The sequence below is a fragment of the Salmo trutta genome, chromosome 24, assembly GCF_901001165.1.
Source record: "Salmo trutta chromosome 24, fSalTru1.1, whole genome shotgun sequence".
In the NCBI taxonomy this organism is placed as follows: domain Eukaryota; kingdom Metazoa; phylum Chordata; class Actinopteri; order Salmoniformes; family Salmonidae; genus Salmo; species Salmo trutta.
Genome location: NC_042980.1, coordinates 3440693 through 3510172, shown reverse-complemented (window position 1 = coordinate 3510172; position 69480 = coordinate 3440693). Strand labels below are relative to the sequence as shown.

General features: G+C 49.1%; 11 non-coding genes and 5 pseudogenes across 11 annotated transcripts; all 16 read left to right on the top strand.

Annotated features, from left to right (window-relative positions):
• Positions 1-20054: 20054 nt before the first annotated feature.
• LOC115161564 (uncharacterized) lies at positions 20055-20229 on the top strand (annotated as a pseudogene).
• A 657-nt stretch (positions 20230-20886) lies between these two features.
• On the top strand, positions 20887-21003 carry LOC115161659 (U5 spliceosomal RNA). The gene has a single exon (XR_003869355.1). It is a non-coding gene; the product is annotated as a U5 spliceosomal RNA (small nuclear RNA).
• Positions 21004-26678: 5675 nt separating this feature from the next.
• On the top strand, positions 26679-26854 carry LOC115161557 (uncharacterized; annotated as a pseudogene).
• A 914-nt stretch (positions 26855-27768) lies between these two features.
• Positions 27769-27885, top strand: LOC115161658 (U5 spliceosomal RNA). Its single transcript, XR_003869354.1, has one exon. It is a non-coding gene; the product is annotated as a U5 spliceosomal RNA (small nuclear RNA).
• A 2405-nt stretch (positions 27886-30290) lies between these two features.
• On the top strand, positions 30291-30468 carry LOC115161554 (uncharacterized; annotated as a pseudogene).
• A 572-nt stretch (positions 30469-31040) lies between these two features.
• LOC115161657 (U5 spliceosomal RNA) lies at positions 31041-31157 on the top strand. The gene has a single exon (XR_003869353.1). It is a non-coding gene; the product is annotated as a U5 spliceosomal RNA (small nuclear RNA).
• Positions 31158-38298: 7141 nt separating this feature from the next.
• On the top strand, positions 38299-38493 carry LOC115161543 (U2 spliceosomal RNA). The gene has a single exon (XR_003869287.1). It is a non-coding gene; the product is annotated as a U2 spliceosomal RNA (small nuclear RNA).
• An 808-nt stretch (positions 38494-39301) lies between these two features.
• LOC115161655 (U5 spliceosomal RNA) lies at positions 39302-39418 on the top strand. Its single transcript, XR_003869352.1, has one exon. It is a non-coding gene; the product is annotated as a U5 spliceosomal RNA (small nuclear RNA).
• Positions 39419-46526: 7108 nt separating this feature from the next.
• LOC115161733 (U2 spliceosomal RNA) lies at positions 46527-46710 on the top strand. The gene has a single exon (XR_003869422.1). It is a non-coding gene; the product is annotated as a U2 spliceosomal RNA (small nuclear RNA).
• An 864-nt stretch (positions 46711-47574) lies between these two features.
• Positions 47575-47691, top strand: LOC115161653 (U5 spliceosomal RNA). The gene has a single exon (XR_003869350.1). It is a non-coding gene; the product is annotated as a U5 spliceosomal RNA (small nuclear RNA).
• Positions 47692-49975: 2284 nt separating this feature from the next.
• On the top strand, positions 49976-50156 carry LOC115161561 (uncharacterized; annotated as a pseudogene).
• Positions 50157-50894: 738 nt separating this feature from the next.
• Positions 50895-51011, top strand: LOC115161652 (U5 spliceosomal RNA). Its single transcript, XR_003869349.1, has one exon. It is a non-coding gene; the product is annotated as a U5 spliceosomal RNA (small nuclear RNA).
• A 5694-nt stretch (positions 51012-56705) lies between these two features.
• On the top strand, positions 56706-56888 carry LOC115161560 (U2 spliceosomal RNA). Its single transcript, XR_003869290.1, has one exon. It is a non-coding gene; the product is annotated as a U2 spliceosomal RNA (small nuclear RNA).
• Positions 56889-57530: 642 nt separating this feature from the next.
• LOC115161651 (U5 spliceosomal RNA) lies at positions 57531-57647 on the top strand. Its single transcript, XR_003869348.1, has one exon. It is a non-coding gene; the product is annotated as a U5 spliceosomal RNA (small nuclear RNA).
• Positions 57648-63737: 6090 nt separating this feature from the next.
• On the top strand, positions 63738-63910 carry LOC115161555 (uncharacterized; annotated as a pseudogene).
• Positions 63911-64761: 851 nt separating this feature from the next.
• Positions 64762-64878, top strand: LOC115161650 (U5 spliceosomal RNA). The gene has a single exon (XR_003869347.1). It is a non-coding gene; the product is annotated as a U5 spliceosomal RNA (small nuclear RNA).
• The last annotated feature ends 4602 nt before the right edge of the window (positions 64879-69480 follow it).

The following is a 69480-nucleotide window of genomic DNA, read 5'->3' as shown; positions in this document are numbered from 1 at the left end:
AGCCAGAAGCTGGTCCCCTGGACTAAATTGTCGCGGCTCAGCTCAAAACCTTTTCATCCTGACCTGAGTGGAAGCTAGTTTTTCTTTAGCCATTTCACAAGCTACATACAACAGAAACACTAACATATGACAACAAATTTGGGGGAGCCTCAACCACCTTCCAATCCTTCTTTAATACAGCAAGAGGGCCATGCACAGTATGACCAAAAACAAGGTCATTAGGACTGGAACTAGTGCTCTCGTGATACTAATTTAACAGCGAGTAGCAACCAGCGTAACCCCTCTTCCCAGTCACGTTTTAATTCAGTGCAGTACACACGTAACAGTGACTTCAAAGTCTGATAAACACTGAAGGGCCCCTTGACTCTGCACATGATAAGCACTGGCCTGATTATGTTTTAAACACAATTGTCACAAGACTTGTAAAAATATGTGCGAAGTGAAGTTGGAACCCTGATGGCTCTGAATCAACTGAGGTATTCCAAAAATGTAGATGAACGGTGACAAAGCCTTCACAACCGATTTAGTGGTAATGTTGCGAAGTGGATAGGCTGCAGGATCTCATAGCCTGACACCACAGTAAACATGTGGGGGTCCAACAGAATCAATAAGCAAATGCTAAAATGGCTGGCCTGTAACAGTAAAAGGTTGTAGCGGGACGGGTCTTAACATCTGATTAGGCTTCCCAGTCAGCTGACCAACATGACATGTTTTGATGTAAGCGGAAATGTCTTTAAACGAGGCCAATAAAAATGACGTACAATTGGATCACAGGTTTTACTAACCCCTAACTGATCAGAAACATCATGAGTTGTTTTCAAAACTAGATCAAAGCTTAAAAGGAAGAACGATCTGAACAATAGCATCACCCACAAGTTTTGCTGTGAGGTGTCCATTTCCTCATCAACAACTGATCTTGAACGTTGTAACCCTGGGCAACACTCCTTACCTAAACCGGAAGTACTTGATCAAATAAACCTTAAGGTAGGATCAGCGGACTGCTCCATCACAAGATCACTACAGGACATGGATAATCCATTGCCTAACTGTTCGGTTACGTGTTTTGTAAATTCCGTTTTGACCGTAGTGTCAGCAACGCATGCAGAGAATACCTCCAGGATTCGCTGTACGTTTTCATCGATAATCCCTACATGGGATGGGGTATGAGATACCACCAGAGGAGGTACATCACTACAGGCAAAGTTGTTACCAAAATCACATTAACACCATTAATGGGCAGAAAGGGACACACCCCAAGAGAAACTTCACCTTGCACTAGGTCAGATATAAGTTTGACTTTGTGCAAGGGTACAGACAATGTATTCAAACCTATCCCTTGAATCAGGACACTGGTTCCTGTATCTGTTTACAAAGAAAAAGGAAGAACAGACTCCAAAACAAACAATTCAGAGGCACCAGTGTCTCACAGAATCTTTACTGGCACATCACTTCCCAATAGTGAAACATAACCCTCTGTGACAAATGGCGAATAATTAGTACTAAAAATGTTTGGACAATTCTTGAGCTTGCACAACAGGATTAACATGAGGAACAGGCTCAGCTAACGCAACAGGTTTTACATTTGTGATGGCCAATCTGCTGACCTTTTACCAAGAACAGGACATTCATTCTTCCAGTGGCCTTTACCTTGACAATAATTCCAGATTTTACTTACATCATTCTGTCCACATGAACCATGTTCGGATCTAGATGGAAATGCGTCATTACCAGAACCAAAGGAATTTGCTCACCGAAATCCACTTGAACTGTCCTCTGCCCCCAATCTCGCATACGGGATCCTCCAAAACTGCCTTTGTGGGTCAGTACGTACAGTTGAAGTCGGAAGTTTACATACACTTAGGTTGGAGTCATTAACTCGTTTTTCAACCACTCCACAAATGTCTTGTTAACAAACTATCGTTTAGGACATCTACTTTGTGCATGACACAATATATCCAACAATTGTTTACAGACAGATTATTTCACTGTATCACATATCCAGTGGGTCAGAAGTTTACATACACTACGTTGACTGTAGCTTGAAGCGGCTTGGAAAATTCCAGAAAATTATGCCATGGCTTTAGAAGATTCTGATAAGCTAATTGACATCATTTGAGTCAATTGGTGGTGTACCTGTGGATGTATTTCAAGGCCCGCCTTCAATCTCAGTGCCTCTTTGCTTGACATCATGGGAAAATCAAAAGAAATCAGCCAAGAACTCAGAAACAAAATTGTAGACCTCCACAAGTCTGGTTCATCCTTGGGAGCAATTTCCAAATGCCTGAAGGTACCACGTTCATCTGTATAAACACCATGGGACCACGCAACCGAGATGAACGTACTTTGGTGCGAAAAGTGCAAATCAATCCCAGAACAACAGCAAATTACCTTGTGAAGATGCTGTAGGAAACAGGTACAAAATCATATACACTGCTCAAAAAAAGAAAGGGAACACTTAAACAACACATCCTAGATCTGAATGAAATAAATAATCTTATTAAATACTTTTTTCTTTACATAGTTGAATGTGCTGACAACAAAATCACACAAAAATAATCAATGGAAATCCAATTTATCAACCCATGGAGGTCTGGATTTGGAGTCACACTCAAAATTAAAGTGGAAAACCACACTACAGGCTGATCCAACTTTGATGTAATGTCCTTAAAACAAGTCAAAATGAGGCTCAGTAGTGTGTGTGGCCTCCACGTGCCTGTATGACCTCCCTACAACGCCTGGGCATGCTCCTGATGAGGTGGCGGATGGTCTCCTGAGGGATCTCCTGCCAGACCTGGACTAAAGCATCCGCCAACTCCTGGACAGTCTGTGGTGCAACGTGGCGTTGGTGGATGGAGCGAGACATGTTGTCCCAGATGTGCTCAATTGGATTCAGATCTGGGGAACGGGCGGGCCAGTCCATAGCATCAATGCCTTCCTCTTGCAGGAACTGCTGACACACTCCAGCCACATGAGGTCTAGCATTGTCTTGCATTAGGAGGAACCCAGGGCCAACCGCACCAGCATATGGTCTCACAAGGGGTCTGAGGATCTCATCTCGGTACCTAATGGCAATCAGGCTACCTCTGGCGAGCACGTGGAGGGCTGTGCGGCCCCCCAAAGAAATGCCACGCCAAACCGGTCATGCTGGAGGATGTTGCAGGCAGCAGAATGTTCTCCAGACTCTGTCACGTCTGTCACGTGTGCTCAGTGTGAACCTGCTTTCATCTGAAGCGCACACGGCGCCAGTGGCAAATTTGCCAATCTTGGTGTTCTCTGGCAAATGCCAAACGTCCTGCACGGTGTTGGGCTGTAAGCACAATCCCCACCTGTGGACCTCGGGCCCTCATACCACCCTCATGGAGTCTGTTTCTGACTGTTTGAGCAGACACATGCTTATTTGTGGCCTGCTGAAGGTCATTTTGCAGGGCTCTGGCAGTGCTCCTCCTGCTCCTCCTTGCACAAAAGCGGAGGTAGCGGTCCTGCTGCTGGGTTGTTGCCCTCCTACGGCCTCCTCCACGTCTCCTGATGTACTGGCCTGTCTCCTGGTAGCGCCTCCATGCTCTGGACACTACGCTGACAGACACAGCAAACCTTCTTGCCACAGCTCGCATTGATGTGCCATCCTGGATGAGCTGCACTACCTGAGCCACTTGTGTGGGTTGTAGACTCCGTCTCATGCTACCACTAGAGTGAAAGCACCGCCAGCATTCAAAAGTGACCAAAACATCAGCCAGGAAGCATAGGAACTGAGAAGTGGTCACCACCTGCAGAACCACTCCTTTATTGGGGGCGTCTTGCTAATTGCCTATAATTTCCACCTGTTGTCTATTCCATTTGCACAACAGCATGTGAAATTTATTGTCAATCAGTGTTGCTTCCTAAGTGGACAGTTTGATTTCACAGAAGTGTGATTGACTTGGAGTTACATTGTTGTTTAAGTGTTCCCTTTATTTTTTTGAGCAGTGTATTTAGGGATGGAGATTTCAGGGTTTTTGGTGGTTTTCCTAAGCCAGGATTCAGACACAGCTAGGACATCCAGGTTGGCAGAGTGTGCTAAAGCAGTGAATAAAACAAACTTAGGGAGTAGGCTTCTAATGTTAACATGCATGAAACCAAGGCTTTTACGGTTACAGAAGTCAACAAATGAGAGCACCTGGGGAGTGGGAGTGGAGCTAGGCACTGCAGGACCTGGATTAACCTCCACATCACTAGAGGAACAGAGGAGAAGTAGGATAAGGGTATGGCTAAAGGCTATACGAACTGGCCGTCTAGCACGTTCGGAACAGAGAGTAAAAGGAGCAGGTTTCTAGGAACAATAGCATAGATTCAAGGCATAGTGTACAGACAAAGGTAAGGTAGGATGTGAGTGCATTGGAGGTAAACCTAGGCATTGAGTAATGATGAGAGAGATATAGTCTCTAGAGACTTTTAAACCAGATGATGTCATTGCATATGTAGGAGGTGGAACAACATGGTTGGTTAAGGCATATTGATCAGGACTAGGGGCTCTACAGTGAAATAAGACAGTTATCACTAACCAGGACAGTAATGGACGAGGCATATTGATATTAGAGAGAGGCATGCATAGCCAAGTGAACATATGGGTCCAGTGAGTGGTTGGGCTGGCTGGGGACACGGAGATTCAGACAGTCAGCAGGCCGGTGCTAACAAGCTAGCAGTTAGTTGACCAGGGCTAGCAAGTTAGCAGAAGGGCCTTTGGGGGATGTCGCGATGGAGGTAAGACTGTTTTTGCCTCTTCGTGCGGATTAGTAGGGTTCCAAGTAGCTGCTGGTCTTCAGCGGACATTGCGCCTGAGGGGCCTGTTGGAATCCTCGGGCAGATTATGCCGGTATTCCAGTCGTAGTGGATCGGCGGGGTTCCGTGCCCCGTACCGGCAGTAGAAGAGGTCTGGATATTGTAGCTTCAGTGGTAGCCCAGGAGCCCAAGCCGGGCTAGCTTCAGGCTAATTGGTGCTTGCTCCGGGATGGAAACGCTAGCCAGGAGTATTCCCCCGGGATTGCAGTTAGCTAGTTGCGAAGGTCCAGATGAAAATGTTGAGAGTTTGCGGTAGGAATCCGTGGATATAGAGAGAAAAAAAATAGGTCCGTTATGCTCTGGTTTGAGTTACGTTGTACGAACTGGCGAGAGCTTTCCGAGCTAAAGTTTATCTGATGACCGCTATCAGTGGTTTGCTGACTAATAGCAGGTAGGTGGATAAATTAGCTGGCTAGCTTCAGTTGAGGGATTCCAGATCCGAAGTAAATAGAAATACTTTAGAAAAAAACAGATCCACGCAACATTGGGTGAGGAGGGTTGCAGGAGAGTATTTAGAAGTTGAGGTTTAAGAAAATATTTTAAAAAGATATATACAAGGCACACAAAAAGACAAAGACGTCTGCCTGCTACGCCATCTTGGAATTAATCTGGTCTTCCTGCTGTCAGAGTGCTTTTGAAAATGTGAAACTGCTTCTTAGCTCTGACCCTGTGTTGGCAGCCCCATGATTGGAACTGCCTTCAGCCTTTATGTGGATGCCAGTAACTTAGGGGCAGGTGTAGTGTTGCTTCAAGCAGATGGGGGTGTTGAACATCCTGTTAGCTGTTAAACTTTCGGGAGAAATAACAAACAGTTTAATTATTCAGTGGGGGAGAAGGAGGCCCTTGCTTTAATCTGGGCGTTGCAGCATATGTGTGGTCACTATTGTGCTTTACACTGACCACAACCCACTTACTTTCCTGCACACCATGCTTTGCCCAAATCGCAGGATTATGCGCTGGTGTTTGTTCCTGCAGGCGTTCCATTTGGATGTGTGGATAATGTGGTGGCTGATGCGCTTTCCCGTGCACCGATTTAGTCGATCTTCGGACGCCTTCGATATTTGTTTTCATTTTTGGTTGGTGGTCTGTACAGGGTTTATTTTGTCCTTCCTGTTGCTCTGGCTTCTACTCTCCTGTCACTTGGTCTCCATTTCTTTCTCTTAAATTGCTTCCAGGTACCGTGGTTTCTGAGGTTGGATGGGGTCAGGTGATTTGGTTGGGTTGGTACCATGGGCATCCGGTGGGCCTCTTACCTTTATGGTTTTTATAGTATTTTGTATCTGAACCTTTATTATTATGGTTTTTGACCAGGTGTATTGGTGTGGTTGTGGGTTTTGTTTTCAGGTCTTTGTTAGTTCCTGATTTTCATTGGATGGGGTGTTACACCCCCTCGGTTTCCCTGCCTCCTCCTCTGTTTGTGTTTATATTTGCACATTGGGGACAGGAGGAGCTGATTGGGTCGTTATTAAGGTGACAAGTTGCACCTGGGTTTGGGATCAACTAGGTGATAAAAGGTCCTGATTCCCAGTCCTGCATCTCTCTCTCCACAAGCACCATTTTATTTTATGATCTGGTTGTTTTTGATTAGGTGCACCTTTAACACTTACACACATTTTACCTTCATCCATGTATTTACATTACATGCCTACTTTCACAAGTTAGTTTTCTTGTTCAAATCTAGGCTAAGCACTATGCTTCCCTCAGTCATATGTTGAACAACATCCCTTATTGTACAAGTAATATCCCTCCCAGGAACACTGTACGTCTGAATCAGATATGATACTCCCATCACTTTATTAACACAGTTAGCGAAAACCCTTGCCAAAATCTTATCAGTATTCCGTAAACTTAAAGGCCTAAAATTTTCCAGCTTCTCCCTACTCCATTTGTTTTATAATATTTAACAATCTTGTGGACAATGATTCTGGAACTACCTGTGCCCGTCCCATGTACACATACACGTCCAAGAATACAGGTGCTAAAATATCCACAAATCGATGATAAAACTCACTTTTCAGCCCATCTGATCCCGGACTTTTATTCCTATTACTGGCCAAGACAGCCTCCCGTATCTCCATCAACGTCATATCTATGTCAACATTTTTCGTTCAGCATCAGATAATTTAGCATCAATAAAACCTAAAACCTCACTACAGCCATGATCGCCATCATTGCCCCCATACATACACTCTTTTCAAAGTTATGTACAGCAGCCTGAGGTTCCATAAAGCCTGCCACATCATAACCCTCCACCGTGTCAACTTTTTCCAGCTCAATGTCAAGCCGTTAATTCAAAGCTATACGCTCCCTCTTTTAGAGATACCAAATCTTGTGAACATATTGCACCACATTTACAGCCGCTAAACAATAATCAATGCGGCTATGCCTGAGACCGTTTTAAAACAACCTGCCTCCTTGAGAAAGCTCTCACCTGGATGTATACCCTGACATACATCACTCAATGATCCTTCATTACCCCCAGCAAGACTAGCCTAGACAGATCAGAGCACAACAATGTACTCCTTGACGTGTCCAGTTTAGTCAAACGAACGTTAAAATCCCCCAACCAATATACAGTTACCCACACAATGTTGCTCAAGTGACTGAAAAATCACGGCTCGGTCAATCTCAGGTGCATAAACATTCAAAAGCCTACCCTCACCCGTGTGCACTTCCCTAATATGCTGCACACTATCCCGCTTAATTAAAATAGCAACCCAACACGTCCTCTCCCTACCATTATTAAAATAAAGCAAATCCATCCACCGCTTTCTTACTCCATCCATCATACTGTCAGTCGAGTGTCTCTTGAAGGTATAAAATAACAGCCTAAAGTAGGCTTACTGTCTAGTCTAACTTTTCCATATGTCTTAGTCTCATTAATATTGACATAACGCTCACCATGAGTAGGAGTATGATGTTTGTTTCCATCATACGGACTGCATCTGAAGCTGCTGTTTTGGCAAATGAGTACAGTTGAAGTTGGAAGTTTACATACAACTTAGGCAAATATATGTAAACCCAGTTTTTCACTTTCTGACATTTAATCCTAATCCTAGCCTGTCTTTGGTCAGTTAGGATCACCACTTTATTTTAAGAATGTGAAATGTCAGAAAAAATAGATTCATTTCAGCTTTTATTTCTTTCATCACATTCCCAGTGGGTCAGAAGTGTACATACACTCAATTAGTATTTGGTAGCATTGCCTTTAAATTGTTTAACTTGGGTAGCCTTTCACAAGCTGCCCACAAAGTTGGGTACATTTTGGCCCATTTCTCCTGACAGAGCTGGTGCAACTGAGTCAGGTTTGTAGGCCTCCTTGCTCGCACATGCTTTTTCAGTTCTGCCCACAAATTTTATATAGGATTATGGGGAGGGCTTTGTGATGGCCACTCCAATACCTTGACTTTGTTGTCCTTAAGCCATTTTGCCACAACTTTGGAACTATACTTGGGGTCATTGTCCATTTGGAAGACCCATTTCTGACCAAGCTTTAACTTCCTGACTGATGTCTTCAGCTGTTGCTTCAATATATCCAAGTAATTTTCCTCTTCATGACGCCATCTATTTTGTGAAGTGCACCAATTCCTAAAGCAGCAAAGCACCCCCACAACATGATGCTGCCACCCCCGTGCTTCACAGTTGGGATGGTGTTCTTTGGGCTTGCAAGCCTCCCCCTTTTTTCCTCCAAAGATAACGATCGTCATTATGGCCAAACTGTTCTATTTTTGTTTCTTCAGACCAGAGGACAATTCTCAAAAAATTACAATCTTTGTCCCCATGTGCAGTTGCAAACCATAGTCTAGCTTTTTTATGGCTGTTTTGGAGTGGTGGCTTCTTCCTTGCTGAGCGGCCTTTCAGGTTAGGTTGATATAGGACTCGTTTTACTGTGGATATAGATGATTTTGTACCTGTTTCCTACAGAATCTGGGATTGATTTGCACTTTTCGCACCAAAGCACGTTCATCTCGGCTGCGTGGTCCCATGGTGTTTTTACAGATGAACGTGGTACCTTCAGGCATTTGGAAATTGCTCGCAAGGATGAACCAGACTTGTGGAGGTCTACAATTTTGTTTCTGAGTTCTTGGCTGATTTCTTTTAATTTTCCCATGATGTCAAGCAAAGATTGTAAGTAGGCCTTGAAATACATCCACAGGTACACCACCAATTGACTCAAACGATGTCAATTAGCATATCAGAATCTTCTAAAGTCATAATTTTCTGGAATTTTCCAAGCCGCTTAAAGCTACAGTCAACGTAGTGTATGTAAACTTCTGACCCACTGGAATTGTGGTACAGTGAATTATAAGTGAAATAATCTGTCTGTAAACCGGTTAGTCGAGGTAATTGAGGTAATAACTTGCAGACTTGTTTACGCTGCTGTGCGTTTTTGTTGCCGTTTTTACTTTGCTACCTGACGGTTTTTACTTTTTCCCTCACTCAACTTTTTTTTCATTCAACTTTCCTACCCCGGAGGTTTTATCTGGACATGGTTCGTCAGGACTTCAAACAGACGAAGCTAAGTAACATTAACATGATGCCTTCTAATTGCAGTCGTTGTACTCATAATATACAGGAGAACGATCGCCTTACGGCAAGGATAGCTGTGCTGCAAGTCCAGCTTCAGACGCAATCGTTAGGCAAGGGTCATTTCAGTGTAGGAAAGGATGAAACAGCGTCTGTGCCACCAGCAAGTACAGATAGTAACGTTAGTATAAACCCCCTCGCACGGTCCCCGCAGCCGGACATCTTTCTCATGGCGTCTGGAGGGAAACGCTGTAGGAATGCTCAACCGGTGTCGCTTATTCAGCCGACAGAAACTTTCAACCGGTTCTCCCCGTTAAGCGAGTCGGAGTCGGAGGCCGAGACTTCTCTGGTCTCTGCTCCTCCCGTTGTGGGGTCTGAGACGCCGAAGCCTCTCACCATTAGCTCTGACAAATTGAAAACCCTAGTCATTGGCGAATCCATTACCCGCAGTATTAGACTTAAAACTAATCATCCAGCGATCATACACTGTTTACCAGGGGGCAGGGCTACCGACGTTAAGGCTAATCTAAAGACGGTGCTGGCTAAAGCTAAAACTGGCGAGTGTAGAGATATTGTTATCCACGTCGGCACCAACGATGTTAGGATGAAACAGTCAGAGGTCACCAAGCGCAACATAGCTTCAGCATGTAAATCAGCTAGAAAGATGTGTCGGCATCGATTAATTGTCTCTGGCCCCCTCCCAGTTAGGGGGAGTGATGAGCTCTACAGCAGAGTCTCACAACTCAATCGCTGGATGAAAACTGTTTTCTGCCCCTCCCAAAAGATAGAATTTGTAGATAACTGGCCCTCTTTCTGGGATTCACCCACAAACAGGACCAAGCCTGGCCTGCTGAGGAGTGACGGACTCCATCCTAGCTGGAGGGGTGCTCTCATCTTATCTACGAACATAGACAGGGCTCTAACTCCTCTAGCTCCACAATGAAATAGGTTGCAGGCCAGGCAACAGGCTGTTAGCCAGCCTGCCAGCTTAGTGGAGTCTGCCACTAGCACAGTTAGCGTAGTCAGCTCAGCTTTCCCCATTGAGACCGTGTCTGTGCCTCGATCTAGGTTGGGCAAAATTAAAAATGGCGGTGTTCGCTTCAGTAATGTTACTAGTATAAAGACCTCCTCCATTCCTGCCATTATTGAAAGAGATTGTGATACTTCACATCTCAAAATTGGGTTACTTAATGTTAGATCCCTCACTTCCAAGGCAGTTATAGTCAATGAACTAATCACTGATCATAATCTTGATGTGATTGGCCTGACTGAAACATGGCTTAAGCCTGATGAATTTACTGTGTTAAATGAGGCCTCACCCCCTGGTTACACTAGTGACCATACCCCGTGCATCCGGCAAAGGCGGAGGTGTTGCTAACATTTACGATAGCAAATTTCAATTTACAAAAAAAAAAACAATGACGTTTTCTTCTTTTGAGCTTCTAGTCATGAAATCTATGCAGCCTACTCAATCACTTTTTATAGCTACTGTTTACAGGCCTCTTGGGCCATATGCAGTGTTCCTTACCGAGTTCCCTGAATTCCTATCGGATCTTGTAGTCATAGCAGATAATATTCTAATTTTTGGTGACTTTAACATTCACATGGAAAAGTCCACAGACCCACTCCAAAAGGCTTTCGGAGCCATCATCGACTCAGTGGGTTTTGTCCAACATGTCTCTGGACCTACTCACTGCCACAGTCATACTCTGGACCTAGTTTTGTCCCATGGAATAAATGTTGTGGATCTTAATGTTTTTCCTCATAATCCTGGATTATCGGACCACCATTTTATTGCGTTTACAATTGCAATAAATAATCTGCTCAGACCCCAACCAAGGAAGATTAAAAGTCGTGCTATAAATTCTCAGACAACCCAAAGATTCCTTGATGCCCTTCCAGACTCCCTCTGCCTACCCAAGGACGTCAGAGGACAAGAATCAGTTAACCTGTTTGGGCTAGGGGGCAGTATTGAGAATTTTGGAAAAAATATGTTCCCATTTTTAACTGCCTCCTACACCAACTCAGAAGCTAGAATATGCATATTATTGTTCAGGTTTGGATAGAAAACACTCTGAATTTTCTAAAACTGTTTGAATGGTGTCTGTGAGTATAACAGAACTCCTATGGCAGGCAAAACCCTGACAAGGTTTCAAGCAGTAAGTACCCTGTCTGACAAGGAGTCGTGCGTCTTACATCTTTTTATTGAAAAGTAAGGATCTTAGCTGTAACGTGACAATTCCCAGGGCTCCGATAGGCTCTCAGAGCCCGGGAAATAACTGAAGGTTTACGAGGGAGTCTCAGGCTGAAACACATTATCACCTTTTGTAAGTGTCGACTCAGAGGACCTTTGAATGAGGCGCGTGCACGAGTCGCTCCTGAGGAGAAATTTTATTCGGCTGTTTAGGCTCAATGCATACTCCCGGTCGGAATATTATCACTTATCTACGAGATAAATGGCATAAAAATTGGTTTTAAACAGCGGTTGACATGCTTCGAAGTACGGTAATGGAATATTTAGACATTTTTGACACGCCAATGCGCCATGCGCGGGACCGTGAAGAAGCATTCTGATAGTGTCTAGAACTCACGAACAAAATGTCGCTGTTTGGATATAACGATGGATTATTTGGGACCAAACCAACATTTGTTATTGAAGTAGAAGTCCTGGCAGTGTATTCTGATGAAGAACAAGCAAGGTAAGAACATTTTTCTTATAGGAAATGTGATTTTGGTGGATGCTGACCTGGGTGGGTATCTAAATAGCTAGCCCTGTAATGCCGGGCTATGTGCTTCATCCGAAAAGCTATTTTAAAATCGGACATATCGAGTGCATAGAGGAGCAATGTATCTATAATTCTTAAAATAATTGTTATGCTTTTTGTGAACGTTTATCGTGAGTGATTTAGCAAACTGTTAGTAAATTCCCCGGAAGTTTGCGGGGGTTATGCTTTTTCTGAACGTCACATGCTAATGTAAAAAGCTGGTTTTTGATATAAATATGAACTTTATTGAACAGACATGCATGTATTGTATAACACAATGTCCTAGGTGTGTCATCTGATGAAGATCATCAAAGGTTAGTGCTGCATTTAGCTGTGGTTTGGGTTTATGTGACATGATATGCTAGCTTGAAAAATGGGTGTCTGATTTTTTCTGGCTGGGCACTCTGCTGACAATCTAATGTTTTGCTTTCGTTGTAAAGCCTTTTTGAAATCGGACAGTGGGGTTAGATTAACGAGATTCTTGTCTTTAAATAGCTGTAAAATAGTCATATGTTTGAGAAATTGAAGTAATAGTATTTCTAACGATTCAAAAATCGCGCCACTGGATTTCAGTGGCTGTTACGTAGGTGGGACGATTTCGTCCCACATACCCTAGAGAGGTTAACCACCTAACCGAGGAACTCAATTTAACCTTGCGCAATACCCTAGATGCAGTTGCACCCCTAAAAATTTAAAACATCTGTCATAAGAAACTAGCTCCCTGGTATATAGAAAATACACGAGCTCTGAAGCAAGCTTCCAGAAAATTGGAACGGAAATGGCGCCACACTAAACTGGAAGTCTTCCGACTAGCTTGGAAAGACAGTACCGTGCAGTATCGAAGAGCCCTCACTGCTGCACGATCATCCTATTTTTCCAACTTAATTGAGGAAAATAAGAACAATCCGAAATTTCTTTTTGACACTGTCGCAAAGCTAACTAAAAAGCAGCATTCGCAAATGGAGGATGGCTTTCACTTCAGCAGTAATAAATTTATGAACTTCTTTGAGGAAAAGATCATGATCATTAGAAAGCAAATTACGGACTCCTCTTTAAATCTGGGTATTCCTCCAGGGCTCCATTGTCCTGAGTCTGCACAACTCTGCCAGGACCTAGGATCAAGGGAGATAAAGTGTTTTAGTACTATATCTCTCGACATAATGATGAAAATAATCATGGCCTCCAAACCCTCAAGCTGCATACTGGACCCTATTCCAACTAAACTACTGAAAGAGCTGCTTCCTGTGCTTGGCCCTCCTATGTTGAACATAATAAACGGCTCTCTATCCACCGGATGTGTACCAAGCTCACTAAAAGTGGCAGTAATAAAGCCTCTCTTGAAAAAGCCGAATCTTGACCCAGAAATTATAAAAAACTATCGGCCTATATCGAATCTTCCATTCCTCTCAAAAATTTTAGAAAAAGTTGTTGCGCAGCAACTCACTGCCTTCCTGAAGACAAACAATGTATACGAAACGCTTCAGTCTGGTTTTAGACCCCATCATAGCACTGAGACTGCACTTGTGAAGGTGGTAAATGACCTTTTAATGACGTCAGACCGAGGCTCTGCATCTGTCCTCATGCTCCTAGATCTTAGTGCCGCTTTTGATACCATCGATCACCACATTCTTTTGGAGAGATTGGAAACCCAAATTGGTCTACATGGACAAGTTCTGGCCTGGTTTAGATCTTATCTGTCGGAAAGATATCAGTTTGTCTCTGTGAATGGTTCGTCCTCTGACAAATCAATTGTAAATTTCGGTGTTCCTCAAGGTTCCGTTCTAGGACCACTATTGTTTTCACTATATAATTTACCTCTTGGGGATGTCATTCGAAAACATAATGTTAAATTTCACTGCTATGCGGACGACACACAGCTGTACATTTCAATGAAACATGGTGAAGCCCCAAAATTGCCCTCGCTAGAAGCCTGTGTTTCAGACATAAGGAAGTGGATGGCTGCAAATTTTCTACTTTTAAACTCGGACAAAACAGAGATGCTTGTCCTAGGTCCCAAGAAACAAAGAGATCTTCTGTTGAATCTGACAATTAATCTGGATGGTTGTACAGTCGTCTCAAATAAAACTGAAGGACCTCGGCGTTACTCTGGACCCTGATCTCTCTTTTGAAGAACATATCAAGACTGCTTCAAGGACAGCTTTTTTCCATCTACGTAACATTGCAAAAATCAGAAACTTTCTGTCCAAAAATGACGCAGAAAAATTAATCCATGCTTTTGTTACTTCTAGGCTCGACTACTGCAATGCTCTACTTTCCGGCTACCCGGATAAAGCACTAAACAAACTTCAGTTAGTGCTAAATACGGCTGCTAGAATCCTGACTAGAACCAAAAAATTTGATCATATTACTCCAGTGCTAGCCTCCCTACACTGGCTTCCTGTTAAGGCAAGGGCTGATTTAAAGGTTTTACTGCTAACCTACAAAGCATTACATGGGCTTGCTCCTACCTATCTTTCCGATTTGGTCCTGCCGTACATACCTACACGTACGCTACGGTCACAAGACGCAGGCCTCCTAATTGTCCCTAGAATTTCTAAGCAAACGGCTGGAGGTAGGGCTTTCTCCTATAGAGCTCCATTTTTATGGAATGGTCTGCCTACCCATGTGAGAGACGCAGACTCAGTCTCAACCTTTAAGTCTTTACTGAAGACTTATCTCTTCAGTAGGTCCTATGATTAAGTATAGTCTGGCCCAGGAGTGTGAAGGTGAACGGAAAGGCTGGAGCAACGAACCGCCCTTGCTGTCTCTGCCTTGTCGGTTCCCCTCTTCCCACTGGGATTCTCTGCCTCTAACCCTTTTACAGGGGCTGAGTCACTGACTTACTGGTGTTCTTCCATGCCGTCCATGGGAGGGGTGCGTCACTTGAGTAGGTTGAGCCACTGACGTGGTCTTCCTGTCTGGGTTGGCGCCCCCCCCTTGGGTTGTGCCGTGGCGGAGATCTTTGTGGGCTATACTCGGCCTTGTCTTCGGACGGTAAGTTGGTGGTTGTAGATATCCCTCTAGTGGTGTGGGGGCTGTGCTTTGGCAAAGTGGGTGGGGTTATATCCTGCCTGTTTGGCCCTGTCCGGGGGTATCATCGGATGGGGCCACAGTGTCTTCTGATCCCTCCTGTCTCAGCCTCCAGTATTTATGCTGCAGTAGTTTGTGCCGGGGGGCTAGGGTCAGTCTGTTACATCTGGAGTATTCTCTTGTCTTATCCGGTGTCCTGTGTGAATGTAAATATGCTCTCTCTAATTCTCTCTTTCTCTCTTTCTCTCGGAGGACCTGAGCCCTAGGACCATGCCTCAGGACTACCTGGCATGATGACTCCTTGCTGTCCCCAGTCCACCTGGCCATGCTGCTGCTCCAGTTTCAACTGTTCTGTCTGCGGCTACGGAACCCTGACCTGTTCACCGGACGTGCTTGTTGCACCCTCGACAATTACTATGATTATTATTATTTGACCATGCTGGTCATTTACGAACATTTTAACATCTTGACCATGTTCCGTTATAATATCCACCCCTCATAGCCTGGTTCCTCTCTAGGTTTCTTCCTAGGTTTTTGGCCTTTCTCAGGAGTTTTTCCTAGGGAGTTTTTCCCAGCCACCGTGCTTCTTTCACATGCATTGCTTGCTGTTTGGGGTTTTAGGCTGGGTTTCTGTACAGCACTTTGAGATTTCAGCTGATGTATGAAGGGCTATATAAATAAATTTGATTTGATTTGATTTAAACTATTGTTGGAAAAATTACTTGTGTCATGCAGAAAGTAGATGTCCTAACCGACTTGCCAAAACTGTAGTTTGTTAACAAGACATTTGTGGAGTGGTTGAAAAATGAGGCTTAATGACTCTGACCTAAGTGTATGTAAACTTCCGAATTCAACTGTACGTACGGACCCACAAAGGCAGTTTTGGAGGATCCCGTATGCGAGATTGGGGGCAGAGGAACAAGTAAGGGAATACCCCCTTGATTTGGACAAAATAACATGGCAACATATTGGCATAGCACGAATCATACACACGATTGCAAAAACCACCCAAAGCGGCCCATCTCCGGGCCAATCATATGGCAATTTTCCGATGGCAATTGCCAATTGTAACACCCCAAATTTCCTTTAGATGGCGAGCGTGCTCCACCTTGGATTTTCATACAGCAAATGATACCCAATTCTTACCCAAGTCTCAGATTTTGATAAAACGATTTTTTTTTTAAAACTTAGCACCTTGTAAAAAAGTGGTTTCTGGACCGTTTTTCGTATTTTTTTCGATTGTTATGTCAATTACACATGTATAAGAGCTGTATGAACATGCTTCTGACGTTTTTTATTGACGTCGTTTTTTGGGTTCTTTTTGCTTGTGCATAAGGCATATGTTTTGTGCATTTGGAATATGATTTCATAGGAAGTCAAAAGTGACATATTTTTTTCTTTTTTTGCCAAATGCCATTAGAAATGTGCAAATGAAATGTCCAATTCTTTTTTTGTCAATTATACATGTATGAATGTATTGAATGTGCCAAATCAGGATGTTTGTCCGTTTGCCATGTACGATCATAGGAAGTCGGTTTCCAAACCCAAAAGTCAGTGAACCATGGTCCAAATGGCATTTATACTGCCCAAATGATATATAGCCCTATGTTAAGCCATGGATCAACGCAGATGGTCTACTTGTCATGTATGATGAGGGAGAAGTGGGACTCTGTTGCTTTTAACATTTTTAACGAATTTGACATGCTCAGAATGCATAATTGACTGGCCCGATGATCTCGGGATGGCCGTGCAGTGACTGTGGTTCCTCTCCATCGCTCGTTGTGTTGATTTCATCATGTCAACTTTGGTGATATTTTTTGCTGTTGAATCATATTGCAAATGCGCGTTACATTTGCAATATTGCGCGTTACGTTTGCAATATGATTCAATGGGCATTTAGCATCACGAATTTAGGCATGCTCAAAAATACTGCAGAAATGCATTATTGACTGGCTCGATGAACTCGGGATGGCCGGGCAGTGACTGTGGTTCCTCTCCATTGCTCGTCACCCAGCAGTCAGCGTCCATCAGTCAATTAGATGTCATTTTGACACCAAACTGATAGCATCTGACACCAAATCCACTTTTTCCAACTCGTATAGAAGCCAACTATCACATATGTCAGAGAAGGCCCATAATTCACAGTGCTTTCAATTTTAACCATAAAAAAACATAAAATACATAGTTACGTTATAGCTGCGGGTCCAGCTCTGACATTATGTGTAGGCCTATGTGAGGCGACCCCGAATCCCAAGTTTTGGCTCAATAGGTCATTCGGTGCCCGAGCAATGGCCTTAATTGGTGCTGAAAATCCACTTTTTCAGGGCGTTACTACGGGGTCCCTGAATGAGCTATCGGACAGAGACATTGGGGTCCGTCTCTATGGGCTGAGGCGGTTTCAATGCACCTAGTCTTGCGACTCTGGGACATGTCGCCATGTCCGTGATATTCAAAATGAATTGAAAATATTGCAAATGTACGAGGCGGTTTCTCGGTCAGAGAACCTTCTAGAGCCCCATAAATCACCGTGCACTATCGACTTGAGCTCTAGAACAGGTTTCTAAAATTTCGGAGCTCTAGGTCTGACGGTTCTTGAATCGTTTGAACGAAAGTAACTATTGAAGGCGGTATAAGCCTCTAAGCCCCACAATATGTACCTATGGCCAAATTGTGTGTGTGTGTTTTTGTTTTTTTGCAAAAAGAATAGACACACGTTGTCTTTGGGGTAGGCATAAACAGAATCCTGAATAAGAAGTCTCTACCTTAAGAATTGACTGAGTAACAGATGGTTGAGTTGCGTGATTTTCACTATGTGCAGGTTATATGACAATAGCTCTTGGGTGGTTTTAACCACTTCCGGTTGTCACAGGAAGTTCTTACTCAACACACTTTGTCTTTGGGGTAGACATAAACAGAATCCTGAATAAGAAGTCTCTACCTTAAGAATTGGTTGAGTTGCGTGATTTTCACTATATGCAGGTTGACCATATGACAATAGCTCTAGGCTGTTTTAACCACTTCCCGTTATCACAGGAAGTTCTTACTCAACACACGTTGTCTTCGGGGTAGACATAAACAGAATCCTGAATAAGAAGTCTCTACCTTAATGGTAGCAGCGCTTGATCAGGCGAAAGCCTTTGATCGCGTGAATAGATCCTTTCTTTTCAGGGTGTTAGGAAGATTAGGATTTGGGGAAAAGTTTATAGGATGGATCCGTACTTTATATGTCGGAGCGGGGTGGCAGGTTAGCGTTAACGGTGACGTTTTTGACCTCTCGTCTGGGGTCAGGCAGGGATGCCCGCTCTCGGCTCTTCTCTTCGTTCTGTACATGGAGCCTCTGGGGGCTGCCATTAGGGCAGACACAGGGGTGGAGGGCTTGCTGATCCCTGGAAGTGGCGGTCTCCGTGTCAAGTTGACACAGTACGCCGACGACACATCCTTGCTGCTTTGCAAGGACTCGTGCCTGACAAGGTCCCTTGCCATTATTGGGGACTTCACCCGAGCGTCGGGGGCGGTTCTTAACCACGCGAAGTCTTCTGTTAAGTTTTTCGGAAGATGGAGTGGTAGGACGGATGTGCCCGGAGGGTTATCTCTCTGTAACAGGGCCCTGAGGATACTCGGGGTCCATTTTGAGACCTCCAGCTCAGCGACGCTGAACTGGAACAGGGGCATCGCAGTGGTACAGAAGAAGCTAGCGATGTGGAGGGCTAGGTCGTTGTCCTTTTTAGGCAAGGTCCTGGTTCTCAAGGTGGATGTATTGCCATCTCTATTGTACTTGGCGTACATCTATCCATTGCCGGCTTGTCTGAGGAGGCATCTAGTGAGGCTGGTGTTTCAGTTCATGTGGGGTGGCAGGTACGAGTGGGTCGCCAGGGCACGCATGATCTGTCCCATCGGGGAGGGAGGTAGGGGGGGTACCACATCTCCCCCTCAAGCTAGACGCCATTTTTGTTTCTTTTCTGTTGACGGAGCTTGCTCAGCCAGTACTACACCCGTCCGGTTACCTCCTGCGGGTGTTCTTCTCGTATCAGGCGAGAAGCGTAATGGTGTGGTCTAACACGGGTCCTCGGGCAGAACAGCTGCCGTGGCACTTTGGCCATGCGGCCAAGTGGCTGCGTGCGCACCCCGAGGTTGAAGTTGCCCGAGTAGGTTTAGATCACAGGCACCTGTACGAGGAGGTCAGAGGGCAGTAAGTCCAGCACCTGTAGTGGGCATCCCGGCAGTGGTCTGGGAAGGAGTGCAGGCGCAGGGTCTGGACAACAGGCTCAAGGACCTGAATTGGTTGAGCCTCCACAAGTGTTTGCCGGTACGCTCCACCATGTACCGGCATAGCTTGGCGCGATCCCCCACCTGCCCAAGACCTTCTTGTGGCGGGGAGGAGACTTTGCGCCATGTCTTTTGGGACTGTGCCATTGCCGGAGTAGTATGGGCGAAGGCACGGGTGGTGTTAGGAAGGTTAAGAGGAGATTTTGTGTTGACTTGGGCTAGGCTAGAGAGAGGTGTAGGGAGAGCGAGGGGGACGGATAGGGATAGGTTTCTGCTCTGGCTTCTCATGAGCCTCTTTAAGCGGGGGCTGTAGGAAGCCAGGCAGAACATGGTCAAGACAGGGAGAGATTGGGGGGTGGAAGGGATAGTGAGGAGGGTGGAAGGAGATTTGAGAGGGAGGATGAAGAGGGAGGAGAGGAAGTGGGGGCAGCACGCTGCCCGGGAGAGGTGGAAGGGGGGATTAGGGCTGGGGTTATTTTTGATTAGGGACGGGGAGATAGGGAAAGTTAGTGTGTAGGATGACGGGGAGGGACGATGCTCCCCTGAGTTTTGTTTTGGGGTATTTGTTTTGTTTTATAAATTAAATACCATTATTTGAGTTTGAAAGAAATATATGATTTTGTAAAGAATGAATGGTATTGAACGTAATAAATTATTTTTTCAAAAAAAAAAATCTGTTCTTATCAGTTTAATATCTGATACGTCCCCCATCGGGGGACTACATATTAAATGGATTTTTCGAACAGGGAGTCGGAAATGGGGCTTGCTCCGTCCGCTCCACGCATCGACCCGGTATTGCAGTACCTCCGGGAACGGTGCAACACTTTTCTCTCATTGTCAAGGAAAAAGAAATACACAAAGCTATGTAAAACAGCTAGCAGAAGAAGAGAAGGAATGAAAAAAGAAGAATCATCCAAACTGAAACAAGGGCGAAGCCCCCTTCATGGGGTCCCCCGTTTTCCCGCCATTTTACTTAAAAAAAAAATTGGCCAGGATTGTGTGTGTGTGTGTGTGTCTCTGTGTGTGTGTGTGTGTGTGTGTGTGTGTGTCTCTGTGTGTGTGTGTGTCTCTGTGTGTGTCTCTGTGTGTGTGTGTGTCTCTGTGTGTGTGTGTGTCTCTGTGTGTGTGTGTGTGTGTGTCTCTGTGTGTGTGTGTCTCTGTGTGTGTGTGTCTCTGTGTGTGTGTGTGTCTGTTTTTGACCCCCCCCAAAAATACAATCACTTCACCAGGATTGTCTGTCTCTGTTTTTGACCCCCCCAAAAAATACAATCACTTCACCAGGATTGTCTGTCTGTCTGTCTGTCTCTGTTTTTGACCCCCCCAAAAAATACAATCACTTCACCAGGATTGTCTGTCTGTCTGTCTGTCTGTGAATTTTTACCCACAGCCCTCAAACTTGGAAGAGTGGGTTCGGGAACCACCCGCGGGCACCCGGCCTAGAGTGCACAGTGTGTGTCTCGGGCCCCGACCTCTGACTTCCATACGACTCTGGTTTCTCTTCATTACGCACAAGCCTTTCGCCTTTTACTAAAGACTTCCGTGGAGAGGAACACTTACGAGTTCAACATATTTTTGGAAGGGCTTTGCTTCTGGCAGAGCCCGGTATCTTGTTTCAAGAGAAATTGACAGAGATGACGCCGAGACTTTTTGCTCAGGCGTTTGACTTGAAACCGGCTGACCGACCGACCGACCGGCGTATTTTTCCACTCAAAGTAGTCGCTCGGGCAATTGAGTTCAAGCCCGACGACGACTGACGTGTTTTCCGGGCTTTGAACAAATAGTCGCACTAGGCTTAAAGAGCTAGTGACTTAAAGACGCATTAGCGACTTGTTAAAAAAAACACCCGCCTGTCACCAGGGAAGCGTCGGGTGGGGAGGAGACAACTTTTGCCAAACCGCTGAGGTCTGCCGAGACCCCCGGGGGCCCGGCGGGTGCAGGGGTCAATTTGTGGGTTATCGCTTCTCGGCCTTTTGGCTCAGATCAAGCTTGGTACCGAGGTGCCCCAAAGCCCGCTGAGTCAATAGGTCGAAGGTGGTAGGGCGGAGGAATTTTTTATTTTTTTGGTTGGAAGATTCTTTTTTTTTCCCTCCAAATTTTTTGAGCGCATTTTATCAAGGAGAAAATGGCGCGGAATCCAAACAGCAGGTCGGTTCCTGGAATGGGTCTGGCAAACACGGTAAGGTTTGCATGGAGAGATAAGGAGTTGGAGCCAGCCGGTCGAGAAACCTTTGGGAGGACAATCTTGATGGGGGTATTGAAACTGGCGGTCAAGGACGTATTTTGCCTCCAGGGGAATCCCATGGAAGCAGCGTATGATGTGACTTTTTACAATGAAGAGAAACATGATGAGATCATGCAGAAGGTGAGATAAGTTTTAGCTGTAAGGCCGATGTGCCATTACGAGGTCACAAGCTTGGCGAGGAATAATTTTCGGGTGGTAACAGTAAACGTCTATAACCCCCATGTCAAGGATGAAGAAGTGAGGGCCTTTCTGGGGAGGTATATGGACAAGGTATCCTCAGCAAGGCTCCTCAGGGACTCCCTGGGGTTTTGGAATGGGAGGAGAGGGTTCCAGGCCCTACTCAGGGAGGACCCAAAGGGACAGGGTGGCTACCTCCATCCTCCCGCTATGTTCTCCCTGGGGGCTGACAGGGGGACGTTGTTTTATGCACGTCAGCCCCCGTTTTGCAGGCGTTGTATGGCCTATGGCCATACCCTCGCCTCGTGCAGTACAAAAAAATGCAGATTTTGTGGATCTGGAGAGCACGAGGCGGGGGACTGCGACGTGCCGAAGGCGTGCCACGGGTGTGGCTCATCTGCACACCTGTGGCGGGAGTGCCCGGCTCGCCAGAGGTCATACGCGTCTGCAGCTGGGGGGGGAGCAGGAGCGGGGGATGGGGGAAGAAGAGGAGGGGAAGGAAGGCCGGCTCAGGACGTGAGCACAGGCCCCGAGGGGAAGGACACAAGGAAGGAGGAGGAGGAACAAGGAGCGGCAACAGGAGTGGAGGCGGACAAGGAAGGAATGGGAGCAAAAGAACTGGGAAGAGAGGAAGAGGAGGAATGCAAGAGAGTGGAGGAGCCTGAGAGAGAAGAGCGCGAGGGGGGGGGTGGTGGTGAAGGAGACGGTGGAAGGACCAGTGGAGGAGGAGGAAGGGGGGAGGCGGGAGTGGGGGGAAAGTGCCCTGGTGGAAGAGATGAGGGGTATGGTGGAGGATCTGGCGGGGACAGAGGGTGGTATCTCTCCCCTACCACCATCACCAAAGAAGAGGGCGAAGAGGAGGGTGCGCCTGGCTGACAGTGAGAGGGAGGCCAAGAGACTGATGGGGGCGGGAGAGACCTCGGGGTTGCCGCTGGTTTCCCCAGACCCTCAACTTCTGGTGGGGGGGAACCCACCTAACAAGGCCCAGGGCTGGGTGGATGAGGAGGTGGGGAGTTTTGTGTTTGGGGACTCCGACTCCCCTATCCTCTTTCAGACCAGCTATAGCGCTGGGGAGGGGGAGGAGTGTGGGGGTAGACCCAGGATGCAGGGCACCCCGGTGCCAAACACCATTCCTGCATCCTGGGTTGGTGAAATGGAGGACACGTCGGGTGTACGGACAACGTTCCCGCCGGTAGACATGGAGCAGGGGAGCATCGGGTGAGTCTCCTGTTTTTTTGTTTTTCGGTTGGGGTTTAGTTTTTTTCTTGAGTAAAGGTTGATTTGTTTTATTTATTTTAATTTTTCATGGGGTTAAATTTTACTTTTGTTAGTTTAAACGTAAGGGGATTAAGGGACTTTGTTAAGAGGAGGGCGGTTTTTAGTTATTTGGAAGGTGTGGGTTTTGATTTTTGTTTTTTGCAGGAGGTTCACCTGAGGGATGGAGGGGATATCAGTAGGTTTAGGAGGGAGTGGGACAAGGGGGAGTCAGTTTGGAGTATAGGGGGGGTGCACTCATCAGGGGTAGGGATTTTGTGTGGGCACAGGGAGGTAAAGGTGGAGGGTTCTTTTGTGGTTATGCAGGGGAGGGTGTTGGGGTGGATGTCACTTTAAGAGATTGTAAGTTTAGATTAGTGGTGGTGTACGGGCCACAGGTGGCGGCAGACAGAAGGGAGATGGTGGACTGTCTGGCGCCCCTGTGTGTTACAAATAGGCACTTAGTGATAGGAGGGGATTTTAATATAGATTTAGGGGTAGGGGGGGATAGTAGTGCAGGCTCCATCACTGGACTAATGGCTTGCCATGGTCTGGTTGATGGAGGCCTGCACACTACTCCGACAATGGCTGGTCCCACATGGCGCAACTCTCGGGGGGTTGCGCGGAGGCTCGACTATATTTTCCTATCTAGGTCTTTGGGTCAGTTGTCTGGGCGGCTGTTGCCTGTGTTCTTCTCAGATCACGACGGGGTGCTCCTGCAGGTGGGGTCGCCAGTCTGCCTCTTCGGTAGGGGGTACTGGAAATTAGATCGGGATGTGCTGGAGGAGCAAGCTTTCGTCGAAGCCTTTTTTGGTTTCTTTCGGGGGCTTGAAGGCCTCCGGTCCATGTGCGAGGGGGTGTTAGAGTGGTGGGATTTAGTTAAGGTAAGGATTAGGGCCTTTATAATAGGATATTGTAAGAGGACTAAAAGGGAGGAAAGGAGGGAGGTGGATCGTATCCAAAGGTTGATTGAACTCGAGTACGAGGCAGGCAACCTCGGCGGGTCGATTGACTGGGAGAGATCCACAGCCCTGAAGGCTCAGCTCAGGGAGCTGCAGGAGCGGAAGGCTAGAGCTTTCCTGGAGCGTGCGCATAATGGCTTTTTAGAACATAATGAGACTTGTTCCGCTATGTTCTTTAAGTCAGTTAGGGGCAGGCAGAGTAGGAAGGTAATGCATGGGGTTAGGGAAGAAAAAGGTAGTATAGTTAGAAAGCCGGAGGAGATGGTCAGGGTGACAACTGATCATTTCCGAGGTTTATTTAAAGAGAGGGTAATAGATGTAGAGCAGGGAAATGTGTTTTTAGAACACTTGTCCCGGCGATTGCCGGAGGACATTAGAGATGTGATGGAGGCTCAGATCTCCCTCGAGGAGGTTGAGAGCGCTCTCAGGAGGATGGGAAAAGGGAAGGTGCCTGGGATGGATGGGCTGCCGGCCGAGTTTTACCTCAAGTTTTGGGGTATACTTGGACCAGTGGTCCTCGAAGTCTTGAAGGCCATCCTTGAGACGGGGGTCCCGGGGGGATCAATGGCTGTTGGTGTGCTGTCACTTCTTTATAAGAAGGGGGAAGCAACCGACCTTGGCAACTGGCGGCCGTTGACCATGCTGTGCGTAGATTACAAGCTACTTGCAAAGGTTTTAGCAGACCGGTTGCGCACAGCCCTTCCCTACGTCGTCCATGAGGATCAGACGTGCGGGGTAGAGGGTCGCTCGATCAGATGGAACCTACAGTTGATCAGGGACTCCATCGCTTGGGTAGAAGATAGGGGGCTGCCTTTAATGGTAGCAGCACTAGATCAGGCGAAAGCCTTTGATCGCGTGAATAGATCCTTTCTATTCAGGGTGTTAGGTAGGTTAGGATTTGGGGAGAAGTTTATAGGATGGATCCGTACATTATATGTCGGAGCGGGGTGCCGAGTTAGCGTAAACAGTCACTTAGGTGACGTTTTTGACCTCTCGTCTGGGGTCAGGCAGGGATGCCCGCTCTCGGCTCTCCTCTTCGTTCTGTACATGGAGCCTCTGGGGGCTGCCATTAGGGCAGACACAGGGGTGGAGGGCTTGCTGATCCCTGGAAGTGGCGGTCTCCGTGTCAAGTTGACACAGTACGCCGACGACACATCCTTGCTGCTTTGCAAGGACTCGTGCCTGACAAGGTCCCTTGCCATTATTGGGGACTTCACCCGAGCGTCGGGGGCGGTTCTTAACCACGCGAAGTCTTCCGTTAAGTTTTTCGGAAGATGGAGTGGTAGGACGGATGTGCCCGGAGGGTTATCTCTCTGTAACGGGGCCCTGAGGATTCTCGGGGTCCATTGTGAGACCTCCAGCTCAGCGACGCTAAACTGAAACATGGGCATCGCATTGGTACAGAAGAAGCTAGCGATGTGGAGGGCTAGGTCTTTGTCTTTTTTAGGCAAGGTCCTGGTTCTCAAGGTGGATGTATTGCCATCTCTTTTGTATTTGGCGTACATCTACCCATTGCCGGCTTGTCTGAGGAGGCCTCTAGTGAGGCTGGTGTTTCAGTTCATGTGGGGTGGCAGGTACGAGTGGGTCGCTAGGGCACGCATGATCTGTCCCATCGGGGAGGGAGGTAGGGGGGTACCACATCTCCCCCTCAAGCTGGACGCCATTTTTGTTTCTTTTCTGTTGACGGAGCTTGCTCAGCCAGTACTACATCCGTCCGGTTACCTCCTGCGGGTGTTCTTCTCGTATCAGGCGAGAAGCGTAATGGTGTGGTCTAACACGGGTCCTCGGGCGGAACAGCTGCCGTGGCACTTTGGCCATGCGGCCAAGTGGCTGCGTGCGCACCCCGAGGTTGAAGTCGCCCGAGTAGGTTTAGATCACAGGCACCTGTACGAGGAGGTCAGACAGGCAGTAAGCCCAGCACCTGTAGTGGGCATTCCGGCGTTGGTCTGGGAGGGAGTGCAGGCGCGGGGTCTGGACAACAGGCTCAAGGACCTGAATTGGTTGAGCCTCCACAAGTGTTTGCCGGTGCGCTCCACCATGTATCGGCATAGCTTGGCGCGATCCCCCACCTGCCCAAGACTTTCTTGTGGCAGGGAGGAGACTGTGCGCCATGTCTTTTGGGACTGTGCCATTGCCGGAGTAGTATGGGCAAAGGCACGGGTGTTGTTAGGAAGGGTTAGAGGGGATTTTGTATTGACGTGGGCTAGGTTAGAGAGAGGTGTAGGGAGAGCGAGGGGGACGGATAGGAATAGGTTTCTGCTCTGGCTTCTCATGAGCCTCTTTAAGCGGGGCCTGTGGGAAGCCAGGCAGAACATGGTCAAGACAGGGAGAGATTGGGGGGTGGAAGGAATAGTGAGGAGGGTGGAAGGAGATTTGAGGGGGAGGATGAAGAGGGAGGAGAGGAAGTGGGGGCAGCATGCTGCCCGGGAGAGGTGGAAGGGGGGTTTAGGGCTGGGGTTATTTTAGATTAGGGACGGGAAGATAGGGAAAGGTAGTGTTTAGGATGACGGGGAGGGATGATGCTCCCCTGAGTTTTTGTTTGGGTTTTCGTTTGTTTGTTGAATTAAAAATACCATGATTGATTTATGTTTAAAAGGAAATTTTTGATTTGTATTGTATGAATGGTATTGATTGTAATAAATTATTTTTTCTAAAAAAAAAAATCTGTTCTTATCAGTTTAATATCTGATATGTCCCCCATCGGGGGACTACATATTAAATGGATTTTTCGAACAGGGAGTCGGAAATGGGGCTTGCTCCGTCCGCTCCACGCATCGACCCGGTATTGCAGTACCTCCGGGAACGGTGCAACACTTTTCTCTCATTGTCAAGGAAAAAGAAATACACAAAGCTATGTAAAACAGCTAGCAGAAGAAGAGAAGGAATGAAAAAAGAAGAATCATCCAAACTGAAACAAGGGCGAAGCCCCCTTCATGGGGTCCCCCGTTTTCCCGCCATTTTACTTAAAAAAAAAAAAAAAAATACAAATAAAAACATTGGCCAGGATTGTGTGTGTGTGTGTGTGTGTGTGTGTGTGTGTCTGTGTGTGTCTGTGTGTGTCTGTGTGTGTCTGTGTGTGTGTGTCTCTGTCTGTGTGTGTGTGTGTGTGTGTGTGTGTGTGTGTGTGTGTGTGTGTGTCTCTGTGTGTGTGTGTCTGTCTGTCTGTCTGTCTCTGTTTTTTGACCCCCCCAAAAAATACAATCACTTCACCAGGATTGTCTGTCTGTCTGTCTGTCTGTCTGTCTGTCTGTCTGTCTGTCTGTCTGTCTCTCTCTGTTTTTGACCCCCCAAAAAATACAATCACTTCACCAGGATTGTCTGTCTGTCTGTCTGTCTGTCTCTCTCTGTTTTTGACCCCCCAAAAAATACAATCACTTCACCAGGATTGTCTGTCTGTCTGTCTGTCTGTCTGTCTGTCTCTCTCTGTTTTTGACCCCCCAAAAAATACAATCACTTCACCAGGATTGTCTGTCTGTCTGTCTCTCTCTCTGTTTTTGACCCCCCCAAAAAATACAATCACTTCACCAGGATTGTCTGTCTGTCTGTCTGTCTGTCTGTCTCTGTTTTTGACCCCCCCAAAAAATACAATCACTTCACCAGGATTGTCTGTCTGTCTGTGAATTTTTACCCACAGCCCTCAAACTTGGAAGAGTGGGTTCGGGAACCACCCGCGGGCACCCGGCCTAGAGTGCACAGTGTGTGTCTCGGGCCCCGACCTCTGACTTCCATACGACTCTGGTTTCTCTTCATTACGCACAAGCCTTTCGCCTTTTACTAAAGACTTCCGTGGAGAGGAACACTTACGAGTTCAACATATTTTTGGAAGGGCTTTGCTTCTGGCAGAGCCCGGTATCTTGTTTCAAGAGAAATTGACAGAGATGACGCCGAGACTTTTTGCTCAGGCGTTTGACTTGAAGCCGGCTGACCGACCGACCGACCGACCGGCGTATTTTTCCACTCAAAGTAGTCGCTCGGGCAATTGAGTTCAAGCCCGACGACGACTGACGTGTTTTCCGGGCTTTGAACAAATAGTCGCACTAGGCTTAAAGAGCTAGTGACTTAAAGACGCATTAGCGACTTGTTAAAAAAAACACCCGCCTGTCACCAGGGAAGCGTCAGGTGGGGAGGAGACAACTTTTGCCAAACCGCTGAGGTCTGCCGAGACCCCCGGGGGCCCGGCGGGTGCAGGGGTCAATTTGTGGGTTATCGCTTCTCGGCCTTTTGGCTCAGATCAAGCTTGGTACTGAGGTGCCCCAGAGCCCGCTGAGCCAAAAGGTCGAAGGAAGGCAGGAGGGAGGAAAGGTTTGGAGTGTGGGAAAGGTTTTTTTCCAATTTTCAAAAAAGGAATTTTTTAGCGGCTTCTTTTTAAGAGAGCTTTTTTCGAGGTAGTGGAACCTTTTTTCTTGTCTGGAAGATGGCTCGATACGCTCCCAACAAGATGCCTGGAATCGGGATAGCGAACACGGTGAGGTTCGCCTGGAGGAACAAGGAGATGGAGCCGTTTGGGAGGGAAACCTTTGGGAGAACAATATTGATTGGGATCCTAAAGTTGGAGGTGGGGGAAGTGTTGTGCCTCCAGGCGAACCCACTGGAGGTGGCTTACGAAGTGACGCTCCACAAAGAAGACAGGTATGAGGAGGTGATGAGGAGGGCGAGGGAAGTAGGAAAGGATGGACCGATGGGTCATTACGAGGTGACCAGCCTGGGAAAAACCAATTTCCGGGTGGTCACGGTTAAGATGTATAACCCTCATGTGAAGGACGATGAGGTGAGGACTTTCCTTGGGCGTTACATGGACAATGTCTCATCGGCGAGGCTCTTCAGGGACTCCCTGGGCTTCTGGGATGGGAAGAGAGGATTCCAGGCGTTGCTCAGGGAGGACCCTGGGGGGTTGGGGGGCTACCTCCATCCGCCGGCGATGTTCTCCCTGGGGGCTGACAGGGGGACGTTGTATTATGCACGTCAGCCCCCGTTCTGCAGGCGTTGTATGGCCTATGGTCATATCCTCGCCTCGTGCAGCACAAAGAAGTGTAGGTATTGTGGATCTACGGAGCACGAGGCGAGGGACTGTGACGCGCCGAAGGCATGTCACGGGTGTGGCATGCTGACGCACCTGTGGCGTGAATGCCCGGCGCGTCAGAGGTCATACGCGTCTGCAGCTGGGGGGGAGCGAGAGCCGGGGATGGGGGAAGAAGAGGAGAAGACCATGAAACAACAACAGGCACAGAGGAAAAGGAGACACGGCAGGAAGAGAAACAAAGAGAGACAGCAGGAGCAGAAGAGGAAAAGGAAGAAATGGACATAGTGGAACCGGAAGGGAAGGAGGCTGAAAGAGAGGAGGAGCAGGAGGCTGAAAGAGAGGAGGACCAGGAGGATGAAGGAGAGAAGGTGATGGGAGGAGAGGTTGAAGGAGAGGAGGAGCAGGAGGCAGAAGGAGAGAAGGAGCAGGAGGAGGAAGGAGACATGAGAGTGGAGGGGCAAGAGAAGAAGGCGGTGGAGAGGAAAGAGATGGAGAAGGAAACAGAGAGGGAGGAGACGGCGGTGGAGAAGAAGGAGATAGAAAGTAAGGAGACAGAGAAGGTAACGAGAGCGAAGGATTGGGTGAACACTGGAATGGGAGGAATTAAAAGTCGCAAGATGTGGAAGAGATATGAAAATCTTTTGCCGGCTACTAAACATTACAGGAAGTCAAAGAGGAAGGAGAGCTTGAGGGGGAGGTGTGGAGAAAGAGGGGGGGAGGCAGATCAGGGGGGAGGGGAGGGGGTTTTTGCAGGGCCCTCGTGGGCTCCCTCTTCCTTCTCTTTTACACCCCTGTCAGAGCTGGACTTTACAGGGATGGCCCAGGATTGGGCGATGGAGGGAGGATTAAGCTCCCTGTTTGGGAGCGTGGGGTCCCCGGGCCGGAGTCAGGAGGAGGGCAGGGTGATGGACCTAAGCGTGGGGTACGGGACGCAGGGTGAGCATGGGTCGGGCGTTGTTACCGCATCCAGGGGAGAGGGGATGGCGGCCGACGGGGGAGAATCAGGAGTGGAGAAGGCGTCCCCGTCGGTCGGGATGGGGTGAGTTCTTCCTTGATTTTTTTTTGTGTGGGTATGGGTTTTTGTTTGTAGGTAGGAAGGGGAGGGAAGATGCTCCCATGACTTTTGGTTGTTGGGTTTGGTTATTATTTAATAGTTTTGAAATGTTTAATGGAATTTGTGTTTGAATTGATTGAATTGTGTAAGATTTTTGTTGGGTTTTGGAATGTAATAAATATATTTTCTAAAAAAAAAAAAAATCTGTTCTTATCAGTTTAATATCTGATATGTCCCCCATCGGGGGACTACATATTAAATGGATTTTTCGAACAGGGAGTCGGAAATGGGGCTTGCTCCGTCCGCTCCACGCATCGACCCGGTATTGCAGTACCTCCGGGAACGGTGCAACACTTTTCTCTCATTGTCAAGGAAAAAGAAATACACAAAGCTATGTAAAACAGCTAGCAGAAGAAGAGAAGGAATGAAAAAAGAAGAATCATCCAAACTGAAACAAGGGCGAAGCCCCCTTCATGGGGTCCCCCGTTTTCCCGCCATTTTACTTTAAAAAAAATACAAAAAAAAAAAATAAAAACATTGGCCAGGATTGTGTGTGTGTGTGTGTGTGTGTGTGTGTCTGTGTGTGTCTGTGTGTGTCTGTGTGTGTCTGTGTGTGTGTGTCTCTGTCTGTGTTTGTGTGTGTGTGTGTGTGTGTGTGTGTGTGTGTGTGTGTGTGTCTCTGTTTTTGACCCCCCCAAAAAATACAATCACTTCACCAGGATTGTCTGTCTGTCTGTCTGTCTGTCTGTCTGTCTCTCTCTGTTTTTGACCCCCCAAAAAATACAATCACTTCACCAGGATTGTCTGTCTGTCTGTGAATTTTTACCCACAGCCCTCAAACTTGGAAGAGTGGGTTCGGGAACCACCCGCGGGCACCCGGCCTAGAGTGCACAGTGTGTGTCTCGGGCCCCGACCTCTGACTTCCATACGACTCTGGTTTCTCTTCATTACGCACAAGCCTTTCGCCTTTTACTAAAGACTTCCGTGGAGAGGAACACTTACGAGTTCAACATATTTTTGGAAGGGCTTTGCTTCTGGCAGAGCCCGGTATCTTGTTTCAAGAGAAATTGACAGAGATGACGCCGAGACTTTTTCTTCAGGCGTTTGACTTGAAGCCGGCTGACCGACCGACCGACCGACCGGCGTATTTTTCCACTCAAAGTAGTCGCTCGGGCAATTGAGTTCAAGCCCGACGACGACTGACGTGTTTTCCGGGCTTTGAACAAATAGTCGCACTAGGCTTAAAGAGCTAGTGACTTAAAGACGCATTAGCGACTTGTTAAAAAAAACACCCGCCTGTCACCAGGGAAGCGTCGGGTGGGGAGGAGACAACTTTTGCCAAACCGCTGAGGTCTGCCGAGACCCCCGGGGGCCCGGCGGGTGCAGGGGTCAATTTGTGGGTTATCGCTTCTCGGTCTTTTGGCTCAGATCTAGCTTGGCACCGTGGTGTCTCAAAGCCCGCTGAGTCAAAGGTCGAAGGCCGGAGGGCGTAAGAGAGAATCCAGTTCTATTTGTTGCGGTGAGAACGTGGATTTAAGGCCATTTTTCCGTGAGGATATGGCCACTAATAGCAGCGCAGGGTCGGTCCCCAGGACTGGACTGAAGAATACGATCCGATTTGCTTGGAAGAAGGAAGAGGAAACGAGAATGCCAAGGGATTCGTTTGGAAGAGCCGTGCTGATGGGGGCCCTGAAGCTAAGAGTGTCTGAAGTGATGTGTCTGCAGGGAAATGCAATGGAGGAGGCCTACGACGTTACATTACACACAGAAGGTATGTGTGATGTCGTAATGGATAGAGTCAAGGTGGCGGCTGAGGAGAGACCATTGTCCTTTTTTAACATAACATGCCTGGCAAAGACAAACTTCAGGACTATCAATGTACACATGTACAATCTGCATGTTGCGGACATAGCAATAGGGGCTTTCCTGAGTAGGTTTTGTGACGTGACGTCTGGGGCGAGGTACGTGAAGGACTCGTTGGGGTTCTGGAATGGCCGCCGCCAGTTTCAGGTTCTGCTGAGGCCAGATAAAGGAGGTTTTGACGGATTCCTCCATCCCCCGGCGGTTTTTTCACTGGGCTCAGACAGGGGGATGCTTTTCTACACACGTCAACCCCCTTTTTGTAAGAAGTGTAGGGAGTATGGACACGTCACGGCTGCCTGCAGTACGGGGAAATGCCGTTTTTGCAAATCAGGGGAGCATGAGGCAAAGGACTGTAGGGAGCCGAAGGAGTGCCATGGGTGTGGTAGTAGGCTGCACCTGTTCCGAGACTGTCCGTCCCGTCGGCAGTCATATGCCGAGGCGGCGGCGGGGAGGAAGGAAGGAGAAGATTCTGCGGGGGAGCGACTGGAGAAAAAGGACCCTGGGTCTAGGGAGAAAGACTCAGAGAGGAAGGAGCAGGAGAGACCGTCCTCACCAACGCCCACTCCACGTGCCAGGGCTGGGAAAAAGGTGGCATCAGGGCCGTCGGTGGAAGGAGGTGAGGGGTCCGCTAACAAGCAGCCGGAGATGGAGGAGGCGGGTGGCGGAATGGAGGAGATGGGCTCATTACTTGATGGGGTGGAGGGGCTTGGGGCCCTGGTAGAAATGGTTGAAAACCTTCCAGTGTTGGGGTCAAGGGCAGGGGAGTGGGCCTCAGACTCCGGTGTGCTGCTCAGGCAGGATGGGGAGGAACCATCAGTAGGGAGGGTGATCCCGGAGCTGGAGCAGGAACCCTACATCGGCAAAAAGAAGAGGACAAAGCGGAAGAAGGACGTGCAGAAAGAGGTGGGAGGCTTAGGGGAAGGGGCAGGCAAGCGTGCGATGGGGGTTAAAGACAGTGCCGCTGAAGTGGCCCCCCTGTCCTCACAGGACTCATCCCTCCCTTTACCACTAGAGGAAATGGACATGACAACCTCTACTCTATCTCTGCATCCTGGGGATGGAGGGTCGCTAGGCTGTTCAGAGAAGCCGGAAACCTCCATCCCCAACCCTTTCCCGGCGTCATGGGCAGATGACTTGGGGGTCTTAGAGGAAGGGGGAAACAGAATGTCCCAAGCTGTGTGCGAGCAGGTGGACTCATATGAGGAGGACCTGTATCCTTCGGACGGGGGGAGCACTTTTACTTCCCTGTCGGAGGAGATGGAGCAGGGGAGCATCGGGTGAGCCTCCTGTTATGTTTTTGTTGTTAGTAGGTTGTTGTTAATATTTTCATTATGGATAAAATTACTTTTGTTAGTTTAAATGTAAGGGGTTTGAGGGATAGGATAAAAAGAAGGGCTTTTTTTAGTTATTTAGAGGGTGTGGGGTTTGATTTTTGTTTTTTACAGGAGGTTCACCTAAGGGATGGGGGGGATGTTGTGAGGTTTAAGAGGGAGTGGGATAAGGGGGAATCAGTTTGGGGTATAGGGGGGGTTCACTCTTCGGGGGTAGGGATTTTGTTTGGGAATAGGGAGGTAAAGGTTGAGGATACTTTTGTTGTTATGCAGGGGAGGGTTTTGGGGGTGGATGTCACATTAAGAGATTGTAGGTATAGATTAGTTGGGGTGTACGGACCACAGGTGGCGGCAGACAGGAGGGAGATGGTGGACTGTCTGACGCCCCTGTGTGTCACAAATAGGCAGTTGGTGATAGGGGGAGACTTTAATATAGATTTAGGGGTTGGGGGGGACAGCAGTGCAGGCGCCATCACCGGGCTAATGGCTTGCCATGGTCTGGTTGATGGTGGCCTGCACACTGCTCCGAAAATGGCTGGTCCCACTTGGCGCAACTCCAGGGGGGTTGCGCGGAGGCTTGACTATATTTTTCTATCCAGGTCCTTGGGTCAGTTGTCTGGTAGGCTGTTGCCTGTCTTCTTTTCAGATCACGACGGGGTGCTCCTGCAGGTGAGTTCTCCAGTCTGTCTCTTCGGTAGGGGGTATTGGAAGTTAGATCGGGAGGTGCTGGATGAGCAAGCCTTTGTTAATGCCTTTATTGGTGTGTTTCGGGGGCTTGAGGGCCTCCGGTCCATGTGCGAGGGGGTGTTGGAGTGGTGGGACTTAGTAAAGGTAAGAATTAGGATCTTTATTATAGGATATTGTAAGAGGAGAAAAAGGGAGGAAAGGAGGGAGGTGGATCATATCCATAGGTTGCTCGAACTCGAGTACGAGGCAGGCAACCTCGGCGGGTCGGTCGACTGGGAGAGATCCACTGCCCTGAAGGCGCAACTCAGGGAGCTGCAGGAGCGGAAGGCTCGAGCTTTCCTGGAGCGTGCGCATAGCGGTTTTTTAGAACATAACGAGACTTGTTCCACCATGTTCTTTAAGTCGGTTAGGGATAGACAGAGTAGAAAGGTAATGTACGGGGTGAGGAAAGAAAATGGTAGTGTAGCTAGAGAGCCGGAGGAGATGGTCAGAGTAACAACTGATCATTTCCGAAGTTTCTTTAAGGAGAGGGAAGTAGATGTAGAGCAGGGAAGTGTGTTTTTAGAACACTTGTCCCGGCGATTGCCGGAGGACATTAGAGAAGCGATGGAGGCTCAGATCTCCCTAGAAGAGGTTGAGAGCGCCCTTAGGAGGATGGGAAAAGGGAAGGTGCCTGGGATGGATGGGCTGCCGGCTGAGTTTTACCTCAAGTTTTGGGAGATACTCGGACCGGTGGTCCTCGAAGTCTTGAAGGCCATTCTCGAGACGGGGTTCCCGGGGGGATCGATGGCCGTAGGAGTGCTGTCACTTCTTTACAAGAAGGGGGACGCCACAGACCTTGGCAACTGGCGGCCATTGACCATGCTGTGTGTAGGCTACAAGCTACTTGCAAAGGTCCTAGCGGATCGGTTGCGCACAGCCCTTCCCTTCGTCGTTCATGAGGATCAGACGTGCGGGGTAGAGGGCCGCTCTATTAGGTGGAACCTGCAGTTGATTAGGGACTCCATCGCTTGGGTAGAAGATAGAGGTCTGCCTTTAATGGTAGCAGCGCTTGATCAGGCGAAAGCCTTTGATCGCGTGAATAGATCTTTTCTTTTCAGAGTGTTAGGTAGATTAGGATTTGGGGAAAAGTTTATAGGATGGATCCGTATTTTATATGTCGGAGCGGGGTGCCGGGTTAGCGTAAACGGTCACATAGGTGACGTTTTTGACCTCTCGTCAGGGGTCAGGCAGGGGTGCCCGCTCTCGGCTCTCCTCTTCGTTCTGTACATGGAGCCTCTGGGGGCTGCTATTAGGGCAGACACAGGGGTGGAAGGCTTGTTAATCCCTGGAAGTGGCGGTCTGCGCGTGAAGTTGACGCAGTACGCCGACGACACTTCCTTGCTGCTTTGCAAGGACTCGTGCTTGACAAGGTCCCTTGCCATTATTGGGGACTTCACCCGAGCGTCGGGAGCAGTTCTTAACCATACAAAGTCTTCCGTTAAGTTTTTCGGAAGATGGCGTGGTAGGACGGATGTGCCCGGGGTGTTCTCTCTCTGTAACGGGGCCCTGAAGATTCTCGGGGTTCATTTTGAGACCTCCGGCTCAGCGACGCTGAACTGGAACATGGGCATCGCAGTGGTACAGAGGAAGCTAGCGATGTGGAGGGCTAGGTCGTTGTCTTTTGTAGTTAAGGTCCTGGTCCTCAAGGTGGATGTATTGCCGTCTCTTTTATATTTGGCGTACATCTACCCATTGCCGGCTTGTCTGAGGAGGCCTCTAGTGAGGCTAGTGTTTCAGTTCATGTGGGGTGGCAGGTACGAGTGGGTCGCCAGGGCACGCATGCTTTGCCCCATCGGGGAGGGAGGTAGGGGGGTACCACACTTCCCCCTCAAGCTGGACTCAATTTTTGTTTCTTTTTTGTTGACAGAGCTTGCTCATCCGGTAGTACACCCGTCCGGTTACCTCCTGCGGGTGTTCTTCTCATACCAGGCGAGAAGCGTAATGGTGTGGTCTAACACGGGTCCTCGGGCGGAACAGCTGCCGTGGCACTTTGGTCATGCGGCCAAGTGGTTACGTGCGCACCCCGAGGTTGAAGTTGCCCGAGTAGGTTTAGACCACAAGCACCTGTACGAGGAGGTCAGACAGGGAGGGTGTCCGGCACCTGTGGTGGGTATCCCGGCGGTGGTCTGGGAGGGAGTGCAGGCACAAGTGTTTGCCGGTGCGTTCCATTATGTACCGGCATAGCTTTGCGCGATCCCCCACCTGCCCAAGACCTTCTTGTGGCGGGGAGGAGACAGTGCGCCATGCCTTTTGGGACTGTGCCTTTGCCGGAGTAGTATGGGCTAGGGCACGGGTGTTGTTAGGTAAGGTAAGAGGGGATTTTATTTTGTCGTGGGCTCGGGTAGAGAGAGGAGTAGGGAGAGCGAGGGGGACGGTAAGGGACAGATTTCTACTATGGCTTCTCATAAGCCTTTTTAAACGGGGGCTGTGGGAAGCCAGACAGAACATGGTAAAAACAGGGAGAGATTGGGGAGTGGAGGGGATAGTGAGGAGGGTGGAAGAAAATGTCAGGGGGAGGATGAAGAGGGAGGAGAGGAAGTGGGGGCAGCATGCTGCCCGGGAGAGGTGGAAGGGGGGTTTAGGACTGTGGTGAAGGGAATAGGGAAAAGGAATAAGTTAGGTATGGGGAGATTGGGAAATGTAGAGATTTAGGTATGTAGTTTAAAACTTCTTCAGCCTACCATCCCGTTAGCGGGATCATTTTCCAGCGAAAACTCCTAGCGACATTAGCATAACGAAATTCAATATTTTTTTTTTTTCAAATATAGGGCTGTCTCATATCGTTTTATAGATACACCTCTCTTGAATCGACCCTTGTTGTCCGATTTCAAAAAGGTTTTACAGGAAAAGCACAATATTAGATTATGTTAGAGGAGTACATTGTAAAAGTCGCATCATATGAATTTTCCGAGCAAGCACACCCATCACATATAACCAAAAAACAGCTAAATGCAGCACTAACCTTTTACAAACTTCATCAGATGACACACCTAGGACATCATGTTACACACAGCATGCAATCTTTTGTTCAATAAAGGTCATATTTCTATATAAAAACAGCATTTTACATCGGCACCTGAGGTTGACTAACTATTTTCCCATATAATGCGTCCCGGGAAACAGTGCTACAATTTTATAAATTACTATTCGAAAACGATTTTTTTAATATATATTGTCAATCTAAGATTTATAGATGAATATCTCTTGAAAACACCTGTCAAAACAGATTTTAAATTAACTTTACAGGGTAATCACACTTTGAGATCAAATGGGATGCGATACCCAGAAATTGAGCTCGAAAACCTAGCTCGGCGCCATCTTTGAACATTTGAGCAAGTAACATCTGATATTGTATAATATCGCCAATAATCCCTCACCTTTAGTTGTCTTCATCAGAAAACACTTCCCGATGTCCCAGGTCCATGACAAATGTATTTTCGGTTGAAAAAGTCCATGCTTTATGTTCCATTAGCTTCCTGTCGTTAGCGCGTCCTAAGGCTGTAATCAAATGTTGTTCCGTGCGCGGCACCTGTCTAACGCAAAATGACTGTTTACGGTTAGTTAGGTTCGTTCAAACATGTCAAACGTTGTATAAAATAATCGTCAGGGCCTGTTTCAACAAGAGAGCCAATCAGATTCGAGTGGGACGATGTCATTGTGTTTCAAAAGGCTTCCAAAGGTGGGGGCAGACACGGCCGCCGACGTCACAATGCTCATGGCCCTACTACTCTGACCAATTGCCACATCGTCTCTTTCACTGAGTTTCTACCGCAGAACCCTCAAAACACTTTGTAAAGACTGGGGACATCTAGTGGAAGCACTGGAAAGTGCTCAATTTTCATTTTTTTACGTTGTGATTTATAGGTAAGGCTGTGAAGTCGAGTCCACAATTCAGATTTCCACTTCCTGGTTCAATCGGTCTCGGGGTTTTGACTGCCATACGAGTTCTGTTATACTCACAGACACCATTCAAACAGTTTTAGAAAATTTAGGGTGTTTTCTATCCATATAAAATAAGTATATGCATGTCTTAGCTTCTGACTTTGATTAGTAGGCCGTTGAAAATGGGAACGATTTTTTTCCAAAATGCGCTGTGGCGCCCCCTATCCTAGGGTAAATCCAACAGGTTAAGTGAGTATTGAGAGGGAGGGAAGGTGCTCCCCTGAGTTTTAATTTGGGTTTCATTTGTTTTGAAATTTCAAATGCCTTGTATTGATGTTAATTGTAGAGATGATTATGATTATGATTGTTGATGGTTTGTTTATTATGCTTATGTTTTTGAACAGTAATAAAATCTTTTAATCATCTGTTCTTATCAGTTTAATATCTGATATGTCCCCCATCGGGGGACTACATATTAAATGGATTTTTCGAACAGGGAGTCGGAAATGGGGCTTGCCCCGTCCGCTCCACGCATCGACCCGGTATTGCAGTACCTCCGGGAACGGTGCAACACTTTTCTCTCATTGTCAAGGAAAAAGAAATACACAAAGCTATGTAAAACAGCTAGCAGAAGAAGAGAAGGAATGAAAAAAGAAGAATCATCCAAACTGAAACAAGGGCGAAGCCCCCTTCATGGGGTCCCCCGTTTTCCCGCCATTTTACTTAAAAAAAAAAAAACATTGGCCAGGATTGTGTGTGTGTGTGTGTGTGTGTCTCTGTGTGTGTGTGTGTGTCTCTGTGTGTGTGTGTGTGTGTGTGTGTCTCTGTGTGTGTGTGTGTGTCTCTGTGTGTGTGTGTGTGTGTGTGTGTGTGTGTGTGTGTGTCTCTGTGTGTGTGTGTCTGTCTGTCTGTCTGTCTGTTTTTGACCCCCCCAAAAAATACAATCACTTCACCAGGATTGTCTGTCTGTCTGTCTGTCTGTCTGTCTGTCTCTCTCTGTTTTTGACCCCCCAAAAAATACAATCACTTCACCAGGATTGTCTGTCTGTCTGTCTGTCTGTCTGTCTGTCTGTCTGTCTGTCTGTCTGTCTGTTTTTGACCCCCCCCAAAAAATACAATCACTTCACCAGGATTGTCTGTCTGTCTGTCTGTCTCTGTCTGTCTCTGTCTGTCTGTCTGTCTGTCTGTCTGTCTGTCTCTGTTTTTGACCCCCCCAAAAAATACAATCACTTCACCAGGATTGTCTGTCTGTCTGTCTGTCTGTCTGTCTGTGAATTTTTACCCACAGCCCTCAAACTTGGAAGAGTGGGTTCGGGAACCACCCGCGGGCACCCGGCCTAGAGTGCACAGTGTGTGTCTCGGGCCCCGACCTCTGACTTCCATACGACTCTGGTTTCTCTTCATTACGCACAAGCCTTTCGCCTTTTACTAAAGACTTCCGTGGAGAGGAACACTTACGAGTTCAACATATTTTTGGAAGGGCTTTGCTTCTGGCAGAGCCCGGTATCTTGTTTCAAGAGAAATTGACAGAGATGACGCCGAGACTTTTTGCTCAGGCGTTTGACTTGAAGCCGGCTGACCGACCGACCGACCGACCGGCGTATTTTTCCACTCAAAGTAGTCGCTCGGGCAATTGAGTTCAAGCCCGACGACGACTGACGTGTTTTCCGGGCTTTGAACAAATAGTCGCACTAGGCTTAAAGAGCTAGTGACTTAAAGACGCATTAGCGACTTGTTAAAAAAAACACCCGCCTGTCACCAGGGAAGCGTCGGGTGGGGAGGAGACAACTTTTGCCAAACCGCTGAGGTCTGCCGAGACCCCCGGGGGCCCGGCGGGTGCAGGGGTCAATTTGTGGGTTATCGCTTCTCGGCCTTTTGGCTCAGATCAAGCTTGGTACCGAGGTGCCCCTGAGTCAGAAGGTCGGAGGTAGGAGGGCGATAAGTTTTCTTGTTTGGAAACGAATTTTCAAATTATTTTTTTGAGCGCGCCATTATCCAGGAGGAGATGGCGCGCAATTCTTCAAACAGATCTGTCCCAGGGATGGGATTGGCGAATACTGTGCGTTTTGCTTGGAGAGATAAGGAGAAGGAGCCGGCTGGGAGAGAAACCTTCGGGAGGACGATCCTAATGGGAGTGCTGAAGCTGCAAGTAAAGGACGTTTTTTGCCTCCAGGGGAACCCGATGGAAGGAGCTTTCGACGTGACCTTCTACACGGAGGTGCAACATGACGACGTCTTGAAGAAGGTGAGAGAAGTGGGAGGAGATAAGCCGATGGGCCATTACGAAGTTTCAAGCCTTGCAAGGAGCAATTTCAGGGTGGTGACAGTGAATCTGTACAACCCGCATGTGAAGGACGAGGAGGTGAGGGCCTTTCTGGGGAGGTATATGGACAATGTATCCTCAGCAAGGCTCCTCAGGGACTCCCTGGGCTTCTGGAATGGGAGGAGAGGATTCCAGGCGTTGCTCAGGGAGGACCCTAAGGGTTTGGGTGGCTTCCTCCATCCTCCTGCAATGTTCTCCCTGGGGGCTGACAGGGGGACGTTATTTTACGCCCGTCAGCCTCCATTCTGCAGGCGTTGTATGGCCTACGGTCATACCGTGGCCTCGTGCAGCACTAGGAAGTGCAGATTCTGCGGATCGGGTGAGCACGAGGCCAGGGAATGTGACGAGCCCAAGGCGTGCCACGGGTGTGGCTCGTCTGCGCACCTGTGGCGGGATTGCCCGGCTCGTCACAGGTCATACGCGTCTGCAGCTGGAGGGAGAGCAGGGGATGGGGGAAGAGGAGGAAAAGAGGACCAAGACACAGGAGCGGGCCCAGATGGAGAGACACCAAGGAAGGAGATGGCGGCCCCGAGAGGAGAGGGGCAGAGGAGAGAGAAGGTCGGAGAAGATGGGGAGAAGGGGAAGGAAGAGGATGGAGTCAAGGGAGCGGCGAGGAAGGAGACGGCGACAGCAGTGGGAGAGGAGGTGGAGAAGGACAAGAAGGAAGGCCCAGAGGGGGATTTGGAGAGGGGGGAAGGTGGGAAGGAGTGGGGGGACAGTGAAATGTCGAGTGCCCTGGTGGAGGAGATGAGGGGCATGGTGGAGAAGCTGGCGGGGAGGGGGGGCGATGTCTCTCTTTTGCCGCCAACACCGAAGAGGAAAGCGAAGAGGAGCTACAAGGAAGGCAAGAAGGAGAGCGGTGGGGAGGGGGAGGGTGAGGCCAAGAGAGCAATGGGGGAAAAGGGGGGTAAGGAGGGAGATGCCCCAGAAACCTCATTGGCTTCCCTGCACTCTGGTCTGCTGGGGGAACTGGATAACCCAGGTGGGGCTCAGGAGAGGCCGCCTGGGGAGTCGCAGCCCCCTTTCAGTGATACAGGGCCCCTTTTTTTCTGCCCAGTAAGCAGTGGGGAGGTGGAAATGGAGGAGTTGGGTGACCAATCCGGGGTGCAGGGCACTCGGGTGCCCAACACCATTCCCGCATCCTGGATTGGGGAGATGGAGGAAGAGGGGGCGACGCCAGGAGAGGAGAGGACGTCCCCGCTGGATGAGATGGAGCAGGGGAGCATCGGGTGAGCCTCCTCTTTTATTTTTGTGTTTTGGGGGTGAAGGTTTCTTTGTTTTTATTTTATAATGAATATTTCTGTTACTTTTCTTAGTTTAAATGTAAGGGGTTTAAGGGATTTTGTTAAAAGGAGGGCGGTTTTTAGTTATTTAGAGGGTGTGGGGTTTGATTTCTGTTTTTTACAGGAGGTTCACCTGAGGGATGGAGGGGACGTAAATAGATTTAGGAAGGAGTGGGATAAGGGAGAATCGTATTGGGGTATAGGCGGGGTGAACTCAACAGGAGTAGGGATTTTGTGTGGTAATAGGGAGGTTAAAATAGAGAGCACTTTTTGCATAATGCAGGGGAGGGCGTTGGGGTTAGATGTAACATATAGGGAGGGTAGATATAGATTAATTGGGGTGTATGGGCCACAGGTGGCGGCAGACAGGAGGGAGATGGTGGACTGTCTGGCGCCTCTGTGTGTCACAAATAGGCACTTGGTGATAGGAGGGGATTTCAATATAGATTTAGGGTTAGTGGGTGATAGTAGTGCAGGCGCCATCACCGGGCTAATGGCTTGCCATGGTCTGGTTGATGGAGGTCTGCACTCTACTCCGACAATGGCTGGTCCCACATGGCGCAACTCTCGGGGGGTTGCGCGGAGGCTCGACTATATTTTCCTATCTAGGTCTTTGGGTCAGTTGTCTGGGCGGCTGTTGCCTGTGTTCTTCTCAGATCACGACGGGGTGCTCCTGCAGGTGGGGTCGCCAGTTTGCCTCTTCGGTAGGGGGTGCTGGAAATTAGATAGGGATGTGCTGGAGGAGCAAGCTTTCGTCGACGCCTTTTTTGGTTTCTTTCGGGGGCTTGAAGGCCTCCGGTCCATGTGCGAGGGGGTGTTAGAGTGGTGGGATTTAGTTAAAGTAAAGATTAGGGCCTTTATAATAGGATATTGTAAGAGGACTAAAAGGGAGGAAAGGAGGGAGGTGGATCGTATCCAAAGGTTGATTGAACTCGAGTACGAGGCAGGCAACCTCGGCGGGTCGATTGACTGGGAGAGATCCACAGCCCTGAAGGCACAGCTCAGGGAGCGGAAGGCTCGAGCTTTCCTGGAGCGTGCGCATAATGGCTTTTTAGAACATAATGAGACTTGTTCCGCTATGTTCTTTAAGTCGGTTAGGGCCAGACAGAGTAGGAAGATAATGAACGGGGTGAGGAAAGAAGATGGTAGTATAGTGAGAAAACCGGAGGAAATGGTCAGGGTGACAACTGATCATTTCCGAGGTTTATTTAAGGAAAGGGAAATAGATGTAGAGCAGGGAAATGTGTTTTTAGAACACTTGTCCCGGCGATTGCCGGAGGACATTAGAGATGTGATGGAGGCTCAGATCTCCCTCGAGGAGGTTGAGAGTGCTCTCAGGAGGATGGGAAAAGGGAAGGTGCCTGGGATGGATGGGCTGCCGGCCGAGTTTTACCTCAAGTTTTGGGGTATACTTGGACCAGTGGTCCTCGAAGTCTTGAAGGCCATCCTTGAGACGGGGGTCCCGGGGGGATAAATGGTTGTCGGTGTGCTGTCACTTCTTTATAAGAAGGGGGAAGCAACTGACCTTGGCAACTGGCGGCCGTTGACCATGCTGTGCGTAGATTACAAGCTACTTGCAAAGGTTTTAGCAGACCGGTTGCGCACAGCCCTTCCCTACGTCGTCCATGAGGATCAGACGTGCGGGGTAGAGGGTCGCTCGATCAGATGGAACCTACAGTTGATCAGGGACTCCATCGCTTGGGTAGAAGATAGGGGGCTGCCTTTAATGGTAGCAGCGCTTGATCAGGCGAAAGCCTTTGATCGCGTGAATAGATCCTTTCTATTCAGGGTGTTAGGTAGATTAGGATTTGGGGAGAAGTTTATAGGATGGATCCGTACATTATATGTCGGAGCGGGGTGCCGAGTTAGCGTAAACAGTCACTTAGGTGACGTTTTTGACCTCTCGTCTGGGGTCAGGCAGGGATGCCCGCTCTCAGCTCTCCTCTTCGTTCTGTACATGGAGCCTCTGGGGGCTGCCATTAGGGCAGACACAGGGGTGGAGGGCTTGCTGATCCCTGGAAGTGGCGGTCTCCGTGTCAAGTTGACACAGTACGCCGACGACACATCCTTGCTGCTTTGCAAGGACTCGTGCCTGACAAGGTCCCTTGCCATTATTGGGGACTTCACCCGAGCGTCGGGGGCGGTTCTTAACCACGCGAAGTCTTCCGTTAAGTTTTTCGGAAGATGGAGTGGTAGGACGGATGTGCCCGGAGGGTTATCTCTCTGTAACGGGGCCCTGAGGATACTCGGGGTCCATTTTGAGACCTCCGGCTCAGCGACGCTGAACTGGAACATGGGCATCGCAGTGGTACAGAAGAAGCTAGCGATGTGGAGGGCTAGGTAGTTGTCCTTTTTAGGCAAGGTCCTGGTTCTCAAGGTGGATGTATTGCCATCTCTATTGTACTTGGCGTACATCTATCCATTGCCGGCTTGTCTGAGGAGGCATCTAGTGAGGCTGGTGTTTCAGTTCATGTGGGGTGGCAGGTACGAGTGGGTCGCCAGGGCACGCATGATCTGTCCCATCGGGGAGGGAGGTAGGGGGGTACCACATCTCCCCCTCAAGCTGGACGCAATTTTTGTTTCTTTTCTGTTGACGGAGCTTGCTCAGCCAGTACTACACCCGTCCGGTTACCTCCTGCGGGTGTTCTTCTCGTATCAGGCGAGAAGCGTAATGGTGTGGTCTAACACGGGTCCTCGGGCGGAACAGCTGCCGTGGCACTTTGGTCATGCGGCCAAGTGGTTGCGTGCGCACTCCGAGGTTGAAATTGCCCGAGTAGGTTTAGATCACAGGCACCTGTACGAGGAGGTCAGACGGGCAGTAAGTCCGGCACCTGTGGTGGGCATCCCGGCAGTGGTCTGGGAAGGAGTGCAGGCGCGGGGTCTAGACAACAGGCTCAAGGACCTGAATTGGTTGAGCCTCCACAAGTGTTTGCCGGTGCGCTCCACCATGTACCGGCATAGCTTGGCGCGATCCCCCACCTGCCCAAGACCTTCTTGTGGCAGGGAGGAGACTGTGCGTCATGTCTTTTGGGACTGTGCCATTGCCGGAGTAGTATGGGCAAAGGCACGGGTGTTGTTAGGAAGGGTTAGAGGTGATTTTGTATTGACATGGGCTAGGCTAGAGAGAGGAGTAGGGAGAGCGAGGGGGACGGATAGGGATAGGTTTCTGCTCTGGCTTCTCATGAGCCTCTTTAACCTCTCTAGTACATGTGGGACGAACTCGTCCCACCTACGTAACAGCCACTGAAATCCAGTGGCGCGATTTTTGAATCGTTAGAAATGCTATAACTTCAATTTCTCAAACATATGACTATTTCACAGCTATTTAAAGACAAGAATCTCGTTAATCTAACCCCACTGTCCGATTTCAAAAAGGCTTTACAACAAAAGCAAAACATTAGATTATGTCAGCAGAGTACCCAGCCAGAAATAATCACACAGCCATTTTTCAAGCTAGCATATCATGTCACATAAACCCAAACCACAGCTAAATGCAGCACTAACCTTTTATAATCTTCATCAGATGACACACCTAGGACATTGTGTTATACAATACATGCATGTCTGTTCAATCAAGTTCATATTTATATCAAAAACCAGCTTTTTACATTAGCATGTGACGTTCAGAAAAAGCATAACCACCGCAAACTTCCGGTGAATTTACTAACAGTTTGCTAAATTACTCACGATAAACGTTCACAAAAAGCATAACAATTATTTTAAGAATTATAGATACATTACCCCTCTATGCACTCGATATGTCCGATTTTAAAATAGCTTTTCGGATGAAGCACATTTTGCAATAATCTAAGTACATAGCCCGGCATTACAGGGCTAGCTATTTAGATACCCACCCAGGTCAGCATCCACCAAAATCACATTTCCTATAAGAAAGATGTTCTTACCTTGCTTGTTCTTCATCAGAATACACTGCCAGGACTTCTACTTCAATAACAAATGTTGGTTTGGTCCCAAATAATCCATCGTTATGTTCCAACAGCGACGTTTTGTTCGTGAGTTCTAGAATGCTTTTTCGCGGTGTCGCGCATGGCGCATTGGCGTGTCAAAAATGTCTAAATATTCCATTACCGTACTTCGAAGCATGTCAACCGCTGTTTAAAACCAATTTTTATGCCATTTATGTCATAGAGAAGTGTTAATATTCCGACCGGGAGTATGCATTGAGCCTAAACAGCCGAATAAAATTTCTCCTCAGAAGCGACTCATGCACGCGCATCATTGAAAGGTCCTCCGAGCATCCACTTACAAAAGGCGATAATATATTTCAACCTGAGGTTCCCTCGTAAACCTTCAGTTATTTCGCGGGCTCTGAGAGCCTATTGGAGCCCTGGGAATTGTCACGTTACAGCTAAGATCCTTACTTTTCAATAAAAAGAGGTAAGACGCACGACTCCTTGTCAGACAGGGTACTTCCTGCTTGAAGCCTTGTCAGGTTTTTGCCTGCCATAGGAGTTCTGTTATACTCACAGACACCATTCAAACAGTTTTAGAAAATTCAGAGTGTTTTCTATCCAAACCTGAACAATAATATGCATATTCTAGCTTCTGAGTTGGTGTAGGAGGCCGTTAAAAATGGGAACATATTTTTTCCAAAATTCTCAATACTGCCCCCTATACCAAACAGGTTAAGCGGGGCCTGTGGGAAGCCAGGCAGAACATGGTCAAGACAGGGAGAGATTGGGGGGTGGAAGGAATAGTGAGGAGGGTGGAAGGAGATTTGAGGGGGAGGATGAAGAGGGAGGAGAGGAAGTGGGGGCAGCATGCTGCCCGGGAGAGGTGGAAGGGGGGTTTAGGGCTGGGGTTATTTTAGATTAGGAACGGGAAGATAGGGAAAGGTAGTGTTTAGGATGACGGGGAGGGATGATGCTCCCCTGAGTTTTTGTTTGGGTTTTCGTTTGGTTGTTGAATTAAAAATACCATGATTGATTTAGTTTAAAGGAAAATTTTGATTTGTATTGTATGAATGGTATTGATTGTAATAAATTATTTTTTTCTAAAAAAATAAAATAAAAATCTGTTCTTATCAGTTTAATATCTGATATGTCCCCCATCGGGGGACTACATATTAAATGGATTTTTCGAACAGGGAGTCGGAAATGGGGCTTGCTCCGTCCGCTCCACGCATCGACCCGGTATTGCAGTACCTCCGGGAACGGTGCAACACTTTTCTCTCATTGTCAAGGAAAAAGAAATACACAAAGCTATGTAAAACAGCTAGCAGAAGAAGAGAAGGAATGAAAAAAGAAGAATCATCCAAACTGAAACAAGGGCGAAGCCCCCTTCATGGGGTCCCCCGTTTTCCCGCCATTTTACTTAAAAAAATAAAAAAATAAAAAAATGAAAACATTGGCCAGGATTGTGTGTGTGTGTGTGTGTGTGTCTGTGTGTGTCTGTGTGTGTCTGTGTGTGTCTGTGTGTGTGTGTCTCTGTCTGTGTGTGTGTGTGTGTGTGTGTGTGTGTGTGTGTGTGTGTGTGTGTCTCTGTGTGTGTGTGTGTCTCTGTGTGTGTGTGTCTGTCTGTCTCTGTTTTTGACCCCACCAAAAAATACAATCACTTCACCAGGATTGTCTGTCTGTCTGTCTGTCTGTCTGTATGTCTGTCTGTCTGTCTCTCTCTGTTTTTGACCCCCCAAAAAATACAATCACTTCACCAGGATTGTCTGTCTGTCTGTCTGTCTCTCTCTGTTTTTGACCCCCCAAAAAATACAATCACTTCACCAGGATTGTCTGTCTGTCTGTCTGTCTGTCTGTCTGTCTGTCTGTCTGTCTGTCTCTCTCTGTTTTTGACCCCCCCAAAAAATACAATCACTTCACCAGGATTGTCTGTCTGTCTGTCTGTCTGTCTGTCTGTCTGTCTGTCTCTGTTTTTGACCCCCCCAAAAAATACAATCACTTCACCAGGATTGTCTGTCTGTCTGTGAATTTTTACCCACAGCCCTCAAACTTGGAAGAGTGGGTTCGGGAACCACCCGCGGGCACCCGGCCTAGAGTGCACAGTGTGTGTCTCGGGCCCCGACCTCTGACTTCCATACGACTCTGGTTTCTCTTCATTACGCACAAGCCTTTCGCCTTTTACTAAAGACTTCCGTGGAGAGGAACACTTACGAGTTCAACATATTTTTGGAAGGGCTTTGCTTCTGGCAGAGCCCGGTATCTTGTTTCAAGAGAAATTGACAGAGATGACGCCGAGACTTTTTGCTCAGGCGTTTGACTTGAAGCCGGCTGACCGACCGACCGACCGACCGGCGTATTTTTCCACTCAAAGTAGTCGCTCGGGCAATTGAGTTCAAGCCCGACGACGACTGACGTGTTTTCCGGGCTTTGAACAAATAGTCGCACTAGGCTTAAAGAGCTAGTGACTTAAAGACGCATTAGCGACTTGTTAAAAAAAACACCCGCCTGTCACCAGGGAAGCGTCGGGTGGGGAGGAGACAACTTTTGCCAAACCGCTGAGGTCTGCCGAGACCCCCGGGGGCCCGGCGGGTGCAGGGGTCAATTTGTGGGTTATCGCTTCTCGGCCTTTTGGCTCAGATCAAGCTTGGTACTGAGGTGCCCCAGAGCCCGCTGAGCCAAAAGGTCGAAGGAAGGCAGGAGGGAGGAAAAGGTTGGAGTGTGGGAAACGGTTTTTCCCTTTTTTCCAGTATAAAAGAATTTTTTTCTAGAGGCTTCTTTTCAAGAGAGCTTTTTTTCGAGGAGGTGGAAACCTTTTCTCTTGGTTTGAAAATGGCTCGACATGCTCCCAACAAGACGCCTGGAATCGGGATAGCGAACACAGTGAGGTTCGCCTGGAGGAACAAGGAGATGGAGCCGTTTGGGAGGACAATATTGATCGGGATCCTAAAGTTGCAGGTGGGGGAAGTGTTGTGCCTCCAGGCAAACCCACTGGAGGTGGCTTTTGACGTGACCCTCCACAAAGAAGACAAGTACGAGGAGGTAATGAGGAGGGCGAGAGAAGTGGGAATGGATGGACCGATGTGCTATTACGAGGTGACCAGCCTGGGAAAAACCAATTTCCGGGTGGTCACGGTTAATATGTATAACCCTCATGTGAAGGACGATGAGGTGAGGACTTTCCTTGGGCGTTACATGGACAATGTCTCATCGGCGAGGCTCCTCAGGGACTCCCTGGGCTTCTGGGATGGGAAGAGAGTTTTCCAGGCGTTGCTCAGGGAGGACCCTGGGGGGTTGGGGGGCTACCTCCATCCGCCGGCGATGTTCTCCCTGGGGGCTGACAGGGGGACGTTGTATTATGCACGTCAGCCCCCGTTCTGCAGGCGTTGTATGGCCTATGGTCATATCCTCGCCTCGTGCAGCACAAAGAAGTGTAGGTATTGTGGATCTACGGAGCACGAGGCGAGGGACTGTGACGCGCCGAAGGCATGTCACGGGTGTGGCATGCTGACGCACCTGTGGCGTGAATGCCCGGCGCGTCAGAGGTCATACGCGTCTGCAGCTGGGGGGGGAGCGAGAGCCGGGGATGGGGAAAGAAGAGGAGGGGACAAAGAAGCAAGAACAGGCACAGAGGAAAGGGACACACGGCGGGAGAAGGAGGAAAGAGAGACAGCAGGAGCAGAAGAGGAGAGGGAAGAAAGCTGAAAGAGAGGAGGAGCAGGAGGCTGAAAGAGAGGATGAGCAGGAAGATGAAGGAGAGAAGGAGCAGGAGGAGGAAGGAGAAAAGAGAGTGGAGGGGACAGAGAAGACGGAGGTGGAGAAGAAGGAGATGGAGAAGGAAACAGAGAGGGAGGAGATTGAGGAGACGGCGGGGGAGAAGAAGGAGATAGAAAGGAAGGAGACAGAGAAGGCAGCGGGAGTGAAGGATTGGGGGGACACTGAAATGGGGGGAGATGAAAGGCGTAAAAAGTGGAAAACGTATGAAAACCTGTTGCCGGCTACTAAGCCATACAAGAAATCAAAGAGGAGGGAGAGCTTGAGGGGGAGGGTTGGAGAAAGAGGGGGGAGGGCAGATCAGGGGGGAGGGGAGGGGGAGGTTGCGGGGCCCTCGTGGGCCCCCTCTTCCTTCTCCTTTACACCCCTGTCTGATCTGGACTTCACAGGTATGGCCCAGGATTGGGCGAGTGAGGGAGGGTTAAGCTCCCTGTTTAGGGGCATGGGGTCCCCGGGCCGGAGTCGGGAGGGAGGGGGGGTGGTGGATTTGAGTGGGGGGCACAAGGCACAGAGGGTGGGTGTGCCGGGTAGTGTGTTTGTTTCCAGGGGAGAGGGGATGGCGGCCGACGGTGGAGCGTCAGGAGTGGAGGAGGCGTCCCCGTCGGTCGGGAGTATAGGGTGAGTGTTTTTTGGTTATTTTTATATGGGTATGGGTTTTGGGTTGGTTAGTGATGAATAGTTTTGAAATGTCTATTTTTGTGTATATTGGAATTTGTGTTTGAATTTATTGAGTGGTGGAAAATTTTGGTTGGTTTTGAACGTAATAAATATATTTTATAAAAAAAAAAAAAAAAATCTGTTCTTATCAGTTTAATATCTGATATGTCCCCCATCGGGGGACTACATATTAAATGGATTTTTCGAACAGGGAGTCGGAAATGGGGCTTGCTCCGTCCGCTCCACGCATCGACCCGGTATTGCAGTACCTCCGGGAACGGTGCAACACTTTTCTCTCATTGTCAAGGAAAAAGAAACACACAAAGCTATGTAAAACAGCTAGCAGAAGAAGAGAAGGAATGAAAAAAGAAGAATCATCCAAACTGAAACAAGGGCGAAGCCCCCTTCATGGGGTCCCCCGTTTTCCCGCCATTTTACTTAAAAAAAAAAAAAAACATTGGCCAGGATTGTGTGTGTGTGTGTGTGTGTGTCTGTGTGTGTGTGTGTGTCTCTGTCTGTGTGTGTGTGTGTGTGTGTGTGTGTGTGTGTGTGTGTGTGTGTGTCTCTGTGTGTGTGTGTCTGTCTGTCTGTCTCTGTTTTTGACCCCCCCAAAAAATACAATCACTTCACCAGGATTGTCTGTCTGTCTGTCTGTCTGTCTGTCTGTCTGTCTCTCTCTGTTTTTGACCCCCCAAAAAATACAATCACTTCACTAGGATTGTCTGTCTGTCTGTCTGTCTGTCTGTCTCTCTCTGTTTTTGACCCCCCAAAAAATACAATCACTTCACCAGGATTGTCTGTCTGTCTGTCTGTCTGTCTGTCTGTCTGTCTGTCTGTCTGTCTGTCTGTCTGTCTGTCTCTGTTTTTGACCCCCCCAAAAAATACAATCACTTCACCAGGATTGTCTGTCTGTCTGTGAATTTTTACCCACAGCCCTCAAACTTGGAAGAGTGGGTTCGGGAACCACCCGCGGGCACCCGGCCTAGAGTGCACAGTGTGTGTCTCGGGCCCCGACCTCTGACTTCCATACGACTCTGGTTTCTCTTCATTACGCACAAGCCTTTCGCCTTTTACTAAAGACTTCCGTGGAGAGGAACACTTACGAGTTCAACATATTTTTGGAAGGGCTTTGCTTCTGGCAGAGCCCGGTATCTTGTTTCAAGAGAAATTGACAGAGATGACGCCGAGACTTTTTGCTCAGGCGTTTGACTTGAAGCCGGCTGACCGACCGGCGTATTTTTCCACTCAAAGTAGTCGCTCGGGCAATTGAGTTCAAGCCCGACGACGACTGACGTGTTTTCCGGGCTTTGAACAAATAGTCGCACTAGGCTTAAAGAGCTAGTGACTTAAAGACGCATTAGCGACTTGTTAAAAAAAACACCCGCCTGTCACCAGGGAAGCGTCGGGTGGGGAGGAGACAACTTTTGCCAAACCGCTGAGGTCTGCCGAGACCCCCGGGGGCCCGGCGGGTGCAGGGGTCAATTTGTGGGTTATCGCTTCTCGGCCTTCTGGCTAAGATCAAGCTCGGTACTGCGGTGCCTCAGAGCTCGCTTAGCTGGAAGCCGAAGGTCGGAGAGCGGTAAAAGTTTTGGTAAGTAAAACATTTTTTTCCTTTACAATAATAATTTTTTGACTTTGGATTTGTTGAGGAGAAGCCTTTTGTGTTCGAGGGAGCGTGCCATTTTCCAGGTGGAAATGCCACCGATTTCAAACTCAAAGATGCCTGGGATTGGATTGGCAAACACGGTACGTTTTGCCTGGAGGAATAAGGAGTTGGAGCCGTTCGGGAGGGAAACCTTCGGCAGAACAATTTTAATCGGGATCCTGAAAATGGAGGTCAAGGATGTTTTGTGCCTCCAGGGGAATCCGATGGAGGTGGCTTTTGACGTGACTTTTCACAAAGAAGAGAAGCATGATGAGGTAATGAAGAGGACGAGAGAGATGGGGAAAGATAGGCCTATGTGCCATTATGAAGTGACCAGCCTGGGGAAAAATAGCTTCAGGCTGGTCACAGTAAATATGTACAATCCTCATGTAAAGGATGAAGATGTAAGAGCCTTTTTGGGGAGGTACATGAACAATGTCTCCTCGGCGAGGCTCATCAGGGACTCCCTGGGCTTCTGGAACGGGAGGAGAGGGTTCCAGGCCTTGCTCAGCGAGGACCCAAAGGGTTTGGACGGCTACCTCCATCCTCCGGCAATGTTCTCCCTGGGGGCTGACAGGGGGACGTTATACTATGCCCGTCAGCCTCCATTCTGCAGGCGCTGTATGACCTATGGTCATATCTTGGCCTCGTGTAGCACAAAGAAGTGCAGATTCTGTGGATCAGGTGGGCACGAGGCCAAGGACTGTGACGAGCCGAAGGCTTGCCACGGGTGTGGCTCATCAGCGCACCTGTGGCGTGATTGCCCGGCTCGTCGGCGGTCATACGCGTCTGCGGAAGGAGGGGGAGCAGGAGCGGGGGATGGGGGAAGAAGAGGAGGGGAAGAAGAACAAGGGAAGGACGGGAACAAAGGCCCAGATGAGACGGCCAAACAGAAGGAGGAGAAGAAAGAGGTGGCAGCAGGAGACATGGGGGACAAAGAAGGGAAGGAAGCAGAAGGACCGGAAGGAGAAGAAGGAAAAAAGGTGGAAGAAAGAAAAGAAGTGGAGGAGCAAGAGAGTGCAACCGTGGAGGGGGGGTGCCGGGGGCAAGGACTGTGGACGGGGAGGAGGGGGGAGAGGGGGTTAGGGAGTGGGGGGACAGCGTGTCGAGTGCCCTCGTTGAGGAGATGCGGGGAATGGTGGAGGAGATGGCGGGGAGGGGGGGTGGTGTCTCCCCGCTACCTCTAACACCGAAGAAAAAAGGGAAGAGGAGGGTGTCCTTGACAGGGGGGGAGAGGGAGGAGGTGGCCAAGCGTGGGATGGGGGAGGGAAGGACGCCTTTGTCCTCACTGGCATCCTCAGTCCCTCAACATTTGGTGGAGGGTGACTCCCAGGACGTGGCTCAGAGCTGGCTGTCTGGGGGGGGAACTCAACTCCTGTTTGGGGAGATTGGGTCCCCTACTCTCAGCCCAGTAGCCTACAGAGAGGGAGGGAGGAGGTTGGTGGGGAACCCAGGGTGCAGGACACTCCGAGGCCAAACACCATACCTGCATCCTGGGTTGGAGAGATGGAGGACGGGGGGACGTCAGGAGAGAAGACGTCCCCGCTGGATGAGATGGAGCAGGGGAGCATCGGGTGAGTCTCCTGTTTTTTGTTACAGTGTGTTTTTCATTTGTTAAAGTAAGGGTTGTAATTTAATTTATAAATGATACTTTCTGTTAATTTTTTTAGTTTAAATGTAAGGGGTATGAGGGACTTTGTTAAGAGGAGGGTGGTCTTTAGTTTTTTAGAGGGGGTGGGTTTTGATGTTTGTTTTTTACAGGAGGTTCACCTGAGGGATGGAGGGGATGTCGTCAGATTTAGTAGGGAGTGGGATAAGGGGGAGTCAGTGTGGGGTATAGGTGGGGTTCATTCAACGGGGGTGGGGATTTTGTTTGGAAATAGGGAGGTGAAGTTGGAGGGATCTTTTGTCGTGATGCAAGGGAGGGTTATGGGGGTGGATGTCACTTTAAGGGATAGTAGGTATAGGTTAGTGGTGGTGTATGGGCCACAGGTGGCGGCAGACAGGAGGGAGATGGTGGACTGTCTGTCACCCCTGTGTGTTACAAATAGGCACTTGGTGATAGGGGGGGACTTTAATATAGATTTAGGGGTAGGGGGGGATAGTAGTGCAGGCTCCATCACCGGGCTAATGGCTTGCCATGGTCTGGTTGATGGAGGCCTGCACACTACTCCGACAATGGCTGGTCCCACATGGCGTAACTCCAGGGGGGTTGCACGGAGGCTCGACTACATTTTTCTTTCCAGGTCTTTGGGTCGGTTGTCTGGGCGGCTGTTGCCTGTGTCCTTTTCAGACCACGACGGGGTGCTCCTGCAGGTGGGGTCGCCAGTCTGCCTCTTCGGTAGGGGGTACTGGAAATTAGATCGGGATGTGCTGGAGGAGCAAGCTTTCGTCGACGCCTTTTTTGGTTTCTTTCAGAGGCTTGAAGGCCTCCGGTTCATGTGCGAGGGGGTGTTAGAGTGGTGGGATTTAGTTAAGGTAAGAAGTAAGGCTTTTATAATAGGATATTGCAGGAGGAAAAAAAGGGAGGAAAGGAGGGAGGTGGATCGTATCCAAAGGTTGATTGAACTCGAGTACGAGGCAGGCAACCTCGGCGGGTTGATGGACTGGGAGAGATCCACAGCCCTGAAGGCGCAGCTCAGGGAGCTGCAGGAGCGGAAGGCTCGAGCTTTCCTGGAGCGTGCGCATAATGGCTTTTTAGAACACAATGAGACTTGTTCCGCTATGTTCTTTAAGTCAGTTAGGGGCAGGCAGAGTAGGAAGGTAATGCATGGGGTTAGGGAAGAAAATGGCAGTATAGTTAGAAAGCCGGAGGAGATGGTCAGGGTGACAACTGATCATTTCCGAGGTTTATTTAAGGAGAGGGAAATAGATGTAGAGCAGGGAAATGTGTTTTTAGAACACTTGTCCCGGCGATTGCCAGAGGACATTAGAGATGTGATGGAGGCTCAGATCTCCCTCGAGGAGGTTGAGAGTGCTCTCAGGAGGATGGGAAAAGGGAAGGTGCCTGGGATGGATGGGCTGCCGGCCGAGTTTTACCTCAAGTTTTGGGGTATACTTGGACCAGTGGTCCTCGAAGTCTTGAAGGCCATCCTTGAGACGGGGGTCCCGGGGGGATCAATGGCTGTCGGTGTGCTGTCACTTCTGTATAAGAAGGGGGAAGCAACTGACCTTGGCAATTGGCGGCCGTTGACTATGCTGTGTGTAGACTATAAGCTCTTAGCAAAGGTCTTAGCAGATCGGTTGCGCACAGCCCTTCCCTACGTCGTCCACGAGGATCAGACGTGTGGGGTAGAGGGACGCTCTATTAGGTGGAACCTACAGTTGATCAGGGACTCCATCGCTTGGGTAGAAGATAGGGGGCTGCCTTTAATGGTAGCAGCGCTAGATCAGGCGAAAGCCTTTGATCGCGTGAATAGATCCTTTCTATTCAGGGTGTTAGGTAGATTAGGATTTGGGGAAAAGTTTATAGGATGGATCCGTACTTTATATGTCGGGGCGGGGTGCCGGGTTAGCGTTAACAGTCACTTAGGTGACGTTTTTGACCTCTCGTCTGGGGTCAGGCAGGGATGCCCGCTCTCGGCTCTCCTCTTCGTTCTGTACATGGAGCCTCTGGGGGCTGCCATTAGGGCAGACACAGGGGTGGAGGGATTGCTGATACCTGGAAGTGGCGGTCTCCGTGTCAAGTTGACACAGTACGCCGACGACACCTCCTTGCTGCTTTGCAAGGACTCGTGCCTGACAAGGTCCCTTGCCATCATTGGGGACTTCACCCGAGCGTCGGGAGCGGTTCTTAACCACGCGAAGTCTTCCGTTAAGTTTTTCGGAAGATGGAGTGGTAGGACGGATGTGCCCGGAGGGTTATCTCTCTGTAACGGGGCCCTGAGGATTCTCGGGGTCCATTTTGAGACCTCCGGCTCAACGACGCTGAACTGGAACATGCGCATTGCAGTGGTACAGAGGAAGCTAGCGATGTGGAGGGCTAGGTCTTTGTCCTTTTTAGGCAAGGTCCTGGTTCTAAAGGTGGATGTATTGCCATCTCTATTGTACTTGGCGTACATCTACCCATTGCCGGCTTGTCTGAGGAGGCCTCTAGTGAGGCTGGTGTTTCAGTTCATGTGGGGTGGCAGGTACGAGTGGGTCGCCAGGGCACGCATGATCTGTCCCATCGGGGAGGGAGGTAGGGGGGTACCACATCTCCCCCTCAAGCTGAACGCAATTTTTGTTTCTTTTCTGTTGACGGAGCTTGCTCAGCCAGTACTACACCCGTCCGGTTACCTCCTGCGGGTGTTCTTCTCGTATCAGGCGAGAAGCGTAATGGTGTGGTCTAACACGGGTCCTCGGGCGGAACAGCTGCCGTGGTACTTTGGCCATGCGGCCAAGTGGCTGCGTGCACACCCCGAGGTTGAAGTCGCCCGAGTAGGTTTAGATCACAGGCACCTGTACGAGGAGGTCAGACGGGCAGTAAGTCCAGCACCTGTAGTGGGCATCCCGGCGGTGGTCTGGGAGGGAGTGCAGGCGTGGGGTCTGGACAACAGGCTCAAGGACCTGAATTGGTTGAGCCTCCACAAGTGTTTGCCGGTGCGCTCCACCATGTATCGGCATAGCTTGGCGCGATCCCCCACCTGCCCAAGACCTTCTTGTGGCAGGGAGGAGACTGTGCGCCATGTCTTTTGGGACTGTGCCATTGCCGGAGTAGTATGGGCAAAGGCACGGGTGTTGTTAGGAAGGGTTAGAGGGGATTTTGTATTGACTTGGGCTAGGTTAGAGAGAGGTGTAGGGAGAGCGAGGGGGACGGATAGGGATAGGTTTCTGCTCTGGCTTCTCATGAGCCTCTTTAAGCGGGGCCTGTGGGAAGCCAGGCAGAACATGGTCAAGACAGGGAGAGATTGGGGGGTGGAAGGAATAGTGAGGAGGGTGGAAGGAGATTTGAGGGGGAGGATGAAGAGGGAGGAGAGGAAGTGGGGGCAGCATGCTGCCCGGGAGAGGTGGAAGGGGGGTTTAGGGCTGGGGTAATTTTAGATTAGGGACGGGAAGATAGGGAAAGGTAGTGTTTAGGATGACGGGGAGGGATGATGCTCCCCTGAGTTTTTGTTTGGGTTTTCGTTTGTTTGTTGAATTAAAAATACCATGATTGATTTAGTTTAAAGGAAACATTTTGATTTGTATTGTTTGAATGGTATTGATTGTAATAAATTATTTTTTCAAAAAAAAAAAAAAAAAAATCTGTTCTTATCAGTTTAATATCTGATATGTCCCCCATCGGGGGACTACATATTAAATGGATTTTTCGAACAGGGAGTCGGAAATGGGGCTTGCTCCGTCCGCTCCACGCATCGACCCGGTATTGCAGTACCTCCGGGAACGGTGCAACACTTTTCTCTCATTGTCAAGGAAAAAGAAATACACAAAGCTATGTAAAACAGCTAGCAGAAGAAGAGAAGGAATGAAAAAAGAAGAATCATCCAAACTGAAACAAGGGCGAAGCCCCCTTCATGGGGTCCCCCGTTTTCCCGCCATTTTACTTAAAAAAAAAAAAAACATTGGCCAGGATTGTGTGTGTGTGTGTGTGTGTGTGTGTCTGTGTGTGTCTGTGTGTGTCTGTGTGTGTGTGTGTGTGTGTGTGTGTGTGTGTGTGTGTGTGTGTCTCTGTGTGTGTGTGTCTGTCTGTCTGTCTGTCTCTGTTTTTGACCCCCCCAAAAAATACAATCACTTCACCAGGATTGTCTGTCTGTCTGTCTGTCTGTCTGTCTGTCTGTCTCTCTCTGTTTTTGACCCCCCCCAAAAAATACAATCACTTCACCAGGATTGTCTGTCTGTCTGTCTGTCTGTCTGTCTGTCTGTCTGTCTCTGTTTTTGACCCCCCCAAAAAATACAATCACTTCACCAGGATTGTCTGTCTGTCTGTGAATTTTTACCCACAGCCCTCAAACTTGGAAGAGTGGGTTCGGGAACCACCCGCGGGCACCCGGCCTAGAGTGCACAGTGTGTGTCTCGGGCCCCGACCTCTGACTTCCATACGACTCTGGTTTCTCTTCATTACGCACAAGCCTTTCGCCTTTTACTAAAGACTTCCGTGGAGAGGAACACTTACGAGTTCAACATATTTTTGGAAGGGCTTTGCTTCTGGCAGAGCCCGGTATCTTGTTTCAAGAGAAATTGACAGAGATGACGCCGAGACTTTTTGCTCAGGCGTTTGACTTGAAGCCGGCTGACCGACCGGCGTATTTTTCCACTCAAAGTAGTCGCTCGGGCAATTGAGTTCAAGCCCGACGACGACTGACGTGTTTTCCGGGCTTTGAACAAATAGTCGCACTAGGCTTAAAGAGCTAGTGACTTAAAGACGCATTAGCGACTTGTTTAAAAAAAACACCCGCCTGTCACCAGGGAAGCGTCGGGTGGGGAGGAGACAACTTTTGCCAAACCGCTGAGGTCTGCCGAGACCCCCGGGGGCCCGGCGGGTGCAGGGGTCAATTTGTGGGTTATCGCTTCTCGGCCTTTTGGCTCAGATCAAGCTTGGCACCGAGTTGTCTCAAAGCCCGCTGAGTCAAAGGTCGAAGGCCGGAGGGAGTAAGAAGGAAATCCAGTTAATTTATTTTTCAACTTGGTTTTTCGGGTTTTTTCCGTGAGGAGATGCCCAACAAAAGCAGCTCAGGGTCGGTCCCCAGGACTGGACTTAAGAACACAATCCGTTTCCCTTGGAAGAAGGAAGAAGATACACGCATGCCAAGAGATTCCTTTGGAAGAACTGTTTTGATGGGGGCCCTGAAAGTCAAAGTCCCAGAGGTTATGTGTCTGCAGGGAAATGCTATGGAGGAAGCATATGACGTGACCTTTCATACAGAAGGTATGTGCGACATTATAATGGACAGAGCCAAAGCGGCTGCTGGAGAGAAGCCATTGTCCTTTTTCAATGTAACGTGTCTGTCTAAGACCAATTTCAGGACTATTAATGTACATATGTACAATCCTCATGTAACGGATATCGCCATAGGGGCATTTCTGGGCCGTTTTTGTGACGTCACGTCGGGGGCAAGATATGTAAAGGACTCTTTGGGATTCTGGAATGGCCGCCGTCAGTTCCAGGTGCTCCTTAGGCCGGATAAGGAAGGGTTTGATGGCTTCCTACATCCCCCGGCGGTCTTTTCTCTGGGTTCGGACAGGGGGATGCTCTTCTACACCCGTCAACCTCCTTTCTGTAAGAAATGTAGGGAGTATGGGCACGTTACGGCTGCCTGCAGTACAGGGAGATGCAGGTTTTGCAAATCGGGGGAGCATGAGGCAAAGGACTGTAGGGAGCCGAAGGAGTGCCGCGGGTGTGGTAGTAGGCTGCACCTGTTCCGGGACTGTCCGTCCCGTCGGCAGTCATATGCCGAGGCGGCGGCAGGCAGAAAGGAAGGAGGAGACTCTGTGGGAGAACATCTGCAAAGAGGGGACCCTGGGTCTAGCAACAAAGACCAAGAGAAGAAGGAGCAGGAGAGACCAGCCTCACCAACGCCCACTCCACGTGCCAGGGTCGGGAAAGAGGTGGCATCAGGGCCGTCAGTGAAAGGAGGTGAGGGGTCTGCTATCCAACAGCCAGAGGTGGAGGAGGCGGGTGGCGGAATGGAGGAGATGGGATCATCACTTGATGGGGTGGAGGGGCTTGGGGCCCTGGTAGAAATGGTGGAAAATCTTCCAGTGTTGGGGTCAAGGGCAGGGGAGTGGGCCTCAAACTCTGGTGTGCTGCTCGAGCTCGGGCAGGCTGGGAAGGAACCGTTAGTAGGGAGGGTGATCCCGGAACTGGAGCAGGCACCCTACGTCGGCAAGAAGAAGAGGACGAAGCGGAAGGGTGAGGAGCAGGAAGAGGTGGGAGGATTAGGGGATGGGGCAGGCAAGCGTGTGATGGGGGTTAAAGACAGTGCCGCTGAAGTGGCCCCACTGTCCTCACAGGTCTCATCCCTCCCTTTACCCCTAACGGAAATGGACATGACGACCTCTACTCTATCTCTGCATCCTGGGGATGGAGGGTCGCAAGACTGTTCAGAGAAGCCGGAAACCTCCATCCCCAACCCTTTCCCGGCGTCATGGGCAGATGACTTGGGGGTCTTAGAGGAAGGGGGAAACAGAATGTCCCAAGCTGTGTGCGAGCAGGTGGACTCATCTGAGGAGGACCTGTATCCTTCGGACGGGGGGAGCATTTTTACTTCCCTGTCGGAGGACATGGAGCAGGGGAGCATCGGGTGAGCCTCTTGTTTTGTTTTTGTTATTAGTAGGTTGTTGTTAATGTTTTCATTATGGATAAAATTACTTTTGTTAGTTTAAATGTAAGGGGTTTGAGGGATAGGATAAAAAGAAGGGCGGTGTTTAGTTATTTAGAGGGTGTGGGGTTTGATTTTTGTTTTTTACAGGAGGTTCACCTAAGGGATGGGGGGGATGTTGTGAGGTTTAAGAGGGAGTGGGATAAGGGGGAATCAGTTTGGGGTATAGGGGGGTTCACTCTTCGGGGGTAGGGATTTTGTTTGGGAATAGGGAGGTAAAGGTTGAGGATACTTTTGTTGTTATGCAGGGGAGGGTTTTGGGGGTGGATGTCACATTAAGAGATTGTAGGTATAGATTAGTTGGGGTGTACGGACCACAGGTGGCGGCAGACAGGAGGGAGATGGTGGACTGTCTGACGCCCCTGTGTGTCACAAATAGGCAGTTAGTGATAGGGGGGGATTTTAATATAGATTTAGGGGTAGGGGGGGACAGCAGTGCAGGCGCCATCACCGGGCTAATGGCTTGCCATGGTCTGGTTGATGGTGGCCTGCACACTACTCCGAAAATAGCTGGTCCCACTTGGCGCAACTCCAGGGGGGTTGCGCGGAGGCTTGACTATATTTTTCTATCCAGGTCCTTGGGTCAGTTGTCTGGTCGGCTGTTGCCTGTCTTCTTTTCAGATCACGACGGGGTGCTCCTGCAGGTGAGTTCTCCAGTCTGCCTCTTCGGTAGGGGGTATTGGAAGTTAGATCAGGATGTGCTGGATGAGCAAGCCTTTGTTAATGCCTTTATTGGTGTGTTTCGGGGGCTTGAGGGCCTCCGGTCCATGTGCGAAGGGGTGTTGGAGTGGTGGGACTTAGTCAAGGTAAGGATTAGGATCTTTATTATAGGATATTGTAAGAGGAGAAAAAGGGAGGAAAGGAGGGAGGTGGATCATATCCATAGGTTGCTCGAACTCGAGTACGAGGCAGGCAACCTCGGCGGGTCGGTTGACTGGGAGAGATCCACTGCCCTGAAGGCGCAACTCAGGGAGCTGCAGGAGCGGAAGGCGTACGCCGACGACACATCCTTGCTGCTTTGCAAGGACTCGTGCCTGACAAGGTCCCTTGCCATTATTGGGGACTTCACCCGAGCGTCGGGGGCGGTTCTTAACCACGCGAAGTCTTCCGTTAAGTTTTTCGGAAGATGGAGTGGTAGGACGGATGTGCCCGGAGGGTTCTCTCTCTGTAACGGGGCCCTGAGGATACTCGGGGTCCATTTTGAGACCTCCGGCTCAGCGACGCTGAACTGGAACATGGGCATCGCAGTGGTACAGAAGAAGCTAGCGATGTGGAGGGCTAGGTCGTTGTCCTTTTTAGGCAAGGTCCTGGTTCTCAAAGTGGATGTATTGCCATCTCTATTGTACTTGGCGTACATCTATCCATTGCCGGCTTGTCTGAGGAGGCATCTAGTGAGGCTGGTGTTTCAGTTCATGTGGGGTGGCAGGTACGAGTGAGTCGCCAGGGCACGCATGATCTGTCCCATCGGGGAGGGAGGTAGGGGGGTACCACATCTCCCCCTCAAGCTGGACGCAATTTTTGTTTCTTTTCTGTTGACGGAGCTTGCTCAGCCAGTACTACACCCGTCCGTTTACCTCCTGCGGGTGTTCTTCTCGTATCAGGCGAGAAGCGTAATGGTGTGGTCTAACACGGGTCCTCGGGCGGAACAGCTGCCGTGGCACTTTGGCCATGCGGCCAAGTGGCTGCGTGCGCACCCCGAGGTTGAAGTCGCCCGAGTAGGTTTAGATCACAGGCACCTGTACGAGGAGGTCAGACGGGCAGTAAGTCCGGCACCTGTTGTGGGCATCCCGGCGGTGGTCTGGGAGGGAGTGCAGGCGCGGGGTCTAGACAACAGGCTCAAGGACCTGAATTGGTTGAGCCTCCACAAGTGTTTGCCGGTACGCTCCACCATGTACCGGCATAGCTTGGCGCGATCCCCCACCTGCCCAAGACCTTCTTGTGGCAGGGAGGAGACTGTGCGTCATGTCTTTTGGGACTGTGCCATTGCCGGAGTAGTATGGGCAAAGGCACGGGTGTTGTTAGGAAGGGTAAGAGGGGATTTTGTATTGACGTGGGCTAGGCTAGAGAGAGGTGTAGGGAGAGCGAGGGGGACGGATAGGGATAGGTTTCTGCTCTGGCTTCTCATGAGCCTCTTTAACCTGTTAGGGTATAGGGGGCAGTATTGAGACTTTTTTGAAAAAAGATGTGCCCATTTTTAAATGCCTCCTACACCTACCCAGTAACTACAATATGCATATACTTATTATATATGGATAGAAAACACCCTAAAGTTTCAAAAACTGTTTGAATGGTGTCTGTGAGTTTAACAGAACTCATTTGGCAGGCAAAACCCTGAGACAGATTCTGACAGGAAGTGGATACCTGATGTGTTGAATTGACTTTGAGCCTATGCCATTGAAAAACAAAGGGGGTGAAGTATATTCTGGCACTTCCTATTGCTTCCACAAGATGTCCCCAGCCTTTACAAAGTGTTTTGAGTGTTCTACAGTGAGATCTGACCGAATAAGAGCCATGGAACGTGATGGTCCATCATTCACCCTGGCGCGCGATTTGATGGTGGGTACTCTCATTCCGAAACGTTTTAAAAGAAAACCCAATGGTCCGCCTTGAATTTTATTCATGTTCTGGTTAAAAAAGGCCCTAATGATTTATGCGATACAACGTTTGACATGTTTGAACGAACGGAAATATATTTTTTCCGTTCTTGAAGTGAAGTGAAGTCCGGCTGGCTTAGATCATGCGCTACAACACGGAGGTTTTTCGACATAAATGATGAGCTTTTTTGAACAAAACTACATTCGTTATGGACCTGGGACTCTTTGGAAGTGACATCTGATGAAGAGAATCAAAGGTAATGGATTATTTATATAGTATTTTCGATTTTAGATTCCTCCAACATGGCGGTTAGTCTGTATCGCGATGCGTATTTTTCTGGCGCAGTGCTCAGATTATTGCAAAGTGTGATTTCCCAGTAAGGTTAATTTAAAATCTGACAAGTCCATTGCGTTCAAGAGATGTAAATCTATAATTCTTTGAATGACAATATAATATTTTAGCAATGTTTTCTAATATTAATTAATTATTTTGTCGTCATGACTTGACTGCCGGTATTGGAGGGAAACGATTTCCTGAACATCAACGCCATAGTAAAACACTGTTTTTAGATATAAATATGAACTTGATAGAACTAAAAATGCATGCATTGTCTAACAAAATGTCCTAGGAGTGTCATCTGATGGAGATTGTAAAAGGTTAGTGCATAATTTTAGCTGATTGTATGGTTTTGGTGACGCATGTCTTTGAATCGACAATGCATTGCACACAGCTATTGTCAATGTACTCTCCTAACATAACCTAACTTTATGCTTTCCCCGTAAAACCTTTTTGAAATCGGTAAACGTGGTTAGATTAAGAAGATGTTTATCTTTCAAAGGCTGTAAGTTAGTTGTATGTTTGAGAAATTTGAATTTGTACATTTATTTGGTTTCAAATTTGCCGCTCTTGAAATGCACCTGCTGTTGATAGGGTGCGCCACAGGTGGCACGCTAACGTCCCAGGTAGCCTCAAGAAGTTTTTTAAGCGGGGGCTGTGGGAAGCCAGGCAGAACATGGTTAAGACAGGGAGAGATTGTGGGGTGGAAGGCATAGTGAGGAGGGTGGAAGGAGATCTGAGGGGGAGGATGAAGAGGGAGGAGAGGAAGTGGGGGCAGCATGCTGCCCGGGAGAGATGGAAGGGGGGATTAGGGCTGGGGTTATTTTAGATTAGGGAAGGGAAGATAGGGAAAGTTAGTGTTTAGGATGACGGGGAGGGATGATGCTCCCCTGAGTTTTGTTTTGGTTTTTGTGTTGTTTTATGAATTAAAATGCCATTATTTATTTTGTATGAAAGGTATGATTTGTAATGAATGAATGGCATAGAAGGTAATAAATTATTTTTTCTAAAAAAAATCTGTTCTTATCAGTTTAATATCTGATATGTCCCCCATCGGGGGACTACATATTAAATGGATTTTTTGAACAGGGAGTCGGAAATGGGGCTTGCTCCGTCCGCTCCACGCATCGACCCGGTATTGCAGTACCTCCGGGAACGGTGCAACACTTTTCTCTCATTGTCAAGGAAAAAGAAATACACAAAGCTATGTAAAACAGCTAGCAGAAGAAGAGAAGGAATGAAAAAAGAAGAATCATCCAAACTGAAACAAGGGCGAAGCCCCCTTCATGGGGTCCCCCGTTTTCCCGCCATTTTACTTAAAAAAAAAAAAAAAAAAAAAAAAAACATTGGCCAGGATTGTGTGTGTGTGTGTGTGTGTGTGTGTGTGTCTGTGTGTGTCTGTGTGTGTCTGTGTGTGTGTCTGTGTGTGTCTCTGTCTGTGTGTGTGTGTGTGTGTGTATGTATGTGTGTGTGTGTGTGTGTGTGTGTGTGTGTGTGTGTGTGTGTCTCTGTGTGTGTGTGTGTGTGTCTGTCTGTCTGTCTCTGTTTTTGACCCCCCCAAAAAATACAATCACTTCACCAGGATTGTCTGTCTGTCTGTCTGTCTGTCTGTCTGTCTGTCTGTATGTCTGTCTGTCTCTCTCTGTTTTTGACCCCCCAAAAAATACAATCACTTCACCAGGATTGTCTGTCTGTCTGTCTGTCTGTCTGTCTGTCTGTCTGTCTGTCTGTCTGTGTCTGTCTGTCTGTCTGTCTGTCTCTCTCTGTTTTTGACCCCCCAAAAAATACAATCACTTCACCAGGATTGTCTGTCTGTCTGTCTGTCTGTCTGTCTGTCTGTCTCTGTTTTTGACCCCCCCAAAAAATACAATCACTTCACCAGGATTGTCTGTCTGTCTGTCTGTCTGTGAATTTTTACCCACAGCCCTCAAACTTGGAAGAGTGGGTTCGGGAACCACCCGCGGGCACCCGGCCTAGAGTGCACAGTGTGTGTCTCGGGCCCCGACCTCTGACTTCCATACGACTCTGGTTTCTCTTCATTACGCACAAGCCTTTCGCCTTTTACTAAAGACTTCCGTGGAGAGGAACACTTACGAGTTCAACATATTTTTGGAAGGGCTTTGCTTCTGGCAGAGCCCGGTATCTTGTTTCAAGAGAAATTGACAGAGATGACGCCGAGATTTTTGCTCAGGCGTTTGACTTGAAGCCGGCTGACCGACCGACCGACCGGCGTATTTTTCCACTCAAAGTAGTCGCTCGGGCAATTGAGTTCAAGCCCGACGACGACTGACGTGTTTTCCGGGCTTTGAACAAATAGTCGCACTAGGCTTAAAGAGCTAGTGACTTAAAGACGCATTAGCGACTTGTTAAAAAAAACACCCGCCTGTCACCAGGGAAGCGTCGGGTGGGGAGGAGACAACTTTTGCCAAACCGCTGAGGTCTGCCGAGACCCCCGGGGGCCCGGCGGGTGCAGGGGTCAATTTGTGGGTTATCGCTTCTCGGCCTTTTGGCTCAGATCAAGCTTGGTACCGAGGTGCCCCAAAGCCCGCTGAGTCAAAAGGTCGAAGGTGGTAGGGCGGAGGAATTTTTTATTTTTTTGGTTGGAAGATTCTTTTTTTGAGCGCATTTTATCAAGGAGAAAATGGCGCGGAATCCAAACAGCAGGTCGGTTCCTGGAATGGGTCTGGCGAACACGGTAAGGTTTGCATGGAGAGATAAGGAGTTGGAGCCAGCCGGTCGAGAAACCTTTGGGAGGACAATCTTGATGGGGGTATTGAAACTGGCGGTCAAGGACGTATTTTGCCTCCAGGGGAATCCCATGGAAGCAGCGTATGATGTGACTTTTTACAATGAAGAGAAACATGATGAGATCATGCAGAAGGTGAGAGAAGTTGGAGCTGGAAGGCCGATGTGCCATTACGAGGTCACAAGCTTGGCGAGGAATAATTTTCGGGTGGTAACAGTAAACGTCTATAACCCCCATGTCAAGGATGAAGAAGTGAGGGCCTTTCTGGGGAGGTATATGGACAAGGTATCCTCAGCAAGGCTCCTCAGGGACTCCCTGGGGTTTTGGAATGGGAGGAGAGGGTTCCAGGCCCTACTCAGGGAGGACCCAAAGGGACAGGGTGGCTACCTCCATCCTCCCGCTATGTTCTCCCTGGGGGCTGACAGGGGGACGTTGTTTTATGCACGTCAGCCCCCGTTTTGCAGGCGTTGTATCGCCTACGGCCATACCCTCGCCTCGTGCAGTACAAAAAAATGCAGATTTTGTGGATCTGGAGAGCACGAGGCGGGGGACTGCGACGTGCCGAAGGCGTGCCACGGGTGTGGCTCATCTGCACACCTGTGGCGGGAGTGCCCGGCTCGCCAGAGGTCATACGCGTCTGCAGCTGGGGGGGGATTAGGAGCGGGGGATGGGGGAAGAAGAGGAGGGGAAGGAAGGCCGGCTCAGGACGTGAGCACAGGCCCCGAGGGGAAGGACACAAGGAAGGAGGAGGAGGAACAAGGAGCGGCAACAGGAGTGGAGGCGGACAAGGAAGGAATGGGAGCAAAAGAACTGGGAAGAGAGGAAGAGGAGGAATGCAAGAGAGTGGAGGAGCCTGAGAGAGAAGAGCGCGAGGGGGGGGTGGTGGTGAAGGAGACGGTGGAAGGACCAGTGGAGGAGGAAGAAGGGGGGAGGCGGGAGTGGGGGGGAAAGTGCCCTGGTGGAAGAGATGAGGGGTATGGTGGAGGATCTGGCGGGGACAGAGGGTGGTATCTCTCCCCTACCACCATCACCAAAGAAGAGGGCGAAGAGGAGGGTGCGCCTGGCTGACAGTGAGAGGGAGGCCAAGAGACTGATGGGGGCGGGAGAGACCTCGGGGTTGCCGCTGGTTTCCCCAGACCCTCAACTTCTGGTGGGGGGCAACCCACCTAACAAGGCCCAGGGCTGGGTGGATGAGGAGGTGGGGAGTTTTGTGTTTGGGGACTCCGACTCCCCTATTCTCTTTCAGACCAGCTATAGCGCTGGGGAGGGGGAGGAGTGTGGGGGTAGACCCAGGATGCAGGGCACCCCGGTGCCAAACACCATTCCTGCATCCTGGGTTGGTGAAATGGAGGACACGTCGGGTGTACGGACGGCGTTCCCGCCGGTAGACATGGAGCAGGGGAGCATCGGGTGAGTCTCCTGTTTTTTTGTTTTTCGGTTGGGGTTTAGTTTTTTTCTTGAGTAAAGGTTGATTTGTTTTATTTATTTTCATTTTTCATGGGGTTAAATTTTACTTTTGTTAGTTTAAACGTAAGGGGATTAAGGGACTTTGTTAAGAGGAGGGCGGTTTTTAGTTATTTGGAAGGTGTGGGTTTTGATTTTTGTTTTTTGCAGGAGGTTCACCTGAGGGATGGAGGGGATATCAGTAGGTTTAGGAGGGAGTGGGACAAGGAGGAGTCAGTTTGGAGTATGGGGGGGTGCACTCATCAGGGGTAGGGATTTTGTGTGGGCACAGGGAGGTAAAGGTGGAGGGTTCTTTTGTGGTTATGCAGGGGAGGGTGTTGGGGGTGGATGTCACTTTAAGAGATTGTAAGTTTAGATTAGTGGTGGTGTACGGGCCACAGGTGGCGGCAGACAGAAGGGAGATGGTGGACTGTCTGGCGCCCCTGTGTGTTACAAATAGGCACTTAGTGATAGGAGGGGATTTTAATATAGATTTAGGGGTAGGGGGGGATAGTAGTGCAGGCTCCATCACTGGACTAATGGCTTGCCATGGTCTGGTTGATGGAGGCCTGCACACTACTCCGACAATGGCTGGTCCCACATGGCGCAACTCTCGGGGGGTTGCGCGGAGGCTCGACTATATTTTCCTATCTAGGTCTTTGGGTCAGTTGTCTGGGCGGCTGTTGCCTGTGTTCTTCTCAGATCACGACGGGGTGCTCCTGCAGGTGGGGTCGCCAGTCTGCCTCTTCGGTAGGGGGTACTGGAAATTAGATCGGGATGTGCTGGAGGAGCAAGCTTTCGTCGAAGCCTTTTTTGGTTTCTTTCGGGGGCTTGAAGGCCTCCGGTCCATGTGCGAGGGGGTGTTAGAGTGGTGGGATTTAGTTAAGGTAAGGATTAGGGCCTTTATAATAGGATATTGTAAGAGGACTAAAAGGGAGGAAAGGAGGGAGGTGGATCGTATCCAAAGGTTGATTGAACTCGAGTACGAGGCAGGCAACCTCGGCGGGTCGATTGACTGGGAGAGATCCACAGCCCTGAAGGCTCAGCTCAGGGAGCTGCAGGAGCGGAAGGCTCGAGCTTTCCTGGAGCGTGCGCATAATGGCTTTTTAGAACATAATGAGACTTGTTCCGCTATGTTCTTTAAGTCAGTTAGGGGCAGGCAGAGTAGGAAGGTAATGCATGGGGTTAGGGAAGAAAAAGGTAGTATAGTTAGAAAGCCGGAGGAGATGGTCAGGGTGACAACTGATCATTTCCGAGGTTTATTTAAAGAGAGGGTAATAGATGTAGAGCAGGGAAATGTGTTTTTAGAACACTTGTCCCGGCGATTGCCGGAGGACATTAGAGATGTGATGGAGGCTCAGATCTCCCTCGAGGAGGTTGAGAGCGCTCTCAGGAGGATGGGAAAAGGGAAGGTGCCTGGGATGGATGGGCTGCCGGCCGAGTTTTACCTCAAGTTTTGGGGTATACTTGGACCAGTGGTCCTCGAAGTCTTGAAGGCCATCCTTGAGACGGGGGTCCCGGGGGGATCAATGGCTGTTGGTGTGCTGTCACTTCTTTATAAGAAGGGGGAAGCAACCGACCTTGGCAACTGGCGGCCGTTGACCATGCTGTGCGTAGATTACAAGCTACTTGCAAAGGTTTTAGCAGACCGGCTGCGCACAGACCTTCCCTACGTCGTCCACGAGGATCAGACGTGCGGGGTAGAGGGACGCTCTGTTCGATGGAACCTCCAGTTGATTAGAGACTCCATCGCTTGGGTAGAAGATAGAGGGCTGCCTTTAATGGTAGCAGCGCTAGATCAGGCAAAAGCCTTTGATCGCGTGAATAGATCCTTTCTATTCAGGGTGTTAGGTAGATTAGGATTTGGGGAAAAGTTTATAGGATGGATCCGTACTTTATATGTTGGAGCGGGGTGCCGGGTTAGCGTTAACAGTCACTTAGGTGACGTTTTTGACCTCTCGTCTGGGGTCAGGCAGGGATGCACGCTCTCGGCTCTCCTCTTCGTTCTGTACATGGAGCCTCTGGGGGCTGCCATTAGGGCTGACACAGGGGTGGAGGGCTTGCTGATTCCTGGAAGCGGCGGTCTCCATGTAAAGTTGACAGAGTACGCCGACGATACCTCCTTGCTTCTTTGCAAGGACTCGTGCCTGATGAGGTCCCTTGCCATCATCGGGGACTTCACCCGAGCGTCGGGGGCGGTTCTTAACCACGCGAAGTCTTCCGTTAAGTTTTTCGGAAGATGGAGTGGTAGGACGGATGTGCCCGGAGGGTTATCTCTCTGTAACGGGCCCTGAGGATACTTGTGGTCCATTTTGAGACCTCCGGTTCAGCGACGCTGAACTGGAACATGGGCATCGCAGTGGTACAGAGGAAGCTAGCAATGTGGAGGGCTAGGTCTTTCTCCTTTTTGGGCAAGGTCCTGGTTCTCAAGGTGGATGTATTGCCATCTCTATTGTACTTGGCGTACATCTACCCATTGCCGGCTTGTCTGATTAGGCCTCTAGTGAGGCTAGTGTTTCAGTTCATGTGGGGTGGCAGGTACGAGTGGGT